The sequence below is a fragment of the Triticum urartu genome, chromosome 6A (genome assembly GCF_056163025.1).
Source record: "Triticum urartu cultivar PI428250 chromosome 6A, HENAU_Tu73, whole genome shotgun sequence".
Lineage (NCBI taxonomy): Eukaryota > Viridiplantae > Streptophyta > Magnoliopsida > Poales > Poaceae > Triticum > Triticum urartu.
Genome location: NC_141878.1, coordinates 88215627 through 88284316, shown reverse-complemented (window position 1 = coordinate 88284316; position 68690 = coordinate 88215627). Strand labels below are relative to the sequence as shown.

Sequence of the window (68690 nt, the reverse complement as noted above, 5' to 3'; positions counted from 1 at the left end):
AGTGGGAGAACTTAGGCGAGTGCTGGACTGCAGCTAAGCCCCCGAGTGGGAGGATTGCTCTCCACTCGGTAGGATTTTTTCAAACTTAGGCGAGTGCTTGACTGCAGCTAAGTCTCCAAGTGAGAGAACTTAGGCGAGTACTGGACTGCAGCTAAGCCCCCGAGTGGGAGGATTGCTCTCCACTCGGTAGGATTTTTTCAAACTTAGGCGAGTGCCTGACTGCAGCTAAGTCTCCAAGTGAGAGAACTTAGGCGAGTACTGGACTGCAGCTAAGCCCCCGAGTGGGAGGATTGCTCTCCACTCGCTAGGATTTTTTCAAACTTAGGCGAAACGGATTCACAGCTAAGCCCCCGAGTGGGAGGCTGGCTCGCCACTAGGTAGGAAATTGTTTTTACAAACTTAGGCGAAGCGGATTCGCAGCTAAGCCACCCACTGGGGGATTTCTTACGCAAACAAAAACAATAATAATCACTGGGAAAATTATAACGCTCTTGTCTTTGATAAATAAACTACAGGAGTTTTTCTTATTACATCTCATCCGAGTGAGAATTCAAGTATAAAAGGGGCGGAGTAGCTCCGCATTCCAGGCTCGTGGCTCATCAATCTGGTGATCGACATTGTAGAGGTGGTATGCTCCATTGTGGAGTACTCTGGTGACTATGAAGGGCCCTTCCCAAGTAGGAGCGAGCTTGTGTGGTTTCTGCTGATCCACTCAGAGGACTAAGTCTCCTTCTTGGAAGGCTCGGCTCTTCACGTTTCTGGCATGGAATCGACGCAAGTCTTGCTGATAGATGGTCAATCGAATCAAGGCCATTTCTCTTTCTTCTTCTAGGAGGTCGACTGCGTCCTGTCGGGCTTGTTCTGCCTCATCTTCTGAGTAGAGCTCGACTCTGGGAGCGTTGTGAAGCAGGTCACTCGGTAAGACTACCTCGGCTCCGTAGACCAGAAAGAATGGGGTTCTTCCGGTCGATCGATTTGGGATTGTCCTCAATCCCCAAAGGACTGATGGAAGCTCGTCGACCCATGCACCTGCTGCGTGCTTGAGATCGCGCATCAATCGGGGTTTCAGTCCTTTGAGAATTAGGCCGTTTGCCCTTTCTGCTTGCCCATTCGACTGGGGGTGAGCGACTGAAGCATAGTCGACCCGAGTGCCTTGAGAGGCGCAGAAGGCCCTAAATTTGTTGGAATCGAAGTTTGACCCGTTGTCGGTGATGATGCTGTGTGGAACTCCATATCTGAATATCAACTCTCTAATGAAACTGATAGCGGTGCAAGCATCAAGATTCTTGATAGGCTTGGCTTCAATCCATTTGGTGAACTTGTCGACTGCTACAAGCACGTGAGTGAAGCCTCTCCTGCCTGTTCTCAGTGGACCAACCATGTCCAGCCCCCAAATAGCGAAGGGCCAGACGAGTGGAATGGTTTTCAGGGCTGACGCGGGCTTGTGCGGCATATTGGAGTAATACTGACATCCTTCACATTTGTTGACTATCTCTTTAGCCATCTCATTGGCCCTTGGCCAGTAGAACCCCGCTCGGTATGCTTTAGCCACAATGGTCCGAGAGGACGCATGATGACCACAGGTCCCCGAGTGGATATCGTTAAGGATCATCCGACCTTCTTCTGGTGTGATACACTTCTGGCCGACCCCAGTCGCACTTTCCCTATATAATTGTCCCTTTATGACTATAAAGGCCTTGGATCGACGGACGATCTGTCGAGCCTCTTCCTCGTCTTCTGGGAGTTCTTTCCTTAGGATGTACGCGATGTACGGTTCTGTCCAGACGGGAGTGATAACCAGCACTTCCATTATCAAGTCGACCACAGCTGGAATTTCCACTTCAGTCGGATCCGTGGCGCTTTTTGGCTGCGGGGCCTCTTCCGTGAAGGGATCCTCCTGGACTGATGGTGTGTGGATATGTTCCAGAAACACATTGCTGGGAATGGCTTCTCTTTTGGAACCTATTTTTGCCAGATCATCAGCTGCTTGATTTTTCAGTCGGGGTATGTGGTGAAGCTCTAACCCCTCGAATTTCTTCTCCAGCTTTCTCACTGCATTGCAATAACCAGTCATGGCTGGACTTCTGACGTCCCATTCCTTCATCACTTGATTGACCACCAAATCTGAGTCGCCATAGACCATGAGGCGAAGGACGCCGAGTGAAATGGCCATGCGCAACCCATATAAAAGTGCTTCGTATTCTGCCTCGTTGTTATAGGAATCAAAGTGGATTTGAAGAACATATCTGAGTTTATCTCCTCTGGGGGAGATCAACACCACTCCGGCACCGGAACCATTTAGCATCTTGGAACCGTCAAAGAACATGGTCCAATGCTCCGAGTGAACCTGAGTCAGCAGTTGTTGTTCAATCCACTCGGTGACGAAATCCGCGATTGCCTGGGACTTGATAGCTTTCTTTGCCTCAAACTTGATATCTAGGGGAAGGAGTTCGATCGCCCATTTTGCCACTCGACCGGTTGCATCCCTGTTATGCAGGATCTCTGACAATGGAGCGTCACTGACGACTGTAATGGAATGATCAGAGAAGTAGTGAGCAACTTTCTTGGTGGTCATATAAATCCCATATACAAGCTTCTGATAGTGAGGATATCTTTGCTTCGATGGGGTCAAGACTTCAGAAATATAATATACTAGGCGCTGAACTTTGAAGGTTTTCCCTTCTTCTTCCCGCTCGACCGTAACTACCGTACTGACGACTTGTCCTGTGGCTGCAATGTAAAGCAACAAAGGCTCTTTGCTGATTGGGGCAGCAAGCACCGGCTGGGTGGAGAGCAGAGCTTTGAGCTCTGCAAACGCTGCATCAGCTTCAGGAGTCCACTCGAACTTGTCGGACTTCTTCATCAATCGGTAAATAGGTAATGCCTTTTCACCGAGATGAGATATGAATCGACTTAGGGCGGCCAAACAACCAGTAAGCTTCTGGACGTCGTGCACTTGCACAGGGCTTTTCATTCGGAGTATAGTGCCAACTTTTTCTGGATTGGCGTCGATTCCCCGTTCGGAAACGAGAAAGCCGAGTAACTTTCCGCCAGGGACTCCGAATGTACACTTTGATGGATTAAGCTTGATATCATACCTCCTGAGGTTGGCAAAGGTTTCAGCAAGGTCAGTCAGCAGGTCGGAACCCTTCCATGACTTGACCACAATATCGTCCATGTATGCTTCCATGTTCCGACTGATTTGAGTGAGTAAACACTTCTGAATCATCCTCATGAATGTGGCTCCGGCATTCTTGAGGCCGAACGGCATGGTAACATAACAGAAGCACCCGAATGGAGTGATGAAAGCTGTCTTGATCTCGTCAGGTCCATACAGACGGATCTGATGGTACCCGGAATAGGCGTCTAAGAAAGACAGTCGCTCACATCCCATAGTCGAGTCGACTATCTGGTCGATGCGGGGGAGAGGAAAATGATCTTTCGGGCAAGCTCGATTGATATGTTTAAAGTCAATGCACATGCGAAGTGACTTGTCCTTCTTGGGGACCATGACAACGTTGGCGAGCCACTCGGAGTGGTAGATTTCTCGGATGAACTCCGCTGCTAAGAGCCGAGCCACCTCTTCGCCAATAGCTTTTCTCTTTTGGACGGTGGACCGTCGAAGATGTTCCTTGACAGGTTTTACTTTTGAGTCGACTCTCAGGCGATGCTCAGCCAGCTCCCTGGGAACACCTGGCATGTCAGAAGGCTTCCATGCGAAGATGTCCCAGTTCTCACGGAGGAACTAGATGAGCGCTTCTTCCTATTTGGAGTCGAGTGTTGTCGAGATATGAGTCGGGCGGCGCTGGGGTCGGTCGGGTGGATGTGAGCTGTCTTCGTGTCGCCAGTTGACTGGAAAGCTGACTCTGTAGCGGGCTTCTTGGCTCGCAACAGATCACTCGGATCTGCAGTCTTCTGGTATTCCTGCAACTCCACCACAGCCATCTGTGCGTCGGCGATCTTCGAACCCTTCTGAAAACATTCTTCCGCTTTCTTCCGATTGCCCGTAATGGTGATCACACCTTTGGGGCCAGGCATCTTCAATTTGAGATACACGTAACATGGTCGGGCCATGAAGCGTGCATAAGCCGGCCTGCCCAAAATAGCATGATAGGCACTCTGGAAGTCTACAACTTCAAATGTCAACTTTTCTTTGCGGTAATTCTTGGAATCACCGAAAACCACATCAAGAGCAATCTGGCCGAGTGATTCAGCCTTCTTCCCAAGAATGACTCCATGGAAACTCATGTTGCTGGCACTGAGTCTGGACATCGGAATGCCCATTCCCTCTTCAATGTCTCAGCGTATAATATGTTCAAACCACTGCCACCATCCATCAGGACTTTGGTCAGTTGAGTGCCTTCAACAACTGGGTCGACCACCAAAGCTTGCCCCCCAGGGGTGGCGATGTGCGTTGGGTGGTCGGACTGGTCGAATGTTATGGCAGTCTGAGACCATTTTAGGTAACTAGGTGTCGCCGGAGCGACCATATTCACCCTCGGTTAATAACTTTCAGTCGACTTTTTGCTCTCAACATCAGCAAAAATCATCAGGGTGGAATTGACTTGAGGGTATCCGTCATCACTGTCCTCTTTGTCCTCGACCTTGTCTGACTCCTTTTCCTTACCCTTGGGCTGCTTGCCCTGAAACTGCTGGATCAAGAGTCGACACTGCCGAGTGGTATGTTTCGAGTAAATAAAATTACCCTCTTGATCTTTCTTCGTGTGGACGAGACATGGTAAGTCCAACACATCATTTCCCTCCTGGTCTTTAACCTTTTTGGGATTCCAAGGCCCTTTAGGTTTCCCTTTAGACTTTCCTTGGGCCAAAGCTAAGGCTTCCTCGGGAGCCACTGGCTCGGCTTTCCGCTTCTGTTTCCGATTGGAATTGCCTCCAGTTTCTTGGGCGACTGACTTGAGCTTGCCACTTCTGAGTCGATCCTCATCTTCACCATTAGCGTACTTGGTGGCAATCTCCATCATCCGATTCAGGGACATATCTCCGGTTCGACCGAATTTCAAATTCAGCTCTCTGTACTTGACGCCTTCCTTGAAGGCACAAACTGCTTGGTGGTCAGGCACATTCTCCACCGAGTGATGTAACGTGATCCATCTCTGGATGTAATCTCTCAAAGTTTCATTCGGCTTTTGCACACAAGACCGCAGTTCCGTCAGTCTTGCTGGTCGCTTGCATGTGCCCTCAAATGTGGTGATGAACACTTGGGAGAGATCTTCCCAAGTGTAAATGCTGCTAGGTGCTAACTGGTTTAGCCACGCTCTGGCCGAGCCCTCCAACATGAGAGGCAGGTGCTTCATGGCCATTTCATCATTGCCGCCGCCAATCTGGACGGCCACTCGGTAGTCCTCAAGCCAAGTATCGGGCTTGGACTCGCCAGTGAACTTACTGACTCCAGTCGCCAACCTGAAATTGGGAGGAATCACAGCAGCCCTAATGGCTCTACTAAAGCACTCTGGCCCCAAAATATGTACTCTGCTGCTGGCAGGCGCATCTCTGTCGTGGCCTTCTCGGTGAGCTCTGTTCCTGTCGACCAGACCCTGGACGAGGATGGATCTCGCGTCAAAGCCTGGCCCTCTGGGGTCGACTGGAATCCTTCGCCCACCACTATGAGGGCGCCTGTCATCCTGCTGGCGAGGCACATACGACCCGCTCCTCGGGGGAGGCGTGGGCACTCGACGTCGACCGTCACGATCGACTCGGTGATCATACTGCTCATGGTTCCCATACTGGTCACGCCGGTCTCCACGTCCCTCACGCCTCGGGGGCGATCTCGGGCTGTGAGCCGACTAGACTGTGTCCGCGGCAACGGATCTGCTGTGAATTCTGTTCCGCGACTGAGAAACAGCGGAATTCTGATCTCCTGCTGCCCGGAGTAACGCTCTGATCTGCAGCAAGCCTCTGCCAGCCTCCGACTCGGAAGGCTGAATCGACTCTGCTATACGGGCCGCAGCTGCTAAATTCTAAATCGGAGTCCGATATACTTGCGGGGGCGGGAAGAGCTGACGTCGACTGGATTCGGGAACCCGTTGTCGCGCACGCTCGTCGAGTGCTCGCTGGAGGTTCTCCAGTCGAGTGCGCTCGGCCAAGTTTGCCAGGCGCGCATCCTCCAAGGCGCGAGCCTCGGGGGTTTCCCCAACGATTGGAGTGTGCAGAGCATCCATGTTCCGGCGGTGAAGTTCTTCTCTCTGCAGTGATGTGAGAGGCTCGGGAAGATATTCCTCATGGGGACGCGACGGGTCGCCTCCTCCTGTGCCTCCGTCGGTGCGGGTAAAACCGGGGGGACTGGGCGGCCCATCGACCATCAGAACCTTCACCGCCGGATCGCTGCTGTCGCACTCGGATGCAGTCTATTCGGAGTCAGTCGAACAGGTCGTAGAGGGATTCGTCGGGCTCGATCGCCGTGACTTGAGGGGTGGCCGACTGACGGGCCACCGCGTGTCTCACCCACCGCTGAAGTCTTGACCGACCGGAGCTCTTGCGCCGGCGGGAAACGGGGAGGGAGGACAGCACAGGAGCCGACCGGTAGGGGGTCGACGGTTGCCGCAGGAGAACGCCGCGGACGCAGGCGCTAAAGTGCGTTGCCCCACGGACAGGGAGCGCGTCCACATCGAGCGGAGCCTCTTGAAGCCAGGCGGAGTCGTCGGTGATGAACGTGAGCGCGCCAAGACGGATCTCGCGGCCCTCCACCAAAACTCCGTCGAAAACCATGATGATTCGGGTCGGAAAAGATCGCAACTCCTCCAACAAAACGCTAAAACACCAGCCCCACGGTGGGCGCCAACTGTCGTGGTTCTAAGTCTGACAGTAATGTAGGGGGGTAAGTATGGAGAGGCGAGGTCTTAGCTATGGAGAGGTTGTAAGGACGCAAGGTTTACGAGTTCAGGCCCTTCTCGGAGGAAGTAAAAGCCCTACGTCTCGGAGCCCGGAGGCGGTCGACTGGATTATGGGTGTATGAGTTACAGAGGTGCGAACCCTTGTCTCGGAGGAGGGGGTGGCTTATATAGAGTGCGCCAGGACCCCGGCCAACCCACGTTACGAAGGGTTCAATGTACATTAAGGCAGGGCGTTACTGATAATGCTAGTAATAAAGTGCTATGATGACCATAAAGGCTACTTAATGACCGACCGTTAGCGTGCGGAGTGACTTTAGGTCTCCTGGCCGTCGAGTGGTTGGATCTTGGTCGAGTAATTGCTTCTTAGTCGAATGTCTGTCGAGTGGAACACCTCCAAGTCGATTGAAAGGTGATTTATTCTAAAGGTGTCCTTGGGTAGGGCAGTTAGGACAGGTCCGTGACCCTACCCTAGGTACATTCCTTCATCAACGGCGGTGCGAGGCCTCTGATCGGGAGTGGTCGGGATCTTGGAGACGTGGAGATGTGCAGCGCTACGGATGAAAATCATGTTTGGTTGTGGCTGGACCGGCGTTGGTGGCACCTGCGGGTGTCATTCACCTTCCTGGAGGCTTCGCCGAGTGCAACGCCATCTTCCTTGCGACCTCGTATCGGCAGCTGTCTCCGGGGGCGAAAGCCTTGATTCGTAGGATCGGCATGATGGCAACGTCTTTGAGGTTGTTACTTTGTTGGGAGCATTGTGCAGGGAGACTTGAGGTCCCATGATGCGCTCCTCCGGTGTTCACCGCTGCCCGGATCTTTCTCCTTCGGCGCCATGTACGGTCGTCGCGGGCTATTCCAAGGAAGTTGGAGTTGCTGTTCTTCGGAGGTCTTCAATGTTGGCCGAGACGCGGCGAGGGGCTCGATGTTGGGTAGGCTTTTTATGTCGTAGTTGTGTTGTTGTGTTTGGTTGTCCTTGTACGAATCGGGTGTGGAGTTAGTCGCCTTCCTTGTTCGCAGCGAGTGGTAGATGTTGTTGTATGCCTTATTTCTCTCCTTCTATAAAGTTAAGGTACGCAATTTGCGTATCCTCGAAAAAAAGAACTGATCGATGAGTTAACAATAGAACCTCCGTCACAAGCCTCTGCTACGTGCGTACTGACTGCAGAAGCTGATTAATTAGGTTCGTGGGAGAAGAAGGCGGCGGTGGCTTTGAGAAGAACGGATGGGGAAGGACGGAGTACAGTTTCCTGTAGAGAGAATTCCTTATTTGACACTCTCTTAAAATTGTGTTCCTTATTTGACACTGGAGAAAAATTTCTTCCCTATATGATCTCTAGTCTTCATTTTTTCCCTATACGACACTCTAGTGCATTTTGTACACATGAAAAGACCATTTTACCCATATGTATAATGTGACCACAAATATGTACAAGATAATAGTTGTTCCAAAAAAAATCAGTCGAGTTATCCATATGTGACATCAGATATGCTGGTATTGTCATGCCAGTCGATTTGCTACTGTTCTGGACTTCTGGTTAGATTGTATACCTACAGTAGCATATATGTGGAAATGATCCATGCTACATTTTTTGTTAAATATGGGAGCACGCCAGCATGCATCACCATGCAACTGTGCAACACGAGGAGCACCGTACCTACGTAGGTGCGTAAGTGCAAGGTCACGTAAACATTTGACCTCAAGAAAGCATGTGGTTTGGTTTGACCCCCCACACTTTTGAAGAGTCTATTGAATTAGGCCGGCCAGTAAAAAATCAAGTCAAGTGTACTACGTTTAGGAATTTTTCCCTGGATAAGCGGCGGGCACTACAACATGGTAGAGATTCGGAGGCATTGAAAAATGCCTTTAAAAGCTCAAAAGGCGCCCTCAAAGACATAAGAAGGCATTTTGGAAAAATGCTAGAGATGGTCCTGAAGGGAAAGGTTTTTGCAGGCGCTTCAGTAGAATGCCTCAATATATCTTTGAGGGCGTTTTGAAGTACACCTGTGAAACTGCACCCGGTTGGTAGTAACAAAAGGAGGCAGGGTCACTCACACGCACGTACTCTTCCCCCCGTTTGTCAGTGTATTCAAATCCCATTCCTGTACGCACGCTAACACACATGTACAAACAGGTCATCACGATACAGTACCCATATACCCATACCCATATACGCCATACTGAATCACACTACACAGCGTCATTTCCTATTATGTTAGAGAATCTTTAAGAGACGATATGTGGCTCCCCTTTAAACAGGCGAAATCTTAGCTCAGTAGGCGGTATGGGACTAAATAAATTGCTAAGTTCTTTGTGAGCGAAGAGTGGCTCCCGTACAAAAAAAATAGTGGTAGCACGCTAACACACATGTACAAACAGGTCATCATGATACAGTACCCATATACCCATACCCATATACGTCATACTAAATCACACTACACAGCGTCATTTCCTATTATGTTAGAGAATCTTTAAGAGACGATATGTGGCTCCCCTTTAAACAGGCGAAATCTTAGCTTAGTAGGCGGTATGGGACTAAATAAATTGCTAAGTTCTTTGTGAGCGAAGAGTGGCTCCCGTACATTGGCCAGGTGGTAGCACCACTCGAACCAGCAACCTCGGGTTTCTACTTTCTCGGTAGGATGAGCCGACCAACTGAGCAATCAACATTTGCTTGCTTAATTTAGGAAGCGCCTTTATTTTATAGTGCATACATTGGCCAGGTGGGTCGCTGGAGTGCAAAGCCGTGTTAAATTGAAAAATATAACCGAGCTTTCGAATAGGGAAAGAAATTTGCATATTTCTGTTCACATTATGTACAGGGTTAAAAAGGTCTTTTCACGTGTACAAAATGAACTAGAGTGTCATATAGGGAAAAAAATTAAGACTATAGGTCATATATGGAAGAATTTTTTTTCAGTGTCAAATAAAGAACATGATTTTAAGGAAGTGTCAAATAAGGAATTCCCTCTTTCCTGTAAGTCTGGCTTAAGCAGTGAACGTTCGCTCGCGTGGAAACATGGTAAACGTGAATGTTTTTCATGATGGTTTGTGTTGGCCGATGATGATAAATTTAGTCAGAACAAAAGTCATCTATACCAATATAAAAAGACCAAAGGGGTAGATCCAACATATCTTGACCATCAATCACGTTAATCCAACGGTCTTTATTATCCTAATGGTGAGCGACTAAACACATTTAGGGTCAGTTCTTTTAGCGGCTTAAAAAATAAACCACATCCTTCCCAACTTTTTTTATAAGCCGCCTTTTTCATTCATCGAGGCTTATGGACTAGTTATAGGATAAATAATATAGAAGCCTCAACAAATTTTGGCAGCAGCTTATTTTTTAAGCTGAGGAGAGGCGGCTTATTTTTTTAAGCCGCCCAAAAGAACTGACCCTTAGCGCTAAACAGGCTTTCCATTCGCTGATGTTGTTCCTATCGCACAAAACGAAACTCACAGGGGAACCGACGCCTCCTCTCTCCGCCTCAATCATATCGAGCCGCCGCCCCCAACGCATCCAGCTGCCCCACCGACCCGTCGTGCCTTGAGGACGCCGTCCCCATCGCCTCGATCTGCCACCCCTCAGATCTTCGTATCGCCCCCACCAATCGCCTCGTCTGGCCTCGGCCATCGCCGGCGACGCCAGTGGTGAAGCCGCCTCTTACACCGCCTGGCTGACCGTCCATCAGGGATGCCGCCTCCTACATCGCCTGGTCCGCAGACCGTCGGGGACGCCGCCTAGCCAACCGTCAGGGAGGGGGAGGTGTCGCCTAAACCGCGTTGCGGGCCGTCGGGGACGCCGCCTAAACCGCCTTGCCGACTGTCAAGGACGCTGCCTAAACCGCCCTTTGTTCACATCTCCCCCTCACCTCGCACAGTCAGGGGACGAGCCGCCTTCAAACACACAGCCGCCAAGCCGGAGGTCTGTCATCTCTGCTTTCTTTGGTTCATCTTGTTTTTCCAGTGACGTGTTGCTTCACATTTGAAAATTTTCTTCATGTGTGACATATTGATTCACATTGATAAAACTGAAGCCAGCCAAAGCAAGCTTGTTACTAGAGTTCTAAATAAATCCTCCATGGGTTATTTGAATGCAGACATTCAGCAGTTAAGCTTCATTACCAATGTGATTTGCATTGCTTGTGTTTTTGACTCGCCAATGATCATATTATACTGATTTCCCTGATTTTGTACACACATCAAGCAGATGAAAAATAGTCATTCGGGGCGCTTCTCCATCATGATTAGGGAATTGTTCCTAGTTTTTCGTGCAATGTAGCTATCCTCCATTCATCCATCGGTGGAGATGTGAAGTGGTGAACCACATGGGAAGCTCGTCGGTTGGAACTATCTACATCTCAGATGCCAGGCAAAAGATGGACAGAGCGGCGCATGCGGCGGCAGAGCAAGCAGTCAGGGATTCACAACGAGTATTCGAGTTAGACATGCCAGCCCTGTCCAATCATTCATTTTTTTTTGGTTTCTCTAATTTTTCTATTGGAAGGGGATCATTGTGACAAGAGATTATCCAACCATTATGTTTGCCGTTTTTCAGCTGGCACGGAGGGGATCCAGCATTCCTTTGTTGTCTTGTGCAATCAGCCTTCAGGAAGGAACCACAATTGATCTTGTGCAGTTCAAGACTCGCCTCAAGCGTTGCTGTAACAGTTCCTATAGGCACATGGCGGCTGGCCCAACTATGATGCAATCCAATTCAGCATATAGCTTCCTGGACACCCACAGCCACCCAATTGGAATGTTGTATATACACAGCGATACAGGCTATGTACGACCATATGGGAATGCTTTTTTATCTTCTTTCTTTGCTCGCAGATTTGGTCATTTGGATAGCACATTATCAAGTGGTCTTACTTAAAATTCAGTATAATATGAGATACAAGACGAGGTCATTCAGAAAAGTGTTTTCACATGACAGTAACAGTATGGACCTAATACCATAAAAAAGGGTAAGGAGGTAAGGAGAGGTTGTTTGTTGGAATCCACAGTGGACGTACGTACAATTAGTCATGTTAACCTGCCATGTTATTTGCTATTAGCCAAAGCTTAGACAATTTTGTTGAGGTTATTTCTTTTTTTAAGCTTTATTAGTTCTCAAGGCACCCTTTTCTTTTGTCTAGCTCTATATCCACTCAACTTTGATGTATTTTTTTTCTTAGCTCTGCATTTCATTGGTGCCTTGACATTCACACTCATAACAAGTGTTGAAATTCTAACATGCAGGGTTCTTGAGCGGTTGACTGGGGGTCCTTTCCTACATGTTCTCTTATGCACAATTGTACAATTGGCTAGGTAAATGAGTGTACGGTAAATTTCAGATTCTTTTGTAGTTTCATCTGCTGGGATTTTAAGGTAGTATAAGCTTTGGTATTTTGTATAGAAAAGGGTGTTTTTGGATTAACGTGATTGGATGGTCAAGATATGTTGGATCTACCCCTTTGGGGTTTTTTATATTGATATAGATGTACACACTTTAGGGCTCATTCGGTTTGAAGGAAATCAAAACGTAGGAATTAAAAGTAGTATAGGAATTTGATAGGATGGCACTTGCCATCCTAAGGATTTGACTTGCCTCGTTCCTACGCGTAAAATGAGCTTTGAATGGGTGTGTAGTTTCCTCCAAAAACACAGGAAATGAGTAGTATTCCTATGAAATTCCTGTACGCATTTCCTACAAACTGAATGCATATATAGAAAAATTTCCTCCGGAATCCTTGTTCCTGTGTTTTTTCTACAAAAATCCTTCAAACCGATTGAGGCCTTAGTCTTCGTGTTGTTGATGCAAGTAAACAGTTCGCGTAGGAATATGAACCAGATACGCGGCCTTGCACCTGGTGAAGGCTAGCTTCTACAGATTGCTTTCCTGATATTGAATACTTGAGAGGTTTGTCTTTTTGTTACACATATGAAATGGATTTTCTTTTGTGGTATGACATAATCAGTTTGTCGATGTTGGATTTGCGTGAAAAAATAAGGTATATGTATCACCTGCTATTAAAAAAGCATTCATGGATCAAATATAGTGACATTAATTCACAACTTAACTATTCCAATTTGGAAAATGACGGGATGATTGAAGGTGGCACGTATGTACTCCCTCCGTTCGGAGTTACTTGTCACAAAAATGGATGTATCTACAACTAAAATGCATCTAGATACATTCATTTCTTGGACGAGTAATTTCGAACGGAGGGAGTAACAGTTATGGCACTTGCAATATGCCATTGCCAAGCGACACAACCATGAAACATTCTGTCAAGAAAAGGGTGAACAACCATGATACATTTTTTTCAACAAATTTTTATGGACAAAGAGGAAATTTTTCATGAAATGTTTCCTTAGTCATAAAACGGAGGAAATAAACTTGAAGACAATGGGTGGAGAACGACATGAGTAAACCATTAAAGTTTTGTTCTGGATGCAAGATAGGCGGCTCAAAAAAATTCCTAAGGATACACGTGCATTGCACGTGCAAACTTACTAGTACTGTAAAAATGCAAAAAAGTCATACCGTAAAAAGGGGGTTTGTGCAATTTTGCTGGGACCATGAAATATTTTACGCGATCTGTTCTGTCAGAACAACAGTCATACTATAAAAATGTAGAAAAAAAAGTTTTGCAGTATCCTGTAAGCCAATTTTTGCGGGACGGGGTATGTCGAATCTGCTAGAGATGCTCTCACAAACCTCTGCTATGTGCGTACTGATGACAGAAGTTGATTAATTAGGTTTGTGGGAGAAGGCGGCGACGGCTTTGAGAAGAACGGATGGGGAAGGACGGAGTACAGTTTCCTGTAAGTCTGGCTTAACCAGCGAACGTTCGCTCGCATGGAAACATGGTAAACACGAATGTTTTTCATGATGGTTTCTGTTGGCCGATGATGATAAATTTAGTTAGAACAAAGGTCATACTGTAAAAATGCAAAAAAAAGTCATACTGTAAAAAGGGGGTTTGTGCAATTTTGCTGGGACCATGAAATATTTTACACGATCTGTTCTGTCAGAACAATAGTCATAGTATAAAAATGCAAAAAAAAGTTTTACAGTATCCTGTAAGCCAATTTTTGCGGGACGGGTTATGTCGAATCTGCTAGAGATGCTCTCATAAACCTCTGCTACGTGCGTACTGATGACAGAAGCTGATTAATTAGGTTTGTGGGAGAAGGCGGCGGCGGCTTTGAGAAGAACGGATGGGGAAGGAGTATAGTTTCTTGTAGAACAGGCTTAACTGGCGAATGTTTGCTCAGGGACATGGTAAATGCGAATGTCTTCCATGACGGTTTGTGTTGGCCGAGGAAGAAAAAATTAGTTAGCAAACATAGCAAATCCACTTCAGTTTAGTTTTCTAGACATGATTTTCCGTTCTTGTTAAAATAAATTGTCATCCTCGCGACGACATAAATTTCTGTAAGAACTTCGTTTCTTGTAACTGTCGTCACCGATCGTTTTTTAAAGAACTCAGATTTGTTATAAAGATTCATCAAAAACACAAAACATCATAAATATAATAAAAATCACATTGAGTTCTTGAACCACTGGACAATGACCAGTTTCTATATCACAACGAGCCACCGACACGTCACTGTTGTGGCTCCCTTGCCGGCGCTGACCTAACCTTGTCAATGACAGTCGAGAACCAATGCCATGGAGCCACGATCGCCATCGTTGAACCCTTGAATCGATCCGAAGAACCTGACACCAAATCACGTCGTAGCCTATGCACAATGAGAAACCCTAACCTCGCTTCCTCGAGGGGCCGCCAAGAATCAATACCGGAGCTGCGTCTAATCCGCCCCGAAGGACGAGCTCGAGGAGGATTGAAGATTAGAAGACCGACTCAAATATGGAGTGTCGCCATCTGCCCAAGCACTGCCCCTGCGAGCACTAAAACCCTAAACTATCTACTAGTTGGAGCCTAGAGCCGAGGCACTAGGATTCCATTCCCTGCCACCGGTCACTAGAGCGGCAGTCAAAGAGGAGATGAATCCACGACCTCACCGGTGAAGGTCGAGGGGAGGAAGACCTTTTCCTAGTTGCCTTTGATGTTTTTGCAAGTGCACCGAGTTTAGTTGTAGCCTTTTCGAAATGTTCCCCAAGTGTTCCAATGACTCACTCTATTCTTTTATGGAAAAAGACTTTCGCTCCGTTTTATATATAAAGCACCGATCATACTTATTCTTTTTTTTTCACTCCCCCACACAATGTAAGGCCTCTTTTGCTGTGTAAGATTTTTGTAGGAATTCTATAGGATAGGATTTACAAAAGAAAAGAAAAAAAATCCTTTGAAGCCTTTTGATTTGTAGGAATGGATTCTTATTCCTATGTAGGATAGGAATCAATCCTTCACGTTTTGGAGGAAAAAAAACATTAGCCTAGACTCAATGTAAAAATCCTATCCTATGTATCAAATGACATTTCTTTCTTTATAGGAATAGACATGCATGTCATCTCATTTTCTATGATTTTTTTATTCCTATAAAATTCCTATCGGTGCCCGTGAAATCCGCTAGCAACTGAAACCTTTACAAACAAAGATGGCTGAGGCTCTCTCCACAACGCACATCAACGAGAAGAAAAGTGACGTGGCTGTTGCTCGTGCTTTAAGATGAGTGCTTCTGATTGAAACTTTGCTGGCGAACGTTCGCCAAATAGCATCCCCCTTCGAATGTGCCTCCCATTTGGGTCGACTTGGCCCTCCTCGGCAAAACTTGGGGCCGCTGGGACACAGGCTCGAGGGAGACCTGGCCTTTCCTCGCCGCGCGAGAAGCTTCAGGCGGCGGCGGCGGCGGCTCAGGTATGGTTCCCCACTCGCTGGCCCTCCTCCTCCTCCTCCTCCTCCTCTCTCCCACGGCGGAGGATCTTCAGGCCCCCGCGGCCGCCGCCCCTTTCCTTCCCCTGCAGCCATCTTTCCTCTCCCGCGCGAGCCGGCGCAGCCCCTCCATCCCGCCATACTAACCACAGATTCATGTTTTGCAGGTCTTGCTGATAAGGGGACACGGCAGCGTACTCCCGAGAGTACGTTTGCGTCCTCCGGTAGCGGGAAGAGGCAGGCGCCACCGGGATCCCCTTCCCCTGCCTCCCTTACCGCCGCCTCTTTTCTTGGAGGGGAGGAAAAGAAAGGAAAGCCGAGCAGGACAAGTAGCCAGCGCTCGGCTTCTTCTCCAATCCCATTCATCGCCTTTCCAGTGATCCTCACGGCCCGCAGCTAGCTCCACCGTCGTACTACCGGGAGGGGGAGATCAGACTGTGAGATGGCTTCGCCGGAGCCATCCGCTGGCGGCGATGCGGCCAGCCAGAGTGCTGCGGTGCAGCCGCTCCAGCTGCCAACGCCGGAGGAGATCAAGGGGCAGGAGATGATGAACAACTGCGCCGTCCGGAGCGTCCTCAGTGGAGTCATGGGTAACGTTACTCACCACCTCCAACTCAAATCTCTTAATACTATGTACAGTATATGGTTAGTGCTATTCGGTTACTGAGCAAATTGTACTACCGGGGCGCATTATACAACTCTGTAATTGAATTATGCTAAAATGCCAAGTTAATATGTCTCCATGATCTTGCTCAAATGCCATGCAATCAGAGTTTCTGGATGGTGTCACATGGATGTGGTTGTTCATTCTTTAGATGGTTAGCTCTTCACCTGAAGAATTACAAATAAAACAATGCCAGCTCTGCAAGAGATGAACTTAAATTTATTTTGAGCTTAAGAACTTAAATATGTTCATATGCTGATTCGTTTGTACTCACTTGTACAACTGTCTACTGTTAATTAGTTACTCTAGCTGCTCAAAATCTTTGGTGGCAATAGAAAACACTTCTTTGATCCCGTCTTGATGATCCTTCATGCGAAGTGGCATGTGATAGTGCATAATGGAGGTGCCTTTGTTTCAACTTTTTTTTGTTATTGAGGGAAATACCTTTGTTTCAAGTGAATTTGCCTGGGAGAGTTGGGGTCTAAGTTTTTGTAGTGATTCGTGAAGTAAAGTTGGGGTCATGAAATCAACCCAATTAAATTCCGGTACTTAACACGTTGGTAGGAGCTGGGTTCCTACCGGGTCTAGCTCGTAGGTTGTAGGGGTGGAAGGGGGCTTGGCGTGGAGGAAGGCGAGGTCGCCGGCGCTGGGGCGCCGTCACGAGAGAGAGAGAGAGAGAGAGAGAGAGAGAGAGAGAGAGAGAGGGCTCAAGGGTTAGGTCTCCCGGCTCCCTTCAGGAAGCCGAGCAAATATGATTGCTTCTGCTTAACTTCAAACGAGTCCTTACATGAGTTTATATAATCTCCAAATATGATAACTGGGCTAAGCCTCTAATAATGATAAGATAACTGGGCCAGGCCCCTAATTGCCTGGGCTGTAGTATATGCCGGCCATAACATCTCTCCCCGCCTGCACAAACAGCTCGTCCTCGAGCTGGAAGGGTGGGGAAGCGCTTGCGGAATTCCTCGAGGTGATCAACGGGCGCCAACGCAGACGTGGCCGGGCACGTAGGGCTCGCCGCAGTTGAAGCACAACCCTTGGCGGCGACGTTCGAGTTGCTCGGCCGGGGTGAGCCGGCGGAACGGGCGCGCCGCTGTCACGGCGAGGGGCGCCACGGAAGCCTGAGCAGGCCGACCCTGCGCGGGAACTTCCGGCCAGGGTGGCGGCCCAGCGGCCCGGGGTGGTGACGCCTGCTGGATGGCCACCGCGTGGCGCTCGAACACGCAAGCGTAGTACATGGCCGTTTGGAGGTCCTGTGGCCCGCGCATCTCCACGTCCACGCGGATGTGGTCCGGTAGGCCGCCGACGAAGAGCTCAGCCCGCTGACGAGCCGAAACACCGTGGGCGTGGCATGCCAGTGCCTGGAAGCGGTCGACGAAGTCTTGCACTGTGGTGAGGAACGGAAGGCCCCAAGCTCCGCCAGATGGCTCCTGCGTGTAGGCGGACGGAAGCGCAAGAGGCACAGATCGCGGAAATGCTCCCATGGTGGCATGCCGTCCTCGTCCTGCTTGAGGGCGTAATACCACGTCTGGGCGGCGCCTCGGAGATGATAGGAGGCGATCCAGGTGCGGTCGGACGCAAGCATGCGCTGCCCCCTGAAAAATTGGTCGCATTGGTTGAGCCAATTCAGGGGGTCGACGGTGCCGTCGTAGGTCGCGAACTCCAGCTTGGAGAATCTCGGCGGTGGCTGAGCGTGGACGACGGGCGGGTATGTGTCATCCGTGCGACGGCGTCGAGTGTGCGGGCTGTAGAGTACTGCCATGGAAAAGGGGCCTGTCCACACCATTGTAGGGACCCGCGGCACCCGAGGACCCGCCGAATTGCATGATCGGGGGCGGCGCCGGCGGTGACAGCACGTGTGGCTGTCCTGAAGCCATCGTGTAGACAGGCTCGATGGATCCGACGAGCCAGGCCGGTAGCCGAGATGGCGACGGGGGAAAAGGACCTGGTGGATGGGCACCCCGGGCGCCGTCGACGGAAGGCCCGGCCCCGAGATCGCCGGTGGTGGCGGCGGCTGCTTCCGCTGCGGCAGTGGCATGATGGATGCGCCGAGGTCGCTGGTGGGGGCGGCTGCCACGGGAGCTGCTGCGGCCCCGGGATGGTGGTGATGGGGGCGGGCGGCTGCAGGCCTGCAACCCATAGTGCCCCGCGAGGAAGGTGCAGATGCCCTGGACCACCTGAGTCAGGTCCCGGAGCGCCGCCGTCATCTCCTCCGGGGTGAGCACGGCGGGGGCGGGCGCGGGTGGCGTCCAGGCGGCGGAGGAGGCCGGCCCGGTCAGGGACGGCGTGCTGGCCGCGGTCATCGGCGACGAAGAGGCGATCGGCAGCGGAAGGGAGGGGGTGGGCGGTGGCGCGGACATGATCGAGCCTGAGACACCTGATACCAGATTGGTAGGAGCTGGGTTCCTACCGGGTCTAGCTCGTAGGTTGTAGGGGTGGAAGGGGGCTTGGCATGGAGGAAGGTGAGGTCGCCGGCGGCTAGGGTTAGGTCTCCCAGCTCCCTTCAGGAAGCCGAGCAAATATGTTTACTTCTGCTTAACTTCAAATGAGTCCTTACATGAGTTTATATAATCTCCAAATACGATAACTGGGCCAGGCCCCTAACTGCCTGGGCTGTAGTATATGACGGCCATAACACACGTAGTATTATTACCTTTCAAAGAATTAAAGATTGAGAGTTTCTCTACATGTCAGATGGTCAAGTATTCAGAAAGTGGTTGGATAAAGTTTCAAGTAGTCTGAAAAGGGTTTTGGTAGAGCATTAGAAAGGTTGCTGCTTAACAATGCACAATCGTTATCTGTTGTAGCTACAACATTGTGCCATAGGCATACAGCGTGATGTGCAGAAAATAGCAAGGTTGGCGTTTAGTGAAGGTTGGTCTGCCAGTTTTTCTAATTTTTGAGCAATAATCTGAATATTTTTGTACAGCTTTAGAAAGGTTGCTGTTTGGCAGTGCGCCTCTCTGAATCCTTTTCATGTCAATGCTGCAAGAAGTATAATGCAATAGACATACATCGCAGCCATGCTGGTAATGGCTTGGTGTTTGATCATGTCAACACTGATGTTGTGGCCTTTCCTAGTGTTATTCGCAACCAATCTGACCTTTGGAAGGTTTGCATTTCCTCTGCCTTGGATGTTGGCCATCTTATCTCCTGGTTTCCTAGTGTTGTTCCTTTTAGCATTGGGTATGTGCCTTCCTCTGTTTGCATGCTTGATTGTACAGTTTTTGCTGCGTGAATAAAATCGATCAGAGCAGGTGTGGTTCATCCAGTTGTCTCCTAAAAAAAGTTTGCTCTGATCCATTCATTCCATGATCTGCTGTTTCTTCTGCTTCAAATGAAGAAACTAAACATCGGATCTAATGCTATAGCATTGTGTGTGTATGTGCGTCCACGTGTGAGTACTAGTAACATTTCACTTGTGCAGTATATGTAGCTTTCCAACAACTTGTTGATATTTCATTGAATCTAGAACATGGCAAAGGCCTGCGATGTTAAAGTATTTATTGTCTGATTTTGCCCTGCTTAATGATTTGTTTGTTAACGTTTAGAGGATAGAATCAGTGATGTTGATACCGTGCACTCTATTTTATGTATTACCAAACTATCAGTATTTCCTATAGTTTGACAGTTGGTATCCTTAAGACAACAGCCAATAGTCAGTGGCTGGATACTCCGTCCTATACTAACTTAGAAGTCATGTTGAGTTGTTGGCTACTGGCTTGTGCTTCTATGCTTGTCAATCATTTTGCGTCATGCTAAACTACTTAGAGCATCAGCTATGGGCTTATCCCACATGGGGCTCACTTACAAGTGCATAATGTTTCATAAAATGGACTTATGGAGTATGCACATCTGTTATTAACTGCATTGCTTTCATTCAATAGGTGGTGGTCTTGGTGTACTTATGGGACTGTTTTTTGGAGCTTTGGAAAATCCGATAATGTCAGAGGAGATGACAGCAAGGCAACAAATAGTCTACCAGGCAAAACAGATGGGTAGGAAAAGTATGAGCCATGCTAAGACCTTTGCAGTGATGGGCTTGATTTTCTCTGCAGCTGAATGCGTCGTAGAGAAGGTAGGTGCAGCGTGACATTTTTTTTCATTCCATTTATGAGCATTTCTGTAAAAACATACTTATTTGGACGCTTCGAATGGTCATATCCTGTCAGGCTCGGGCAAAGCATGACATTACCAATTCGGCAGTAGCTGGCTGTGTCACAGGAGGGGCTTTAGCCGCAAAAGGTACGTCTTGTAAATAACTGTGGATGAGAACCAACATAATTTTTACAATGGATCGACTTATGCTCCTAAGAGAATTTCCCTATCTGCAATCGTTAGAGATGTTTTAGGCTGGCTTGAGGTGGATGGGCCGACATTTCTTTTTGACTGTAAGAATGGGAGTAAACTCACTCTAAAAGTAGTTTGGTTCTACTAGGGCAAGTTGAAGGGCAGTCGTACTCATCATGTAGTCGGTGCGTCAGGCTAGCAGTTTGTGTCCCACATTCTCTGTTATGAGATTTCAGATAGTTTAACCAATGCTATACTTCTTACTGTATTCGGGAGCTTATAGATACTCATCATGTAGTCGGTGTGCCAGGCCAGCATTCTGTTATGGTGTTTTGACCACTTGCCTTGTCTACCCCTTGATTCTTTACTGCTTAGCCAAAGTTGTGATTGCTTATTTTGAATCATTTTTTTGCTAGCTAATAAAGCATTAAATAATAATAATGAGGACGAGAGAAGCGTGGATAACAATTAGCAAAGCACTCTAGCACCACTAGCAAGTTGTTATACTGTTATTGGTTATACAGCCCAATTTGATATTTCATCCTCCCTAATGGAACTGGTATTTTTCTTGCAGGTGGCCCTCAAGCTACATGTATCGGGTGCGTGGGTTTTGGTGCCTTCTCTGTGGCGATTGAGAAGTTCATGGAACGGCATACTTGAATCGGCGATGGAAACGCTGCATCCTATAAATCAAGTGGTGCGTCTTTGTAGCAAATCATTAGCAGGATTCAGCATTGGCCGAAGAAGTTTTGGTTATCTTGCAATATTCAGTCGTTGGCATGTACCCAGAGGTGGGGTAGCCTAAATTTTTGAAGTCTTGCGGCTATTCATAGCACTGAGTAGCTAAATTAGTCTGTAGCCAGTTTGATGCCATGTACCCAGAGATGGGGTATATACGCATTTTCGCTGATGCGATCTCGCGCCATGTTATCTGTGCTGATGTTTGAATGATTTCAGAGAAGTCTATTTTACTTTTCATACTTGTGCGTGGCAATGACTTGAAACCTGCTCTGGTCTTGTACCTGTTAGGCTGACAAAGTAATAATAGCATTACTAAGTTCTCTATAGTAATCAATGTGATTTCTTTTTGTGATAAGTAGTCAATGCAATTATACAATGTATTTTTGTTATTCCGTGTGGGGTATCAATTTTATTTTCTGGCAACGACTCTAAATTTAATCATGCCAATGGTAAATATCAGAACACACTCCAGGGTAAAGTATATTATTCAACAGTTCGTTAGACCTAGAACTAAGACCCAACGAGACAAATTTAATCTATCCGTACATTCCAACGAGTATGATCATCATGCTGGCCTGGTAATCTTTGTACTCCCTCCGTCTAGGAATACTTGTCAGAGAAATATATTCATTTCTCCAACAAGTAATTTCGGACGGGAGTATTTGTTAGCATTCCAAGTTAGGAAGTCTGTTAGGGTTTCCAACGGTATCATCTTTCCAAAACGAAAGCATTTCTACAGTATAGTACATCCAACCAACATGAGTAAATTACATGTGTTTTTGGATGCTGTATGTTCCATCCACATTATATTTCATAATACTCCCTATATTGCAATCAAATATGCATATCATGGTTTTCTCAAGAGTGGTATTATAAATCATATATACTACATAATACCCTGCTCATTGATGCGGTTATCTTGTTTTTCTCATGTGTATTACTCACCCCTTCCTAAAATAAGTGACTCAATTTTATATTAACTTTATACTAGAGTTAGGATATAAGTTGAGTCATTTATTTTAAAACGAAGGGAGTATTATGAAAGAGATGGGAAAGAGCCCCGTCGCAACTGGGTTTACATGTTGTTATTGTATGTATGCCCCCACTCCACCCAAGTGAACGAAGTAGTGGGCGACACCTCCATAGTCGTGAACTTGGCCGCGTATTCAGACTTGGCCATAAACCAGCCTCCTTTCTCCCATTACCAAGCAATGGTATCCCTTTGCTGCGGGTCCAGAACAATCCCGGCCATGAGCGGCCAAAGGTGTAGGAATTGCGTTAGGAACATCTCCAGCCGTTGGTCTTTCAGGAGGCGCTAAAAATCGCCCCTAGGGATGCACCGGTGCAAAACGCGCGCTGGGACGTGATGCCACCCAGTCGCGACGTTCACGGATTTTTTTTGAAAATTAAAGTACGGCACAAACAAGGCGTTTCGGCGACTTCAAACCAAATTCAACCAAACACGGCACAAACACGCCCACTCATACATATTTAAAATATTTTATAAAAAGAAAAAAAATACACTACTAGGCCCGCCCGCCGTCTCGCTCGCCTCGCCGCTCCTCGCCGCCCGCTGCCCTTGTAGTTCTACATGCCGAGGAGGCTGTAGAACCGCGTGTAGTCGCTGTCGTCGTCGTCGTCGTCGTTGTCGTTGTCGTCGTAGTCGTCGTCGTCCCGCCTCCGCCGCGGCCGCCGTCCCTGCTGCAACCCTCCCCCGGTTGGCGCGGCGGGTTGGACGGTCCGGCAGCGTCCTCGTCGTCGTCGCTGTTGGGGATCACGACGCCGTGCTCGTCCTCGCGCCCACGCTTGCGGGCGGCGATCTCCTCCAGGGCCCGGGTCTGCCGGGCCATCTTAGTCCGGAGGTAGTCGTCGCGCGCCCACCATAGGGCGTCCGCGTCGGAGAAGCCGCGCCGGGCTATCTCCTCGTACTCCGGGGGGAGGCTGAGCTCTGGTTTGGGCGCGACGAGGACGAGACAGTCCGAGGCGGGGGCGGAGTCGGCGATGCGGACACCGGAGCTGCAGGTGCGCCGGCTGACAGGCGTGTCGTCCTGGGGCTTCGGCTTGACGGGGCGGAGGCAGGGAGAGCCACCTGACCGACCGGACGAGGAAGAGGACGCCCCGGGGTCCATGCGCCTCGGCGTCCACGAGCTCCCATGGCGACGAGAGAAGGACGGGGGCTCCGGGTACTCCAGCCTCGGCGTGTTGCCGCCCTCGATGTACTCGAGGATGGCCTCCAGCATGCGGTCGGGCACGCCCCACCATCGGCGCCGCCCCTCGGAGTTGAGTCTGCCGGAGGGCACGACGCCGTTGGTGGCCTCGAGCTGCTCGGCGTGGCGGTGGCGGAAGTAAGACTCCTAGAGCGGGCTGTCCGGGACGTACCGTGGCCCTTCCCTCGCCGCCCGCGATAGGGAGGCGCGGATACGCGCGATCTCCGCACGCCGCGCCGCCCCGGTGGGTGGTGGTGGCACCGGGACCCCGCCGGCGCTGATTCTCCATGCCCCGGGCACCCGCATGTCCGGCGGGACCGGGTACTCGACCTCGAAGAGGAGCCGGGCTTCATCCTCGTGAAGGTGACGGCGGCCGAAGCCATTCGCCGCCGCACCGTCACCTGGGAAGCGTTCAGCCATTTCTTTGAACCGGGGACGGCGAGGGGAGAGGGAGGAAGGGGAGAGAGGACGCATCGGCGGTGGAGACTCTGTGCGTGCCACCGGCGCGCTGGGGGTCGGCTTATATAGGCGGAGGTGCCGCACGCACGTGTGGCCGCCGCGTTACGCATGGCATGCACGGGGTCATTGCCTTCATTGCGCCGCCCGTGAGGCATCAGTGGCGGAGGCTGACCGGCGCGGCAGCTTTGGCATTGATTCATCGCGGAAAACGAGGCGATGAGGACGACGAAGCGACGAGAAGCGAGACAAGTCGCTGACAAAGAGGGCCCGCGGCTCTTTCACGTCAAAAACGATTCGCCCGGCGCCCCCGAGCGCCCCCAACTCACCGAGGTCGGGTTGGATCCGTTAGCACCAATTTCGACCCGAGCCGGCGAAAATTGAGCCCATGGGGGCGCGACTGAATCGATTTTTTGACATCGACGACTGAAAAGTCGCCTAGGGGGCCTTGTCGGGGACACGGCTGGAGATGCTCTACGGCTGCCGCGTCCATTGACGGCCCAACATCACGAGCCCAAGCTCCATCGGATAGAGCATCGTAGACACTCCGCCTATCCCTTGTTCGTTTGGTCACCCTGTTGTAAACTTGCAGGGCTAGCCATGGGGTGCAACATGATTATAGTGAACTCCGATTGCATGGAGGTGATTGAGATTATAAAACATGGTGGCCATTCTTTTGGGCCCGCGGCAGCGATCTAGTACTACGATTGCTTCTTCCTTTGTCATGAGCTCAGTGATGTTTCGTTCGAGTTTTGTTCTAGGGAAGGCAATATGACGACACATGTTTTAGCTAGTAAGTCGGAGCTTAGCCCTATTGTGTGGTAAAAGGATCCTCCTAATTTTCTTGTGGCTGTCTTGTCAAACGATGTTTTTTTTGCCTAATAATGAATAAACCCGCCATGAAGGTTTTCGCTAAAAAAACTGGCAGGGCTAGCTCTTCAATCCTATAGCCATTAAACCACAGGGCTAGCCGAGAATGCATAGGAGCTCTCAGGTGCTACGCCCTTCTATATTCAAAAATAATTTAATAATTCACAAAAAGTCAAAAAAATCCTGGAATTTTTTATGGAATCAAACATGATCAGGTATTGCACTCGTATAAAAAGATTTAAATAGGAAATGACTTTTATTGTATCTGGGGTTAAAGATTTCTCAAAAAATACTAGATACAAGTACTATTTATGCTATATTGTCGTCATAAATTTGTTTTTTTGTCCTGAAATCAACGAGAATTATTCCTTGGCCAAACATTTTATATGAGTACAATACCTAGTCATATTTCGTTCAAAAATATATCCAACATTTTTTTGGCTTTTTTTGAATTATTAAATTATTTTTGAATATAGGGGGGGTGGGGGGGGGGGGGGGGGTGGAGCACCCGAGTGCTCCTAATCCGCTTCCAGGGCTAGCCTACTATTTTATGATGGATCTAATAGTATCGATTTCGTATTAAGAATGTCGATAAACTTTTTTATAAACTTGGTCAAATTTTCAATAGTTCTGCCTCAGACAAACCTAATGTACGAAGTAAAAAAAGAAAGTAGGGCCGGTGTTTAAGAAAAACCAATTTATTTTACAAGTACGTATATACAGATACATACATCCATTTGAGGGACAAATTTGGAATAAATTTTTTCAGACGGAGGGAGTATATCGTAGAGTGACGAGGGAACCAATAACTCTGTACGCTGATTTGACCGATGCGGACGGCAACAAACTAGAGCACGTGTCGTGTGCCTGTTCGCCTACCGCGCTGTTGGGTGCGGTGAGGTGAGAGCGGGGCCCTCACATGTAGAAATTTTGCCATGTCACAATATAACATTCACACTTTTTGTTGTGAATGTTGATAAACGTTTCTACGAACTTGATTAAAATTTTGATTGTTTGATTTCAGACAAACCTCATACGCAAAGTAAAACTTTGATTGTTTGACCCCAGAAAAACTTCTGATAAACTTTTCTATGAACTTGGTTTATTTTTTAAGTTACATCGTGTCTGACCTGGGCTGACGAGTGACGAGGGAACCAATAATTCTGTATGCTGATTTGACCGATGCGGACGCCAACAAACAGCTGCACCTGTCGTGTGCTCGTTCGCCTACCGCGTTGCTGGGTGCGGTGAGAGCTGGCCCCTACCCCCCTCTACGCGCACCGCAGAGCCGGTTGATCACTTGATCTGTTGTCCTGTACCAAACCACCACTACCACTGCTCTCCGGCTCCTCCGCCCCCCGCCCGCCCGTGGTCAGGTCAGGTGAGAAACCTCGTCCCTCCCCCAGCCATCGCTCCTCCATTTCCCTCGGTCCATTCCCCTTTTTAGGTGGCGGGGAAACCTCGAGCGCCTCCGGATTGGGATGATCTGGGCAGGGTTCCTACGCCCCGGATCCTCAGGTTGAGCTAAACTGCACTGCTTCGGATTGATGTAGCAAGGCAACGATATGGGGTCCGTTGGGGGTATGATCCGATACAGTCAGTTTTCGTTGATTGCTCTACGAGAAAATAAAGAAGTTTTTTCTTAATTGCGTGCCCTAGAAAAGTTTACAGGTTTCGATTCAGATTAAAAGGTGGTGATTACTAGAAGGTACCCCTTTAACAAAAAAGAGATAATATAGTCTTTTGTCTACAAATCAATCTACTCATACGTTTGCAGGCTAATATGACGATAACCTTTTAAAGTATCTTTATAAGATTCATGCAAAGATTCATGCAAACTTTTAAAGGGGTTGTACCAACGCGCAAAACACTTGCGTGAGATGAGCTTAGACAAAAATATCTCATGTGTGCTTGAAATTGACTTGCGCCAATACTTTTAGCGATTGTTGATGAGCTAAGATGTGAAGCCAAATATAAGTACTAGGTATCTTTTCTAAAGAGTGAAACCCCGCTTTGGATAATTTTAGTCGAGCCATGGATCCAAGTAGTAACCAGGAGTGGCAGTTTGGGCAGAGGGTATGGAAACACTAGTCTTGCTGGTAACTGCACTTGAGTTTGCCAAGTGTCAAAATCGTATCTCAACTACAGAATGCAAAGAGAGGATGCTCGTCGGGAAATGTCGGTTTGCATGGTTTCTGTCATTTTGTCATCAGATATGGCTTGGAGTCCCATCGATTCTCTAATTAACGATGCCGCCTTGTTGATTGTTGAACAGAAATTCTCGGCGCCTTGCCCCTTTGCCAGAGGATGCCACTCATTAAGGTTTGCTCTTTCCTCTAGACAATATGTTTTTTCAAGCAGTGTATGTTTCCTAATGCATAATGAGTAATTTGTGAGGCATTACTGAGAAACAGAAGTGCATTTCTGACCACTGCACTGTAATGCTGATTTATTATGAAGCAGAGCCTCCTCCAAATGTTAGAATAGATATCCATCATACAAGGACTATCAGGACATATTTATGCACATAATCATCATATCAAAACTAAGTTATGCTCTGGCTAGTTATCAAAGTTTGTAACTGTGCCCCCGCAAAAAAAAAGTTTGGAACTCTAATTTTCTAATATCCATCATATAAGGACTATCAGGATATGTAGTAAGATGACGGTTGTATGTATGGTCAGATATAGGCAAGTATTTAGGCATAATATCCTTACTCCTATGAAGATCTTCAATTTGTGGTGGTGGTCTATTCATCTTCGGGCCACGCCAACTGTTGACCTGGCCCAAACCATTTAAATGAGAGCGGGTATGGGTGAATTTAGCTCAGCCAAATGATAGTGTAGTGTCCTTCTTAAACATTGTTGCATGGGTATTGTTCTATTAGCTTTAGACAATTGGATATTATGCCTATGATGCCAAACATGGGTATTGTTCTATTAATGAGCCGTGATCTCTTGACCATATGCTTTCTTTGTTGTGTTCATTCATTCTTCTGCATGTTATCTTAACCTATGTTTTTTAGGTCCACAAACGTGGGGCTATAGGCCGCTCCATTGACATCGCTAGGTTCTCTGAATACGGAGAATTATATCAAGCTTTGGCCCACATGTTTGGCATCGAAGGGCAACTCGAAGAACGACAGACTAAAGGTTGGACGTGTCTCTACCAGGATGATGAGGGTGACTTCCTACTTCTCGGTGATGGCCCATGGGAGTAAGTCCACCGTTAACTTTCTGCCTATGGCAATATGAACTTCTCAAGATTCCTGATCTCAAATATTCCCCGAGAAACTGGAAGCTGTTAAAATGTCAGCAGTTGATACAACTGAAACACAAATGTGTGCATATTTCCTTAAAAGGGAAGTTTAGGAGACTGCCCTTTTTTCTTTTACTGTTCATATGACATATGATGAAAGATTCTATTATTTTTCGGTAAAGATTCTATTGGTTGGGTACCCTGACATTTTTGACATGGATGCTGCAGGGAGTTTGTGATCAGCATCAAGTCCATTCAGATCATGTCACCTCAAGAGGTTGACCAGAAGTTTCTGCAGAAGCTGGGTGGTGGTTTAGCATCAAGGCTGTAGCTTACAAAATCAATGCAGTGAAGAATATAGTGTATATGTGTGAGCTTATTGTTGTGAGGGCTAAAATTCTCCTAATACTAGCTTGATCACGCGCGCTGCGACATTTGCCGTGAGGATTATAGTTCTCCTAAAACTTGTTGGGATTATGTGTCCTGCAACTATATTCAAATACTTATTATCATTAATATTCGGAATACCTCATATGGAATTATACATGTGTTTTGTGCATGGAATTGCTCTTGCTAGAATGTACTTAAGTGTTGCATGCTTAAGGAAACCGGTCAATTATCGGTGGATATGCTTTATATATTGGAAAGACTATCCGGATACGCTGATAATTGAAAGAAGCTAGATCGTGTAATTAGATTACGGCCCTAATGTTAATCTACATAATTAGAGGAATTTATACTCTATTATGACGCGTTGCTCACAGGCGCGTGCTTCAGGGACTCGATGGATAGGATCCACTAATAGACAAATTATATCGTGGTTGGTAGTTTGATTTGGACTCTATCCGGAAACTAGTTTAAAGACTAGGAATCTTATAACTGTATAAGAGGCGGACTCTTTGGAAACACAGTATAAGAAGGTCCCTACCCCCTAGCATCGGATATGCAATTGTGAGCGGCATTACGAAAAAGCGCGGAAGAATAGGGGGTAGACAACAACATATTTCTAACATTGGTATCAGAGCGGATTAGGGTTAACGACAATAGTCGTATGACTCGATTCGACCGGAAAACAATTCCGTTGCGTACTCTGCTTGTGGTCAACTAGTCGCTCACAAGTCCAACTTGGATTAGATTGATCTCGTGTGCGCTCCGCCGCAAAGGAATCGCTCCAGATCGATTTTCTCGTCTCGCCTCGCCGTTCCCGTCTCGCGCGGCCGCACTGTCGCCCTGCCGCGCCGCACTGTCGCCTCGCCGCGCCGCGCCGCACTCTCGCCTCGCCGACAGCCACCGCCCAAAGTCACCGACTCCGCCGGCGGCCCGATCTCCATCCACACTCCGCCGGAAGCTCTCGTCCAGCCGCCCGTCACCGCTCCAAGCCATCCACCTCGACGAGTCCTCAGGTACACGAGCTATCCACGAATGACTGCTCGGAATTTGTCAGGCCTCTCATCTGCTACTGCTGCTCCGGTTCAACACCACCAAAGGAATTTTTTCTGTTTTGAACTTTGTGGATAGATGGCTTCTAATAGCGTGTTTGCTGAGTTGCTCAGGAACTACAAATTAGATGGCGCAAATTACACTGTTTGGAAAAGAAAGATGATGTTTCTCCGTACAGCTGAGAATATTGAGTATGTAATTTCGACAGCCGAGCCTAACAAACCTGCTAATGACGCTTCAGATGAGGAAAAGGATAATTATGCAGAAGAACTCAAGGAGTGGAATAAGGACAATAAAAAGGCTAGGATTTTTATTCTTGGCTCCATGTCTGATTCGTTGGCAGGTGAATATGAAACAGAGGTTGCTGCACACAGAATTATGAGAAGGCTGGAAGAGGATTTTGGTGAAGTTTCTTTAATCAAAGTGCTTAGTTTGCTGAACAGATTCTTGACGTCTAAGATGACAGATACTACTTCTGTCAATGAGCACTTAAACAAGTTGTGCGTGCTGAATGAGGAATTGAAAAATGATGGCTATCCCTTTTCTGAGGAGGTGCAAGTAATGGTGGCTCTGAACTCACTTCCGCACACTTGGGAACAATTTAAAATATCATTCTGCCACTCTGAAAGATTACTGAACATGCGCAATTTGAGGCATCATTTTCTCATGGAAGAAGATAGGAAAACTTCACAAGGTAAAGAGAGACACTCACATCATCAGGAGTTACACCTTGGTGAAGATAGGAGGCGTTGGCAGAAGAAGAATCAAGGAGGTGATTTGAGGGACAAAATCAACAGGAAGAGAAACTGGGAAGATCATAATGGAAGTGGTCCAAACTCTAGTTTTGATAAGAGGAAATTTAGATGTCATGGTTGTGGAGAGTATGGGCATTTTAGAACTGAGTGCAAGAATAAGAAGCCTTATAAACAAGATGAAAAGTCTAAGAAGCAGCATCAGGACAAGCATCAGGGCAACAAGAAGGATAACTCTTCTCCTGATGGTACGTACAATCTATTTGTTTGTTCTGAATCATTGTTTACTACTTCAGCTTCAGATCATTGGGTAGTACACTCTGGTTCCACTTCGCATATTGCAAGGAATAGTGCTGGTTTCACCTCTTTAAAACCCATACCAAAAGGAACTAGATTTATTTATCTAGGAACAACTGCAAAAGATGATATCTTGGGCATAGGTGATTATACACTCAAACTCCCCGATGGAGGAAAATTAATTTTGAAATACACAGTCTATTCCCCTAGCATGAGAAAGAATTTAATCTCTGTTTCTAGACTGGAATCTATAGGTTTTAAGGTCTTATTTGGAGATGGCAAAGTTAAAATACTGATGAATGGAAATTTAGTTCAATCAGGAAATAGATTTGATGGTCTCTACTATATTGAGGATTTTATGGACATCGATAGGATGGATTGTATGGTGACTGAACAAAACTCGGTAGTGAGGAATATAGATGGAAGCAATAATTGTTCAGAATCATATCTCTGGCATCTTCGTTTGGGTCATATCTCAAAGAACATAATTAAAAGGCTAATTACTTCTGGATTTTTAAACTTCAAGTGGGAAGACTACGGCATTTGTGAGGCATGTGTTGTAGGAAAAAAGACCAGGGCGCCTTTTCCTAAAGCTTCAAGGTCTACTGAACCACTTGCTATTGTTCATTCAGATATTTGTGGTGAGATGTCTATACCTACATTTGGGCAGAAGGTCTATTTCACTACTTTTATAGATGATTTCTCTAGATACGGCTATGTTTACTTAATTAAGCATAAGTCAGAAGGTTTTGACATGTTCAAGTTATTTAAAGCCGAGGTAGAAAATCAGTTGAACAAAAAGATCAAGGTGCTTAGAACTGATCGTGGTGGTGAATACACATCAGGAAATTAGATGGTTTTTTCAAGGAAAATGGAATTATTCACCATTATACCTTACCATATACTCCTCAACAAAATGGCGTAGCTGAAAGGAGGAATAGAACTTTAATGGACATGGTTAGGTCTATGATGGCATATTCAGATCTTCCTTTATCATTTTGGGGAGAGGCTCTTCATACTGCTGTTTACTTGCTTAATCATTCACCTTCTAAATCTGTTAGTTCTACTCCTTATGAATTATGGAAAGGGAGGAAACCTACATTGTTGAACTTAGCAGTGTGGGGATGCAATGCACAAATTAGAGTACCTAGTCAACTAAGAACAAAACTGGAACCTAAGAGTTTTCCAGGAATATTTATTGGATATGCTTCTGGTTCAAATGGACATAGATTTTATGATCCAGAGAAGAAGAAGTTAATTGAAAGTAGAGATGCAATTTTTCTAGATCAAGATACACCTCGCCGTGCAAAACGTGCGAGAGTGGAATTATTGACAAGCCCGTTAGATACTAATGTTGAAACTGATTCTAACAATCAGGAAAACCAAATGGATGGCAACGTAAATGTTGAGACTCCCATAACTAGTTTACCTAGGAGAAGTGGGAGGAATGTAGCAGCCCCATCATACCTTGATGATTATTATGTATTTATGGGGGAAGTATACTCTAAAACTTCTAGTTTGGAGGAAGAACCAAAATCTTTTAAACATGCCATGTCTTGTTCAGAATCAAAGTTATGGATGGAAGCCATGCATGAGGAACTATACTCCATGAAAAAAAATAAAGTTTAGGAATTGAATTGGTTGATCTTCCTAATGTCCGAAAGGCAATTGGATCAAAGTGGATTTTTAAAAGGAAACTGAATGCTTCTGGTAATGTTGAAAAATACAAAGCTAGGTTGGTTGCTAAAGGGTACACACAAAAGGAAGGCGTTGACTTTGTGGAAATTTTTTCCCCTGTAGCAAAATTTACTTCTATTCGTATTATTGCTGCGTTGACTGCTTATTTTGATCTGGAACTTCATCAAATGGATGTTAAAACTGCCTTCTTGAATGGTCATTTGAAGGAAGAGATTTATATGTCTCAACCTGATGGTTTTGTTGAAAAGGAAAATCAGGGAAAAGTGTGTAAGCTAAATAGATCTATTTATGGTCTTAGGCAAACTTCACGACAATGGAATATTTTGTTTGATGATGCTATCACATCATATGGGTTTTCTATGATGGAAGGAGATCATTGCATTTATTTTAAAATAGTGGGAGGAAATTTTACACTGTTGTCACTTTATGTTGATGATATACTTATTGCTTCTAGTAGTAAGGAAATGTTGGTAGAAGTTAAAACTTGGTTATCTTCTACATTTGAAATGAAAGATATGGGAAACGCTTCCTATGTTCTAGGAGTGGAAATACTTAGAGATCGGAATAAAGGTACTTTGAGTTTGTCTCAAAGGAATTATTTAAAATCTGTTCTTAAACGTTTCTCTATGGAAAACTGCAAGCCTGCTTTAGTGCCCATGGCTGTAGGAATTAAACTTAGTGAGGGGATGTGTCCTAAAACTCCCGAGGAAAAGAAGAGAATGGAGAAGACTCCATATGCTTCTGCCTTGGGATCTTTGATGTATGCCATTTTATTCACACGCCCTGATGTGTGCTATACTGTTGGAGTGTTGAGTAGATATCAAATGAATCCATGAATTGGGCATTGGAATCAAATTAAGCATGCTCTTCGTTATGTTCAAGGAACACTAGATTATTCACTCTGTTTTAACCAAACGGATCTACACTTGCAGGGCTATACTGATGCTGATTGGCAGGGTGATCTGGATGACCGGAAGTCTACGTGTGGGTATCTATTTACATTAGCTGGTGGCGCTATATCTTGGAGTAGTAAGAAGCAAGATTCAGTGGCATTATCTTCCATGGAGGTGGAGTATATTGCTGCGTCAGAAGCTGTGAAGGAGGCGCTGTGGCTGAAGGAAGTGGCTGAAGGAATTTCTTTCGACTTTGAAGATTGTTGAAAGTGCTAGCAAACCAGTGGTGGTGTATTGTGATAATCAGGCTGCAATAAAGGTTTCCAGATATCCCAAGTTCCACAGCAAGATCAAACATATTGAGGGAAGGTATCACTATATACGTGGTGTAATTAATATACTTAAGTCTGTTTCTTTAGAGTTTCTACCTAGTACTGATATGGTTGCCGATCCCTTGGCTAAGTTACTTAGTCAGGTGGTATTTGGTAAACATGTTCAAGCTATGGGTTTACGAATTTTTTGAATGATCGTTTTGGACAAGTGGGAGATGTTGGGATTATGTGTCCTGCAACTATATTCAAATACTTATTATCATTAATATTCGGAATACCTCATATGGAATTATACATGTGTTTTGTGCATGGAATTGCTCTTGTTGGAATGTACTTAAGTGTTGCATGCTTAAGGAAGCCGGTCAATTATCGGTGGAATACAATATGCTTTATATATTGGAAAGACTACCCGGATACCCTGATAATTGGAAGAAGCTAGATCGTGCAATTAGATTACAGCACTAATATTGATCTACATAATTAGAGGAATTTATACTCTATTATGACGCGTTGCTCACAGTCGCGTGCTTCAGGGACTCGACGGATATGATCCACTAACAAAAAAATTATATCATGGTTGGTAGTTTGATCTGGACTCTATCCGGAAACTAGTTTAAAGACTAGGAATCTTATAACTGTATAAGAGGCGGACTCTTTGGAAACACAGTATAAGAAGGTCCCTACCCCCTAGCCTCGGATATGCGATTGTGAGCGGCACCACGGAAAAGCGCGGAGGAATAGAGGGTAGACCACATAATATTTCTAACAAAACTAGCTTGAGCATGGGTGATGCGACACGCCATTTAAATGCTATGCACATTGCCTCTGGGTTCTACTCTTTTCATATATGTATTTTCTCACAACAATAATGTGTTAAACTCTCTGAGAAAGAGAAGATCATGTAAAGTAGGGTCTAGTATATAGTGCTTATACACGTATTTGTATACGTATGTAATTGTAATTATGATTATCTATATATTGAGACATGAGGCTGGATGTCAACCATCCATGCAAAACCCTAAACCCTATGTTTCAACTTGGTATTGTAATTGTGATTATCTATATATTGAGACGTGAGGTGTGACGCCCCCGATTTGACCGTACACTAAACATACACGCAAACGTGTACGATCAAGATCAGGGACTCACGGGAAGATATCACAATACAACTCTACAAATAAAATAAGTCATACAAGCATCATATTACAAGCCAGGGGCCTCGAAGGCTCGAATACAAGAGCTCGATCATAGACGAGTCAGCGGAAGCAACAATATCTGAGTACAGACATAAGTTAAACAAGTTTGCCTTAAGAAGGCTAGCACAAACTGGGATACAGATCGAAAGAGGCGCAGGCCTCCTGCCTGGGATCCTCCTAAACTACTCCTGGTCGTCGTCAGCGGGAAGCACGTAGTAGTAGGCACCTCCGGTGTAGTAGGAGTCATCGTCGAAGGTGGCGTCTGGCTCCTGGGCTCCAACATCTGGTTGCGACAACCAGGAAGAAAGGAAAGGGGGAAAAAGGGGGAGAAAGCAACCGTGAGTACTCATCCAAAGTACTCGCAAGCAAGGAGCTACACTACATATGCATGGGTATCAAATGGAATAAGGTTATTATATGTGGACTGAACTGCAGAAAGCCAGAATAAGAGGGGGATAGCTAGTCCTTTCGAAGACTACGCTTCTGGTAACCTCCATCTTGCAGCATGTAGAAGAGAGTAGACGGAAGTCCTCCAAATATCATCACATAGCATAATCCTAACCGATGATCCTCCCCTCGTCGCCCTGTGAGAGAGCGACCACCGGTTGTATCTGGCACTTGGAAGGGTGTGTTTTATTAAGTATCCGGTTCTAGTTGTCATAAGGTCAAGGTACAACTCCAAGTCGTCCTGTTACCGAAGATCACGGCTATTCGAATAGATTAACTTCCCTGCAGGGGTGCACCACATAACCCAACACGCTCGATCCCATTTGGCCGGACACACTTTCCTGGGTCATGCCCGGCCTCGGAAGATCAACACGTCGCAGCCCTACCTAGGCACAACAGAGAGGCCAGCACGCCGGTCTAAACCTAAGCGCACAGGGGTCTGGGCCCATCGCCCATAGCACACCTCCACGTTGCGTACGCGGCCGGAGAGCAGACCTAGCAACCTCCATTACAAAGGAAGTCACGTTACGCGGTCCAACCCGGCGCGCGCCGCTCAGTTGCTGGCGTCACGAAGTGCTTCGGCTGATACCACGATGTCGAGTGCCCATAACTGCCCCCGCGTAGATGGTTAGTGCGTATAAGCCAGTGGCCAGACTCAGATCAAATACCAAGATCTCGTTAAACGTGTTAAGTATCCGCGAACGCCGACCAGGGCCAGGCCCACCTCTCTCCTAGGTGGTCTCAACCTGCCCTGACGCTCCGCCTCAAAGTAACCGCCGGGGGCCGTCGGGAACCCAGGCCCACCTCTACCTGGATGGAGCCACCTGCCCCTTCAGCCCCCATCTCCGAACAGTATCACAAGTAATGTAACAGTGTAAAGTATATAGCATATGCCCGTGATCACCTCCCGAAGTGATCACGGCCCAGTAGTATAGCATGGCAGACGGACAAGAATGTAGGGCCACTGATGGTAAACTAGCATCCTATACTAAGCAGTAGGATAGCAGGTAAGGGTAACAACTATAGCAACAATGACAGGCTATGCATCAGAATAGGATTAACGGAAAACAGTAACATGCTACACTACTCTAATGCAAGCAGTATAGAGGAGAGTAGGCGATATCTGGTGATCAAGGGGGGGGGGGCTTGCCTGGTTGCTCTGGCAAGAGAGAGGGGTCGTCAACTCCGTAGTCGTACTGGGTAGTAGCGGCGTCGGTCTCGGTGTCTATCGAGAGAAGAGGGGGGAGAAACAATAAACATTTAAGCAAGTATATGCATAGTGATGCATGACATGTCAAGTAACGGCGTTAGATGTGCCCTAACGCGGTAGTAGGTGATACCGGTGAAGGGGGATAACATCCGGGAAAGTATCCCCGGTGTTTCGCGTTTTCGGACAGATGAACCGGAGGGGGAAAGTTGCGTGTTCGCTATGCTAGGGATGCGTGGCGGGCGAACGGGCTGCGTATCCGTATTCGTCTCGTCGTTCTGAGCAACTTTCATGTTGAAAATAATTTAATCCGAGTTACGGATTAAAAGATATGATTTTCTAAAGATTTTACTAATTTCTGGAATTTAATTAATTATTTAATTTAATTCAAAATTTGGATTTATGACATCAGCATGATGTCATGCTGACGTCACCAGTCAACAGGGGTTGACTGGGTCAACTGATGCGTGGGTCCAGTGGGACCCACCTGTCATACTTTGTTATTTTAAGTAGGGTTTAGTTATCTGCTTAGGCTAATCTAATCAGGATTAATTAGTTTAGTTAATTAATTAGGTTAATTAAGCAAGATTAATTAAGTTAATTAATCCTTTAATTAATTAATTTAATAATTTTATTTATTATTTATTTTTAATTCCTTTTCTCTTTTTTTTGTTCTCAGGGTGGGCCCCGTTCGGTCAGTGGCCTAGGGCCATAGCGGGCGTGCGGTTGCCCGCGATGCGGTTACGGGCGCCCCGTGCGGGGTCGAGCCCGTCCGGGGGGGGGGGGGGGGGCGAGGCAACCAGGGCACGGCAGGGTGTCGCCGGCGAGCGGTGGGGTGCCGGGGTTGGCCGCCGGCGCGGCGGTGGCCTGCGGGGCCAGAGCCGGAGGCGGGGCACGGGACGAGCAGAGGCGGCGCGGTTCAGGTGACGGCGCGGGCAAGCCGATGAAGAAGTAGGGGAGGCGCGCGCCGGGGCGAGCAGCGGCGCGGGAGCAGCGCAGGCACGGCCCGGCACGGTTGGCGAGGGAGACCGCAACCTGGGCGAGGCGATCGTGGCCAACACTGGCGGCAGCGGCAGCGAGGCACGCGTGGCTGGGCACGCAGCGGTGAGCGGGGTGATGCGGAGTGGTGCAGGCGTGCGCGGGCGCGTGCATGCGTGAGCGGCGGACGAGGCCATGGCCGATGCGGCGACGGCGAAAACGGCAAGGGTGGGCGCGCCCGGAGGATGGGGGCCGGCTGGTGGGCGCAACGCGCGGGCGTGAGGGGAGAGGGCGCGACCATGGCAGAGATAGGAGGGAGGGGGCTCACAGAGGAGGAGTAGGGCACGGGCAGTGGGCGCGGGGAGGAGGACGGGGACGGCGGCGTCGTTGGAGATGACAACGGCGATGGCGTCCGGCGAGGAGGCGTGGTCGAGGCAGCTTGAGGAGGAGACGAGGAGGCCACGGATCCGGCGACGAAGCTTGGCAGCGGGCAGCGGAATCCACGGGCGGCAACGGCGACTTCGGCGAGGCGAGGCCGGGGTTGAGCCCCGATCCAGATCGGGGGCGAGAGGGACGAGAGAGTGGGGTGGGGATCGTGCGGGAGGGGAGTTAGGGTTTCGGTCGGGGTGGGGTTAGTAGGAGGGGAGGTGGGCCGGCCTGGTGGGGTGGCCGGCTGGGCCGGTTGGGTTGGCCCAGTTGGGCCACGGCCCAGGGGGGTTTCTCTTTTTTTTTCCTGTTTTGTTTTTATCTATTTGCACTTCTGTTTTTAAACCTTTTAAATTAATTAGACATTTTATAAAAATGTGTTTGCTGCACCATAATTACCTTTGTAATTTTTGGCAACCACCGAACATTTTTGTTTCAATTTTTGAAAACTTTTATTGCCGACATTAATTTTAATTTTAAATTTGAATTTGACGCAGTTTGAACTAACGGGCGTTTAGCAACAGTAATCGGGATGACATGGCATGATTAGCGTGGGATTACTGTAGCAAGATTATCCGGGCGTTACAAATCTCCTCCACTACAAGAAATCTTGTCCCGAGATTTAGGAGGTAGAAGGAAACAGTGCGGGGTATTCATCACGAAGACGATCCTCGCATTCCCAGGTGGCTTCGTCTTCAGAGTGATTCGACCACTGGACCTTGAGGAACTTGATCGCCTTCTGACGTGTGCGGCGTTCAGCTTGGTCAAGAATGCGGACCGGATGCTCTTTATAGGAGAGGTCTTGTTGCAATTCAAGCACTTCATGATCCACTGCTCGGATTGGGTCCTTGAAGCAGCGTCGGAGTTGTGACACCTGGAACACATCGTGAACCTGAGAAAGGTTCGGCGGAAGCTCCAGTTGATATGCCACTTTTCCACGCCTTTCGAGAATATTGAAAGGACCAATATAGCGGGGAGCTAGCTTTCCTTTGATCCTGAAGCGGTGTGCACCCTTCATTGGTGTAACTCGAAGATAAGCCTTTTCGCCAGGTTGATAGACCATGTCTTGGTGATGACGGTCATACTGACTTTTCTGACGTGACTGAGCAGTCTTGAGATTCTCGCGAATAATGCGAACTTGTTCTTCGGCCTGTTGGATAATATCCGGACCAAAGAGTGGACGTTCCCCAGTTTCTGACCAGTTCAGAGGGGTTCGGCACTTTCGTCCATATAGCACTTCGAAGGGGGACATCTTCAGACTAGCTTGATAGCTATTATTATAAGAGAACTCGGCATATGGAAGATATTCCTCCCATTTCTTGCCGAATGAGATTACACAAGCTCGAAGCATGTCTTCGAGAACTTGGTTGACACGTTCAACTTGCCCTTGTGACTGCGGATGAAACGCAGTACTGAAAGATAAGTGAGTCCCCATAGCTTCTTGGAAACTTGCCCAGAATCTTGAAGTGAATAAGCTGCCACGGTCTGAACTGATAACCAGTGGAATTCCGTGAAGTGAAACAATTCTGGACATGTAGAGAGTAGCAAGCTGACTAGCAGTGATTGTCTGTTTGACCGCCAGAAAATGGGCAACTTTGGAAAGCCGGTCAATGACGACAAGAATAGTATCATTACCTTTCTGCGATTTGGGAAATCCAGTGACGAAGTCCATTTCAACATGGTCCCATTTCCATTCAGGAATAGAGATAGGTTGCAGAGTTCCAGCAGGCCTTTGATGCTCTGCTTTGATTCGGCGACAAATGTCACACTCAGCAACATAACGAGCAATGTCCTGTTTCATATTAGACCACCAGAATCTTTGACGAATATCCTGGTACATCTTCGTACTACCAGGATGGATGGACAGAGGCATATCATGGGCTTCTTGCATAACCCTTTTAGTCTTATCCAGGTTTTTCTTCGAACATGGTACCACTAGGCGGCCTTTGAAATACAAGGCACCAACGTCGGCGATAGAGAAGAATGAGTGCTTTCCTTCTGCTGGATGGCGTTTAATCTTATGGACTTCAGAGTCATAACCTTGAATAGTCTTTATACCAGCTACGAGATCTGGTACAACAGCCAGGGTATTTGGAGAACCCTTAGTAACAACAAGAAGATTCATCTTGCGGAACTCCGGGGGAGGGGGAGCAAGTGCTCCAGGAGGAACAATATGGAGGTTCAGCTTTCTAAATTCTTCGACAAGCGAGGGCTGAACTTTGTGAACCTGGAGGTGGTTGCAGTAAGACTTGCGGCTCAGGGCATCAGCCATTACATTAGCCTTGCCGGGGGTATATGATATATCCATGTCAAAGTCTGCAACAGTCTCCATCCATCTTTGCTGACGTAGGTTCAAATCTGGCTGAGTAAACAGATACTTCAGACTTTGATGGTCGGTGAAGATCTCGCAACGATTACCGAGAAGGTAATGTCGCCACTGCTTCAGTGCATGAATGAAAGCAGCAAGCTCGAGGTCGTGAACTGGGTAGTTTTCTTCGTGAGGGCGCAATTGACGAGAGGCATAAGCAATCACTCTGCGCTCTTGCATTAGGACACAGCCTAATCCTTAGCGGGAAGCGTCGCAGTAAATGACGAAGTCCTTCTTAGTATCAGGTGGAGCAAGCACGGGGGCAGAAGTCAACTTGTCTTTGAGCGCCTGGAAACTTTCCTGACACATGTCTGTCCATTCGAACTTGACACCCTTATGCAAGAGATTAGTCAGAGGCCTGGCAATCTTGGAGAAGTTCTCGACGAATCGACGGCAATAGCTGGCGAGACCGAGAAAACTTTGGACTTGCTTGACATTCTTTGGAGGAGTCCAATCGAGAATAGCCTGAACTCGTTCAGGGTTGACGGCAATACCATCCTTGGAGATGACATGCCCAAGATAGGTTACTTCGGGGAGCCAGAATTCACACTTGGAATACTTAGCATACAGTTGATACTCTCGAAGTTTTTCTAGCACCAGTCGAAGATGTCCAGCATGTTCTTCCTCGTTCTTGGAAAATACAAGGATATCGTCCAGATAAACCACGACGAACTTGTCGAGGTAATCCATGAATATATAGTTCATCAGACGAGAGAAGGTGGCGGGAGCATTCGTTAAGCCGAATGACATGACGGTGTACTCGTATGATCCATACCGAGTCACGAAGGCGGTTTTTGGGATGTCCTCCTCACGAACACGGATCTGGTGGTAACCCAACCTCAAGTCGAGTTTGGAGAACACTGATGAGCCAGCCAGTTGATCATAAAGATCATTGATCCGAGGAAGAGGGTATTTATTCTGAATGGTAGCTTGGTTTATAGGACGGTAGTCTTGGACCAATCGGTTTGTCCCATCCTTCTTCCTAACAAAAAGAGAAGGTGCTCCCCAAGGAGAGCAACTTGGGCGAATGAAACCTTTGACAAGAGATTTGTCGATTTCCTCCTTAATCTCAATGAGTTCATGCGGCGGCATCTTATAGGGTCGTTTAGCTATAGGGGTGGTGCCGGGTTTCAAGTCGATGATGAACTCGACAGCTCTAGCAGGGGGAATCCCTGGAAGTTCTTCTGGGAAGACGTCTTGGAATTCACGAACGACGAGAATGTTTTCAATGCCCTCGAGTGGCGCAACGTTCAACGCATTCAAGACATAAAGTCGTGCCTCGGCGTTCTGAACTAGATGAGCTTGGTAAGCTATTATTTCGTCAGAAGGGTGTAGCAGATGGACGACCTTAGTGGCGCAAACTATAGAAGCAGTATGCGCTTTCAACCAATCCATTCCCGGAATGAGGTCGATGTTAGACGACTTCAGGATAATGGGAGAGGCATAGAATTCCAGCCCTTCAATTTCCACGGGGACATCGATGCCAACCAGTGAGGTTTGACATTGTCCCACGGGGGTTTTTACCAATACCGAAGTGTTCATGTCCTCACATTTAACGTCATGCTTGTATGCAAAATCTTCTGACATGAATGAATGCGATGCTCCTGAATCGAATAAAACGGATGCTGGTACTGAATTTACGAGGAGTGTACCCATCACAGTAGCAGGCTGGTCTTGAGCTTCGTTGAGATCAACGTGGTTGGTATGAACACGACCATAAGACTTGGCACTGTTGTTGCGGGGCTGGTTGCTTCCACGGCCAGTTGCGGGAAGGGACAGTTGATTCTGATTCTGATTGCAGTTCCTGGCAAGGTGACCTGGTTGACCACACTTGTAGCACAGACCATTATTAGGAGTGGGAACAGGAGCTTGTAGTGGTGGAGCTGGAAGTCTTGGCTGCCTAGTTGGAGGAGCAGGCAGACGAGGTGCAGCATAGGTCTGCCTTGGGGCAGGTGCGTTCGGCTGGTACATGCTGTTGGGAATCCATATCTTGCGCTTCTGCGAAGACGGGCCCGAAGATGAGCCCGTGTCACGGTTGCGCCTGTGAGAGCTCTGGTATTCCTGCAGACCAGTTTCGATATTGATGGCCTTGTTCACCAGAGTGGCGAAATCAGCAAAGTCATGCACTAGAAGTGCGAGCTTGATGTCAGCTTGAAGGCCATCACGGAACTTCTCCTGTCTGCGTGCATCAGTAGCAATGTCCTCTTCAGCATAGCGGGACAAGTCAAGAAACTCCCGCTGGTAAGCTTCCACAGTTTTGTTGCCTTGGGTGAGGTTGCGGAACTCACGTTTCTTCCGGTCCATGACTCCCTGAGGAATGAAGCGAGCTCGAAAGGCAGCTTGGAAGTCTGGCCAGGTGATGATTGTTCCAGCTGGCAGAGTACGCCTGTGGCTGTCCCACCATTGAGCCGCGGGTCCCTTCAGGAAGAAGGAAGCAAAGGTGACATAGCTGGCAGGGGCTACATCAGCAGACTCCATCTCATAGGTGATGTCACGGAGCCAGTCATCAGCATCCAGAGGCTGAGTTGAGCTGCGGTACACAGTTGGGTTCAGGCGCATGAAATCCTGTAGAGTTACTGGGGTTGGCTGCTGGTTCATATTGGGGCGAGGAAACTGAGCCATCATGTTCTCCATGAACTGGCGATTCATCTCAAGCTGTTGGGTCATACCAGTCATGTACTCAGGCGGTGGTGGGGCGTTGCCACCACGACCACGACCACCTGGTCTAACCATCCTACTAATATATAACAGGGGTAGTTCAGCATTGAGAAATTTGCAAAGACGAGAATCATTCATGATGAAACATGCACAACGAAAGCAGCACGATAGATACTACATAGTAGTCGGCATATCTTACAAAAGAGATAATGCATAGAGTTCGTTACACGGTGTTCAGTACATAGGCTAAGACATCATAGGCGGCACACAGGCTCGCGGCGAATGCATCTAACCCTAATAAGCAAGTCTACGTCAATCCCATGCGGTACTGCAGAGGTAGGTGTAGCCCGACAGCTGGTAGTGACGCGAAGGGAAGACCTCCACGCGAGTAGCCTGGGCTCCGCGGATACTCTGGTGCGGAACCCGATGCGCAGGTGGTAGGAGAGGACCCAATGCAGGAGAGTAGCCTCCCACATCTGGCCAGCCGACGCCCTGGGGCATCACGGTCCGGGCAGGGTAGATCGCAGAACGCGGCAGATCACCAGAGCGGACAGAGGGGTGCAACAGCGTCAGAGCATGATACAGGTGCTGACGGGTGGTGTACAACTCGTGGCGAAGAGCTCGGTTAGCTCTATCCAGCCCATCAGCATGCTGAACAAGGTTCTGATGGTAGAAGGGCTCTCGGGTGACAGTGGAGTAGGCAGCAGTGTAGTATCCCTCCGCACCAACATCGGATGCGATAGCAATGTGCCTGAAGGGGGAGGTATCCAACTCCTGATACTCTCCACGAAGACGTGCCAGAGCAGCATAAGCAGCATCGTGGACCGCCATATCGATAGTCACTCCAACACCATGAGCAGTGTGCAGCACGGTAGTGGAGTCATACTCCCGAGAGTAGAGGTGGACGATGGCACGGTACTGCTCCTGGTTGAAGTCCTGATACTCCTCATAGACGGTGTACTCAGGGTGCCAGCGATAACCCAGATAGGTCATCATCTCAACTAACACAACAGGTGATCCTGAGGCACCAATGGCCGTCGTGTGGCGCACGACCTGCCTCGTGGGTTCCATCTGAAAACAAAGATGTTTTCACAGGAGTCAAATGACAATGTGGATAATGTTCAGATACTACTCTAAAGAATAACTAGGGCTTATCCAACTTCGGGGTGAACGTGGTCACGGGATCCTAGTGTTAGAGTTAGTAAAATCGTTTAACCCGAGTAGGAGAGAGTTCAGTGTCCCAGAGTAAGGATCGAGGAGTAAAAGAGCCTAATACCACCCAGATGGCGATGTGGGCCCGTAAGGCACACAGCCATGTTAGTAAAAGATTTTGTAATGTCTAGACTCAACTTCGGCCAAGGAGTGTGGAGGGGGAATTCCTACAGGCAGTCGGCTCTGATACCAACTTGTGACGCCCCCGATTTGACCGTACACTAAACATACACGCAAACGTGTACGATCAAGATCAGGGACTCACGGGAAGATATCACAACACAACTCTACAAATAAAATAAGTCATACAAGCATCATATTACAAGCCAGGGGCCTCGAAGGCTCGAATACAAGAGCTCGATCATAGACGAGTCAGCGGAAACAACAATATCTGAGTACAGACATAAGTTAAACAAGTTTTCCTTAAGAAGGCTAGCACAAACTGGGATACAGATCGAAAGAGGCGCAGGCCTCCTGCCTGGGATCCTCCTAAACTACTCCTGGTCGTCGTCAGCGGGAAGCACGTAGTAGTAGGCACCTCCGGTGTAGTAGGAGTCATCGTCGAAGGTGGCGTCTGGCTCCTGGGCTCCAACATCTGGTTGCGACAACCAGGAAGAAAGGAAAGGGGGAAAAAGGGGGAGAAAGCAACCGTGAGTACTCATCCAAAGTACTCGCAAGCAAGGAGCTACACTACATATGCATGGGTATCAAATGGAATAAGGGTATTATATGTGGACTGAACTGCAGAAAGCCAGAATAAGAGGGGGATAGCTAGTCCTTTCAAAGACTACGCTTCTGGTAACCTCCATCTTGCAGCATGTAGAAGAGAGTAGACGGAAGTCCTCCAAATATCATCACATAGCATAATCCTAACCGATGATCCTCCCCTCGTCGCCCTGTGAGAGAGCGACCACCGGTTGTATCTGGCACTTGGAAGGGTGTGTTTTATTAAGTATCCGGTTCTAGTTGTCATAAGGTCAAGGTACAACTCCAAGTCGTCCTGTTACCGAAGATCACGGCTATTCGAATAGATTAACTTCCCTGCAGGGGTGCACCACATAACCCAACACGCTCGATCCCATTTGGCCGGACACACTTTCCTGGGTCATGCCCAGCCTCGGAAGATCAACACGTCGCAGCCCTACCTAGGCACAACAGAGAGGCCAGCACGCCGGTCTAAACCTAAGCGCACAGGGGTCTGGGCCCATCGCCCATAGCACACCTGCACGTTGCGTACGCGGCCGGAGAGCAGACCTAGCAACCTCCATTACAAAGGAAGTCACGTTATGCGGTCCAACCCGGCGCGCGCCGCTCAGTTGCTGGCGTCACGAAGTGCTTCGGCTGATACCACGACGTCGCGTGCCCATAATTGTCCCCGCGTAGATGGTTAGTGCGTATAAGCCAGTGGCCAGACTCAGATCAAATACTAAGATCTCGTTAAACGTGTTAAGTATCCGCGAACGCCGACCAGGGCCAGGCCCACCTCTCTCCTAGGTGGTCTCAACCTGCCCTGACGCTCCGCCTCAAAGTAACCGCCGGGGGCCGTCGGGAACCCAGGCCCACCTCTACCTGGATGGAGCCACCTGCCCCTTCAGCCCCCATCTCTGAACAGTATCACAGGTAATGTAACAGTGTAAAGTATATAGCATATGCCCGTGATCACCTCCCGAAGTGATCACGGCCCAGTAGTATAGCATGGCAGACGGACAAGAATGTAGGGCCACTGATGGTAAACTAGCATCCTATACTAAGCAGTAGGATAGCAGGTAAGGGTAACAACTGTAGCAACAATGACAGGCTATGCATCAGAATAGGATTAACGGAAAACAGTAACATGCTACACTACTCTAATGCAAGCAGTATAGAGGAGGGTAGGCGATATCTGGTGATCAAGGGGGGGGGGTTGCCTGGTTGCTCTGGCAAGAGAGAGGGGTCGTCAACTCCGTAGTCGTACTGGGTAGCAGCGGCGTCGGTCTCGGTGTCTATCAGAGAAGAGGGGGGAGAAACAATAAATATTTAAGCAAGTATATGCATAGTGATGCATGACATGTCAAGTAACGGCGTTAGAGGTGCCCTAACGCGGTAGTAGGTGATACCGGTGAAGGGGGATAACATCCGGGAAAGTATCCCCGGTGTTTCGCGTTTTCGGACAGATGAACCGGAGGGGGAAAGTTGCGTGTTCGCTATGCTAGGGATGCGTGGCGGGCGAACGGGCTGCGTATCCGTATTCGTCTCGTCGTTTTGAGCAACTTTCATGTTGAAAATAATTTAATCCGAGTTACGGATTAAAAGATATGATTTTCTAAAGATTTTACTAATTTCTGGAATTTAATTAATTATTTAATTTAATTCAAAATTTGGATTTATGACATCAGCATGATGTCATGCTGACGTCACCAGTCAACAGGGGTTGACTGGGTCAACTGATGCGTGGGTCCAGTGGGACCCACCTGTCATACTTTGTTATTTTAAGTAGGGTTTAGTTATCTGCTTAGGCTAATCTAATCAGGATTAATTAGTTTAGTTAATTAATTAGGTTAATTAAGCAAGATTAATTAAGTTAATTAATCCTTTAATTAATTAATTAATTTATTAATTTTATTTATTATTTATTTTTAATTCCTTTTCTCTTTTTTTTGTTCTCAGGGTGGGCCCCGTTCGGTCAGTGGCCTAGGGCCATAGCGGGCGTGCGGTTGCCCGCGATGCGGTTACGGGCGCCCCGTGCGGGGTCGAGCCCGTCCGGGGGGGGGGGGGGGCGAGGCAACCAGGGCACGGCGGGGTGTCGCCGGCGAGCGGTGGGGTGCCGGGGTTGGCCACCGGCGCGGCGGTGGCCTGCGGGGCCAGAGGCGGAGGCGGGGCACGGGACGAGCAGAGGCGGCGCGGTTCAGGTGACGGCGCGGGCAAGCCGATGAAGAAGTAGGGGAGGCGCGCGCCGGGGCGAGCAGCGGCGCGGGAGCAGCGCAGGCACGGCCCGGCACGGTTGGCGAGGGAGACCACAGCCGGGGCGAGGCGAGCGTGGCCAACACTGGCGGCAGCGGCAGCGAGGCGCGTGTGGCTGGGCACGCAGCGGTGAGCGGGGCGATGCGGAGTGGTGCAGGCGTGCGCGGGCGCGTGCGTGCGTGAGCGGCGGACGAGGCCATGGCCGATGCGGTGACGGCGAAAACGGCAAGGGTGGGCGCGCGCGGAGGACGGGGGCCGGCTGGTGGGCGCAACGCGCGGGCGTGAGGGGAGAGGGCGCGACCACGGCAGAGATAGGAGGGAGGGGGGCTCAGAGAGGAGGAGTAGGGCACGGGCAGTGGGCGCGGGGAGGAGGACGGGGACGGCGGCGTCGTTGGAGATGACAACGGCGATGGCGTCCGGCGAGGAGGCGTGGTCGAGGCAGCGTGAGGAGGAGACGAGGAGGCCACGGATCCGGCGACGAAGCTTGGCAGCGGGCAGCGGAATCCACGGGCGACAACGGCAACTTCGGCGAGGCGCGGTCAGGGTTGAGCCCCGATCCAGATCGGGGGCGAGAGGGACGAGAGAGTGGGGTGGGGATCGTGCGGGAGGGGAGTTAGGGTTTCGGTCGGGGTGGGGTTAGTCGGAGGGGAGGTGGGCCGGCCTGGTGGGGTGGCCGGCTGGGCCGGTTGGGTTGGCCCAGTTGGGCCACGGCCCAGGGGGGTTTCTCTTTTTTTTTCCTGTTTTGTTTTTATCTATTTGCACTTCTATTTTTAAACCTTTTAAATTAATTAGACATTTTATAAAAATGTGTTTGCTGCACCATAATTACCTTTGTAATTTTTGGCAACCACCGAACATTTTTGTTTCAATTTTTGAAAACTTTTATTGCCGACATTAATTTTAATTTTAAATTTGAATTTGACGCGGTTTGAACTAACGGGCGTTTAGCAACAGTAATCGGGATGACATGGCATGATTAGCGTGGGATTACTGTAGCAAGATTATCCGGGCGTTACATGAGGCCCGACGCGTCTCCCCGGCCCATGTTGCCTACTGCTGAAGATCGTTCAGCCGCGACACCACTGGTCGGGTCTCCGTCCTCGCCACCACCATCTACCGATGATGCGGCTCCCGGGCACACTATGGTCACCCGTCACCGTGATCATACAGATAAGGCCAAGACATACACGGATGGCACGGTGCGGTACGACACTCGTCGACGTGCATTCTTCGCCGCACCCACTTCTCATCGTGATGCTCATGGTGAACCGGCTTGGCGTGCCGCCATGTCTGAGGAATTTGTTGCCCTTCGTCATACGCACACATGGGTGTTGGTGCCTCGGCCTCGTGGTGTTAATGTTGTGGGCTGCAAGTGGATCTTCAAGACCAAGCATCGACTGGATGGTTCTGTTGACAAGCACAAAGCTCACCTTGTTGCTCGTGGTTTTACTCAACAGCAAGGGATCGACTATGGAGATACTTTCAGCCCCGTGGTGAAGCCTGCCACGGTTCGTCCGGTCCTCTCTCTTGCTGTCTCCCGCGGGTGGAGTCTTCGACAGATTGATGTGAGTAATGCTTTTCTCCATGGTTTTTTGGCCGAAGATGTCTACATGTAGCAGCCCCCTAGTTTTGAGGATGCTCGTTCTCCCTCTCATGTCTGCAAACTCCAGAGGTCTATCTACGGACTCAAACAGTCGCAGCATGCCTGGTATGCTCGGCTGTGTCAGCGTCTCTCACAACTTGGCTTTGTTCCTGTCTGAGACAATGGCTTCGTCCTGATATCTCCTTCGCAGTGAACAAAGTGTGTCAGTTCCTGTCTCAGCCAACGAAGGATCATTGGGAAGCAGTCAAGCGTATTCTGAGATATGTCAAAGGTACGCTAGACATGGGACTACGGATTCGTAAGTCCAGATTTACTGGAGTGAGTATATTCACCGATGCAGACTAGGCAGGCTATGTTGATGATAGGCGCTCTACTGGTGGTTTTGCTATATTTGTTGGACCCAATCTTGTATCCTGGAGCTCGAAGAAGCAACCCACAGTCTCAAGGTCAAGCACCGAGGCAGAGTATAAGACATTAGCCAATGGCGCGGCTGAAGCCATTTGGATAGACTCAGTTCTCACAGAACTTGGAGTCCCACGGCAGCGCACTCCTATATTGTGGTGTGATAACTTAGGGGCAACTTACTTGACGGCGAATCCAGTGTTTCATGCTTGGACAAAACACATTGAGATTGATTTCCATTTTGTGAGAGAACGAGTAGCTGCTTGTGAATTGGAAGTCGGGTTTATTTCTACAGATGATCAGTTAGCGGATGTATTTACTAAACCCGCTACTAGACAGATGCTAGACCGTTTTAGAACCAATCTGAATCTTGTATGTAGTTCAGATTGAGGGGGCATGTAAAGTAGGGTCTACTATATTGTCCTTGTACATGTATTTGTATACGTATGTAATTGTAATTGTGATCATCTATATATTAAGACGTGAGGCTGGATGTCAATGACTCATGCAAAACCCTAAACCCTGTGTTTCAACTGATCATATTATCGTCTAAGATTTATAGCTTGACATTCACATCGCGTTACACACGACAACTCATTCACAATTGTCGGTATTTGGAAAATAATCCGAGCTTGTTGATTTGGTTAGCTTCCAAATCATGATCATAGCAGGTATATGTTCGTGTATGTTTCAAATTACAACACGAAATGGTGTACTCTAGTTAGTGTTATTTGATGTGATGGATCCTTGGCAAACCCATGCAGGGCTGAGGTCCAAGATTTCAAGCCGTGCTTGTCCAGGAGAGGTGACCCATGCTAATGCCTCGGGACGGGCGATCATTATTTGGTGGAGCGATAAGGCAAAGATGGTGAGCACATTGCTGTTAGCAAGGGCGATGATCATCTTCCTGTGGAGCGCGTCAAGATCATCTTCGAGGGAGTTAGACGAATCATGAAGTCATGTGTATTCATGTAATGTAAGCACACCTTGTCAGCACCATGTCCGTGAGCCGTGGTTCGATCCATATCCTAGCGGGAGCGATATTTTGGCGCAAGGCCAGTGTGATAGGGTGTGAGGCCGATGGCGATGGTGTGAGATCATTTTTGTACAAAATTGGTGAATGTTGACTTCGATCACACCACAGTCAGTGAAAATTCCCATATGAGATGGGTAACATGATGCCTCTAAGGGGGATGAGTCATGAAGTTTGTGTAAGTACCCCCTTTGTTCAAAAACAAATGTCTTTGATTTAGTACAGTATTTGTGTACAAGTGCTTGATTGTTTCTGAGAGACACTATTGAAGTTGAAGCACATCACAGTTGAGGGGCTATTAGGTCCCGAGTGTGTCACCATGGGTGAGGAACGTGCACTAAGTCAAGAAATCGGGTGGTTATTGTCACGGTCATGACATCCCTAGCAGCACACTGGGCAAGGCGGTATATAGTTCATGGTCCATGGGATTTGAGCGGAGGAGTTTCAAATCCTAGGGTTTTAGGAGGAAGGGCAGCTTAATCTTTGATGCCCCGTGATTAAGAAGACGACACCTTAAGTAGATAGTTGTTGGCTACAGGGCCTTGGCCCACTAGGCTCCCCCTTCCCTCTGTCAGTGTCATTGGGTTCACACGCCATGACATACCCACCCCACCCCCTCCCCTTGTGGAATGGTCTGACCCCAAGTCGTCGATGGAAACTAATGCTGCATGTCAGTGAGTTCTTCCCAGGTCGCTTTTTTCTTCAAACATGATCAAATATATCATAAAGATTTATTGAAAGTACAAAATACCTCAAATATAATAAAAATTACATCAAGGTCCATGGATCATCGAATACCATTATCGTCGCCAGAACGAGTCGCCAACACGCCGCTGTCGCGCTCCCATACCGAAACCGGCCTGACCTTGTCGATGATATCCGATAAGTCCTCGTGCATGTGGCCCTAAGGACCAGCGCCCCGGAGCCTTAGTCGTCATCGTTGAATCCTTGAATCGATCTGAAGAACCCGACACCAAATATCGCCACTATTAAATAAATTGACTGAAAACTAATGACTGCTAATAAGAACTAAACCAAGACTGGAAAAAATAATAGACTAAGGGAAAAATGAAGAAATAAGATAAACAGATTAAGTGGGTACTAGATAAGTAATAAAATGATAAAATAAAATAAACAGAGGAACAAAATTAAAACCGAGAAGACTGATGCTATAGACCATAGCTACACGACTGAAAACTTGTAGCAAATTAAGATACACAAAAGCACTAATGAAAATAATAAATGACAAAGACCCATGAGGCCTTGTTCAGTTGCGTGTGAATCCGAATGGATTGAAGGGGTTTGAGGGGGATTTAAACCTCTTATATAAGTCAAAATACGAACCAATCCTTGCCAATCCCCTCCAATCCTCTTGGGGAGAGGATTAACTAAACAAGGCTTGAGAGTAAATTGCAGGAAACCACCACTTTGAAAGTTAGGTTAGCAGGAAGCACTATGTTACATTTTTTTTGCAGAAAACACCAAGTCTAGTGTAATCGTTTTGCAAAAACCACTGATCGGCGGTTCTGGCTCTATTAATTGTGATTATGACAAATGGGCCCCTATTATTTTATAGCATGGCTTGCAAGCATTCCGTTTTTAAACAATCTAGCTTGAGTTTGCAAGCACAGTATTTTATGACAGTTTTTAAATAATCTAGCTTGTAAACACTGCAGTGTATTTTAGGACATAGGCAAGTACTGGTTTAATTTAACACTGTATTTTCGGGAAGGTAAAAATTGAAGAAAATATGCCCTAGAGGCAATAATAAAGTTGTTATTTATATTTCCTTATATCATGATAAATGTTTATTATTCATTCTAGAACTGTATTAACTGGAAACTTAGTACATGTGTGGATACATAGAAGTGTCCCTAGTATGCCTCTACTAGACTAGCTCGTTAATCAAAGATGGTCAAGTTTCCTGACCATAGACATGTGCTGTCATTTGATGAATGGGATCGCATCATTAGAGAATGATGTGATGGACAAGACTCATCCGTTAGCTTAGCATATATGATTGTTTAGTTTTATTGCTATTGCTTTCTTCATGACTTATACATGTTCCTCTGACTATGAGATTATGCAACTCCCGAATACCGGAAGAACACCTTGCGTGCTATCAAACGTCACAACGTGACTTGGTGATTATAAAGATGCTCTACAGGTGTCTCCGATGGTGTTTGTTGAGTTGGCATAGATCGAGATTAGGATTTGTCACTCCGTGTTTCAGAGAGGTATCTCTGGGCCCGCTCGGTAATGCTCATCACTATAAGCCTTGCAAGCAATGTGACTAATGAGTTAGTTGCGGGATAGTGCATTACAGAACGAGTAAAGAGACTTACTGGTAACGAGATTGAACTAGGTATGATGATACTGACGATCGAATCTCGGGCAAGTAACATACCGATGACAAAGGGAACAACATATGTTGTTATGCGGTTTGACCGATAAAGATCTTCGTAGAATATGTAGGAGCCAATATGAGCATCCAGGTTCCGATATTGGTTATTGACCGGAGATGTGTCTCGGTCATGTCTACATAGTTCTCGAACCCGTAGGGTCCGCACGCCTAACGTTCGATGACGATTTGTATTATGAGTTATGTGATTTGATGACCGAAGATTGTTTGGAGTCCCGGATGAGATCACGGACATGACGAGGAGTCTCGAAAATGGTCAAGACATAAAGATTGATATATTGGACGATATTATTCGGACACTGGATGAGTTTCGAGAGGTACCGGATAATTATCAGAGTGCCGGAGGGTTATCGGAACCCCCCGGGGGAACTAATGGGCCTTGATGGGCCTTAGTGGTAAGAGAGGAAGGGCTACAAGGGGCTGGCCGCCCCCTTGGGTCCGAATTGGACTAGGGGAAGGGGGCGGCGCCCCCCTTTCCTTCCCTTCCCCCTCTTCCGTCCTTCTCCCCCCTTTCCTCTAGGTGGAATCCTACTAGGACTTGGAGTCCTAGTAGGACTCCCTCCTCCTGGCATGCCCTACAGGGCCGGCCGGCCTCCTCCTCCCCTCCTTTATATACGAGGGCAGGGGCACCCTAGAACATACAAGTTTCTCTTAACCGTGTGCGGTGTCCCCCTCCACAATTACACACCTCGGTCATATCGTCGTAGGGCTTAGGCGAAGCCCTGCGCCGGTAACTTCATCATCACCCTCGCCATGCCGTCGTGCTGACGGAAGTCTCCCTCGTCCTCAACTAGATCAACAGATCAAGGGACATCATCGAGCTGAACGTGTGCTGAACACGGACATGCCGTACGTCCGATACTTGGATCAGTTGGATCGCAAAGACGTTCGACTACATCAACCGTGTTACTAAATGCTTCCGCTTATGGTCTACGAGGGTACGTGGACACACTCTCCCCTCTCGTTGCTATGCTTCTCCTAGATAGATCTCGCGTGATCGTAGGCATTTTTTTGAAATACTACGTTCCCCAACAAAAATTGTGGACTAGTTGAATGGATTGATCCAACTTGGCCGAATATCCGGTGTCCGAATATAGTCGTCCAATATACCAGTCTTTACGTCGCGACCATTTTGAGACTCTTCGTCATGTCCGTGATCACATCCGGGACTCTGAACTACCTTCGGTACATCAAAACACATAATATCATAATACCGATCGTCACCGAACTTTAAGCGTGCGGACCCTACGGGTTCGAGAACTATGTAGACATGACCGAGACTCGTCTCCGGTCAATAACCAATAGCGGAACCTGGATGCTCATATTGGTTCCTACATATTCTACGAAGATCTTTATCGGTCAAACCGCATAACAACATACGTTGTTCCCTTTGTAATCGGTATGTTACTTGCCCGAGATTCGATCGTCGGTATCTCAATACCTAGCTCAATCTCATTACCGGCAAGTCTCTTTACTCGTTCCGTAATGCATCATCCCACAACTAACTCATTAGTTGCATTGCTTGCAAGGCTTATAGTGATGTGCATTACCGAGAGGGCCCAGAGGTACCTCTCCGACAACCAGAGTGACAAATCCTAATCTCGATCTATGCCAACTCAACAAGTACCATCGGAGACACCTGTAGAGCACCTTTATAATCACCCAGTTACGTTGTGACGTTTGGTAGCACACAAAGTGTTCCTTTGGTAATCGGGAGTTGCATAATCTCATAGTCATAGGAACATGTATAAGTCATGAAGAAAGCAATAACAGTAAACTAAAACGATCAAGTGCTAAGCTAACGGAATGGGTCAAGTCAATCACATCATTCTCCTAATGATGGGACCCAGTTTATCAAATGACAACTCATGTCTATGGTTAGGAAACATAACTATCTTTGATCAACGAGCTAGTCAAGTAGAGGCATACTAGTGACACTCTGTTTGTCTATGTATTCACACATGTATTATGTTTCCGGTTAATACAATTATAGCATGAATAATAGACATTTATCATGAAATAAGGAAATAAATAATAACTTTATTATTGCCTCTAGGGCATATTTCCTTCAGTCTCCCACTTGCACTAGAGTCCATAATCTAGATTACACAGTAATGAATCTAGCACCCATGGAGCCTTGGTGCTGATTATGTTTTGCTCGTGAGAGAGGCTTAGTCAACGGGTCTGCAACATTCAGATCCATATGTATCTTGCAAATCTCTATGTCTCCCACCTGGACTTGATCGCAGATGGAATTGAAGCGCCTCTTGATGTGTTTGGTGCTATTGTGAAATCTGGATTTCTTTGCCAAGGCAATTGCACGAGTATTATCACAAAAGATTTTCATTGGACCTGATGCACTAGATATGACACCTAGATCGGATATGAACACTTTCATCCAAACTCCTTCACATGCTGCTTCCGAAGCAGCTATGTACTCCGCTTCACACATAGATCCCGCCACGACGCTTTGCTTAGAACTGCACCAACTGACAGCTCCACCGTTCAATAAAAATACGCCTCCGATTTGTGACTTAGAGTCATCCGGATCAGTGTCAAATCTTGCATCGACGTAACCATTTACGACGAGCTCTTTGTCACCTCCATAAATGAGAAACATATCCTTAGTCCTTTTCAGGTATTTCAGGATGTTCTTGACTGCTGTCCAGTGATCCAGTCCTGGATTACTTTGGTACCTCCCTGCTAAACTAATAGCAAGACACACATCAGGTATGGTACACAACATTGCATACATGATAGAGCCTATGGCTGAAGCATAGGGAACATATTTCATTTTCTCTCTATCTTCTGCAGTGGTCGGGCATTGAGTCTGACTCAACTTCATACCTTGTAACACAGGCAAGAACCCTTTATTTGCTTGATCCATTTTGAACTTCTTCAAAACTTTATCAATGTATGTGCTTTGTGAAAGTCCAATTAAGCGCCTTGATCTATCTCTATAGATTTTGATGCCCAATATATAAGCAGCTTCACCGAGGTCTTTCATTGAAAAATTCTTATTCAAGTATCCTTTTATGCTATCCAGAAATTCTATATCATTTCCAATCAGCAATATGTTATCCACATCTAGTATTAGAAATGCTACATAGCTCCCACTCACTTTCTTGTAAATACAGGCTTCTCCAAAAGTCTGTATAAAACCATATGCTTTGATCACACTATCAAAACGTTTATTACAACTCCGAGATGCTTGCACCAGTCCATAGATGGATCGCTGGAGCTTGCATACTTTGTTAGCGCCCTTTGGATCGATAAAACCTTCAGGTTGCATCATATACAACTCTTCTTCCAGAAATCCATTCAGGAATGTAGTCTTTACATCCATTTGCCAAATTTCATAATCATAAAATGCGGCAATTGCTAACATGATTCGGACGTGTAGTACATCTAGTGCCCCTTAGTGATTTTGGTGTACCGAAGACTTATAGGTTAAGGGACTGATGCGTTTGTGAGTGTACACAGGTCTATAAGTCTATGAGGAGTTTGATATTTACAGAGAAAGTCGACCCCTAAAAATGAAGTTCTTCGACTGAAGACTTTGGATTTCTGAAGACTTTGAAAGTGAAGAAATTGGTGTGATCCTGAAGACTTGGTATTCATTCGAGGAACATGAAGCGTGAAGACTTTTGCTTTCGTAGTTTCATTTTCTCTTTCTTGAGTCATAGGAAACACCGTACTGTTAAAGGGGGTCGAGGAAATACTAAGAAATTTTTTCCAAGTGATGCTCAACTCAAATCCTACATCTACCAATCCCTTCAAGTGAAGCCATTGGAAATCTCATGCAGTTCAGTCAATTTCTTCAGTGACAGAGACGAAGTTATTCTGGTCTTTGAGGAATTTTTTTGACTAAGGAGTTAGGAATTCGCCAGTGCAGATTGCCTACAAGTGAGGAACATGATAGCCCTGAGGAATTTGATAGTCAAATTTGTGCTACGCGCCAGCTGTCCCAAAATATCTTCCCACCTAACGATCATATCATTGAAGGGCATTTATGTCTTATCATGTCGGGCTGCTCCCTAGTCTATAAATAGCCACCCCCTACAACCACTAGCTGGTTGGATGATCCGAGAGAAACTGACACTTGTCATTTGAGAGCATCCCATCCTCCGAGGACTTTGAGCGAAAATCATCAAGTGAGGAAAACCCAAACCCAAAGTGATTGAGCATCACTGAAGAGATTGATCCTGCATGGATCCGCCGCTTGTTACCTTTGAAGACTGTGCATCTTCCAGACGGTTAGGCGTCATGGTCTAGAGCATCCAAGAGCAAATTGTGGATCGCTGAGTGGCCGAGTCTGTGAAGGTTTGGAAGTCACCTGAAGACTTACCACGAGTGATTGGGCGAGGTCTGTATGACCTTAGCTGAAGGGGAATACGGTGAGGACTAAGTGTCCTGAGCGGCGTGTTCAGGACTGGGTGTCCGAGACTGTGTGTCCTCAGGTTTAAATACCTAGCCGCCCTAACTAGACATACAACTGTCACAGCAGTTGGAACTGGTCTACCAAATCATTGTCTTCACCGAGCTAACTGGTTCCATTTCCTCAACCCTTCCATTTCCTCATCTTTGTGTTGTGTGCTTGTTCATATCTGTTTGAAGACTTTGACCGAGACTTTATCTATTTCCTCAGCTCAATTTCTTCAGTCTATTTGTCTTCATTCTGTTTATCCTGTGTTTACGCTTTTTGTACTCTGTGCTTGTTTTCATTTCATATGAAGACCATGCTCATGTTCTGTTATGTTTACTTCTGAGTACTTATTCCGCTGTAAGTAGTTCTTCACTCAGGAATTTCCTCACCGGCAAATTCCTCAGTGAAGAATTCATAAAAATCGCCTATTCACCCCCCTCTAGTCGATATAACGCACTTTCAATTGGTATCAGAGCAAGGTACTCCCTTGTTCTGTGTGATTTTGGTTGAACCGCTTGGAGTTTTAGTTATGTCGACCGCAGGTATGATCAAGGTTTCTGCTGGGTGTCCTAACTTCGATGGGGCGAACTACCCCTATTGGAAGAACAAGATGCACATGCATCTTGAGGCAATTGACAATGATCTCTGGTACGCTGTGGAAAATGGCGTCCCCTTTGTCACTCCTACCATCAACGCTGCTGATGTGAAGAGATTCAAGCAACTCGACTCTCAAGCGAAGAACATCATATGTGGCCATCTGAGCAAAGGGCAGTATGACAGAGTGAGTGCTTTGGAGACAGCAAAGCTTATCTGGGACACGTTGTCCAAGGTCAAGAGTCTCAACACAGCGTGACTCTCGAGTTGACGTTCTCCACAATCTCTTAAACCGCTTCAAAAGACTCGACAATGAAAATATTCAGCAAACGTTCGATCGCCTCATTGACATCTCAAATGAGCTTCAAGCACTTGGTGCCACTGATATCACCGATCATGAGGTGGTGAAGAAATTGCTGAGATCGCTTGATTCCTCATTTGATACCTTGGCATTGATGATACAAGAACGTGGAGACTATAAGTCACTTGATCCCGCTGATATCCTCGAGAGACTAAACACTCATGAGTTCCAGCTTGCTGAGAAGAGAGATCTCTATGGACCAAGTTATGACAGATCACGGGCTCTGAAGGCCAAGGTAGTGTCTGAATCTGAAGGTGAAGATTCTGGTAGCAGCCTTGGTGACCCTGAAGAACTGAGCCAGGAGCTAGCAATACTCGTGAGGAAATTCGAGAAGTTCTCAAGACGTGGTCGCTTTGGAAAATCCTTAAGAGGTGGTGACTTGAGATCAGATTCCTCATCCCATGATTACAAGAAGAGACTCTGTCACAAATGCAAGAAACCCGGACACTACATTCAAGATTGTCCTCAGTGGGAAAAGGAATCAAAGAAGAAGAAGTACAAGGATTAATGTAAGTGCATCTAGCGCCCCTTAGTGATTTTGGTGTATTGAAGACTTATAGGTTAAGGGACTAATGCGTTTGTGAGTGTACACAGGTCTATAAGTCTATGAGGAGTTTGATATTTGCAGAGAAAGTCAACCCCTAAAAATGAAGTTCTTGGACTGAAGACTTTGGATTTCTGAAGACTTTGAAAGTGAAGAAATTGGTGTGACCTTGAAGACTTGGTATTCATTTGAGGAACATGAAGCGTGAAGACTTTTGTTTTCGTAGTTTCATTTTCTCTTTCTTGAGTCATAGGAAACACCGTACTGTTAAAGGGGGTCGAGGAAATACTAAGGAAAAATTTCCATGTGATGCTCAACTCAAAATCCTACACCTACCAATCCCTTCGAGTGAAGCCATTGGAAATCTCATACAGTTCAGTCATATTCTTCAGTGATAGAGACGAAGTTCTTCTGGTCTCTGAGGAATTTGTTTTGACTGAGGAGTTAGGAATTCACCAGTGCGGATTGCCTAGACGGTGAGGAACATGATAGCCCTGAGGAATTTGATACTCAAATTTCCAACCGTTGTTGTGCTATGCGCCAGCTGTCCCAAAATATCTACCCACCTAATGGTCATATCATTGAAGGGCATTTATGTCTTATCATGTCAGGCTGCTCCCTAGGCTATAAATAGCCGCCCCCCTACAACCACTAGCTGGTTGGCTGCTCCGAGAGAAACTGACACTTGTCATTTGAGAGCATCCCATCCTCTGAGGACTTTGAGTGAAAATCATCAAGTGAGGAAAACCCAAACCCAAACACGTACAAACCCCAAGTGATGGAGCATCCCTGAAGAGATTGATCCTGCGTGGATTCGACGCTTGTTACCTTTGAAGACTGTGGATCTTCCAGACGGTTAGGCGTCATGGTCTAGAGCATCCAAGAGGAATTGTGGATCGCCGAGTTACCGAGTCTGTGAAGGTTTGGAAGTCACCTGAAGACTTACCACGAGTGATTGGGTGAGGTCTGTGTGATCTCAAGGGGAATACGGTGAGGACTGAGTGTTCTGAACTGTGTGTTCAGGACTGGGTGTCCAGGACTTTGTGTCCGGGACTGTGTGTCCTTAGGTTTAAATACCTAGCTGCCCTAACCAGGCGTACAACTATCACATCAATTGGAACTGGTCTACCAAATCATTGTCTTCACCAAGCTACCTGGTTCCATTTCCTTAACCCTTCCATTTCCTCATTTATGTGTTGAGTGCTTGTTCATATCTGTTTGAATACTTTGACTGAAGACTTTCTCAATTTCCTCAGTTCAATTTCTTCAGTCTGTTTGTCTTCATCCTGTGTCATCCCATGTTTACGCTTTCCGTACTATGTGCTTGTCTTCATTTCATCATGATGACCATGCTTGTGTTCTGTTATGTTTACTTCTGAGTACTTATTCTGCTGCAAGTAGTTCTCCGCTAAGGAATTTCCTCACCCTGAAATTCCTCAGTGAAGAATTCATAAAAATCGCCTATTCACCCCCTCTAGTCGATATAACACACTTTCAATTACAGTTCTGATGATTCAAAGAAGAAGAAGAAATCTTCAAAGTTCTCTTCATCAAAACCTTCAAGGTCCTCATCTCACAAGAAGAGCAGCTCCAAGAAGGCTCGGGCATTCATTGGCAAGGAAATGGACTCTGAGGCTGAATATGAGGAAAATGAGGAAGAGGAGGAATCTCAAGAGTCAGACTCTGGTGTGGCGAGCCTAGCTCTTGCTACCGCGTTCGTCAGCAAGTCCATCTTCAACTCTGAGGAAAAGGACCTCCCCAACACTACTGATGACGGCGATGAGCACTACACTCCCACCTATTGCTTCATGGCAAAAGGCTCAAAGGTACTAAAATATCCCTCCTCTGAATCTAGTGAGGATGAATCTGATGAAAACCTCAAACCCAGCTATTCTAAACTTGCTAAGATTGCTGTGAAACTGTAAAAGGATCTGGAAAAGGTTCAAACATGCTAGATAAAAGCGATCATATGTTGGGTGAGGAAATGGATCGCACTAAAATTTTGACTGATCATGAGAAGCTTTCTTACGAATTTCTTCAAAGAAAGCAAGACCTTGAGCAGTTAAGAGTGAGTTATGAAGATCTTCAGAAGGAGCGTGATTCATTACTTGCTCAACAGATCAGCGCTACTCAGGTTGAATTTGTTCCTCCATGTTTGAAGTGCATTGAACGTGAAACTGCATGCTAATTCTTCACCTGAATGCTCAAATGCTTCCATTGTTGCAAGTTCTTCAACTGTCTCTGCTATCACTAATTCCTCATCTGAGGACATTGCTAGTATCACTGATGATGCAGGGCTAAAGGAATTATATATGACATGCATGTACAAAAGCCTCAAAGGGCATCAGGCTCTTTGTGACGTGCTTAAAAAGCAGATCCTCAACAGGAACCCTAGGAAAGAGGGTATTGCCTTTGAGAGGAAACTCAATGCTGATGGGACCTACTGGAAACCTAAGCAGTATCCCAAAACCTCATGGGTTGCTGCAAAGGGACCTTCAGTGGATCCATCTGCTTTATCTGGCTTTACTTGTGAATCTTCATATTCTTCTGATGAGTCAATTGACTCCAACTATAAAATATTCTAAAATTAGAATGGTGAAGTATTTGCTAGATATGTTGGCACTAACTGCAGGAACGGTTCTCCTATGAAGAAAATCTGGGTTCCCAAAAGGTGCCTTGAAAATCTTCAGGTGAATGTCATCATGACACCACCTATGAAGAATAGGAACCCCAGATCAAATTCTTCATATGGACCAAATTCCTCATACGGACCAAACTCCTCAAGTGGATCAAATTCCTCAAAAGGATCAAAGTCCTCATATGAACATCATCGTGCTAACCCATCTGTTTCGCAGGGAAGATCTAAGGATTATGGATACGTGCATTATTCTTCAAACCATTATGTTCATAAGTCCTCGAAGAATTTCTCTGCTTACTCTTATGCTTACCCTAATCCCTCTTATGTGAAACGAAGTGGATTGGCATCTATGCCACCTTTCTCTTATGGAGCTCGTAGAATGATGAAATCTTTGCCACCCCTTCAGATGTGGGTGGTGAAGAAAAAGAACTAATCTCTTATGCAGGGTCAGGTCTCCAGACGAACTTAATCGTCTGAAGAATTTGCTGGTGACCTGAATATGCTTGAAAGGACACAAGCTAATCATGAAGAAATGAATTTTCATTTCTCACGCCCTCATACTGCTTTATCTGTTCTATTGCTTGATGAAATTGATCTGATGAAATTGATATCATATTCTTCACTGATGAAGTATATGAGTTCGCAAGTTGCACTAATTCATCTGCAGGATGATCAACCCAAAGCCACTGAGTGGGTCCTCGATAGTGGATGTACAAATCACATGACTGGTGACAGGAGCTTATGGATGGACTCTGCTTTATCTCCATCACATCTGAAGCATATCACCTATGCTGACAAAGGCAAAAGCAAGGTATTGGTTAGGTAAGCTTGCAATCTCAAAGGATCGACACATGGACAAAGTCATGCTTGTCGAGTCCTTAGGGTTCAACCTCATGTCTGTCTCAATGCTTTGTGATCTTGATATGGTTGTTGTCTTTGGCAAGTATCGTTGTGTTGTGATCATGGAAGATCACAATTCCAAAGTCTTCGAAGGCTTTAGGAGAGGAGATTTGTATATTTTTGATTTCTCTACAGGACCACAAGTCCACAACCTACTGCGTGTCTACTTGCAAAAGCTTCAGAAGGCTGGCTATGGCATTGACGACTTGGTCATGATGGCATGAGGAATCTGCACACGCTCGCGAAGAAGAAGCATGTCATTGGCATTGAAAATGTCAAATTCCTCAAGGATCACTTATGCGGAGCCTGTGAAGCTGGAAAGATGACCAAGGCCAAGCATCCAGCGAAGACTATCATGACTACTACTCGACCATTTGAATTGCTTCACATGGATCTCTTTGGCTCTACTCACTATGCCACATTTACTAATGCTGCATCTTTATATGGCTTTGTCATTGTTGATGATTATTCTCGATATACATGGGTGCATATCATCACTTACAAAACTGAAGTGCAGGAAGTCTTCAAACGATTTTCCTCGAGGGATTCAACCAACTTTGGTGTGAAGATCAAGAACATCAGAAGCGATAATGGAACTGAGTTCAAGAACACTAGTCTTGATGACTATCTTGATGAACTTGGTATTACTCATCAGTTATCTGCTCCTTAGCAAAATGGCGTCATGGAGTGCAAGAACATGACTCTTGTAGAGATGGCTCGCACTATGCTTGATGAGTACAAGACGCCTACTCGCTTTTGGCCTGAGGCAATTGATACTGCTTGCCACATCATCAACATGGTATATCTTCACAAATTCTTCAAGAAGACTGCATATGAACTCACAGACAAGAAACCCAATGTGAGTTATTTCAAAGTCTTCGGTGCTAAATGTTGGATTATAGATCCTCATCATAGTTCTAAATTTGCACCGAAAGCACATGAAGGTTTTATGCTCGGTTATGGTAAGGACTCGCACACCTACAGAGTCTTCAACACCTATGACCACAAGGTTGTTGAAACTGTAGATGTGCGGTTCGATGAAACTAATGGCTCTCAAAGAGAGAACATACCTCCTGTGACATATGAAATACCTCCTGAGGAATCTATTAAGTTCAAGGCTACTGAGGATGTCATTCCTACCGAAGAATCTGCTAAAGAAGTCGTTCCAAAACGTGAAGAACGTCATGTTGATGCACCTGAGGAAAATGGTGCTGAAGAAAATGTTGATCAAATTCATCAACGACAACCCGCTCATCCTCGCGTTGCAAATGAAGTGCAGATTGAGAAAATCATCAGCGACATCAACATTCCAGGTCCTCTCACACGCTCAAGAGCTTCACATTTATCTAACTTTTGTGGGCACTTTGCTTCCATCTCTATCACAGAGCCCACTAAGGTAGATGAAGCATTTCTGGAGCCTGAGTGGATTCAAGCTGTGCAAGAGGAAGTACATCAATTCGAGCTCAACAACGTCTGGGAACTGGTCAAACGTCCAAATCCTCGCAAGCACAATATCATTGGCACAAAGTGGATCTACCACAACAAGCAAGATTAAAATGGCCTTGTGGTAAGGAATAAGGCACGGCTTGTAGCTCAAGGCTACACACAGGTTGAAGGAATTGACTTCGATGAAACTTTTGCACCTATTGCTAGACTTGAAGCTATTCGCATATTACTTGCTTATGCTAACCATCATGATATCATCTTATATCAAATGGATGTGAAAAGTGCATTCCTTAATGGTAAGCTTGAGGAAGAAGTATATGTTGCTCAACCCCTAGGTTTTGAAGATCCAAAGCATCCTAACAAAGTCTTTAGACTCAATAAGGCCCTCTATGGCCTCAAGTAGGCCCCTCAGGCGTGGTATTCTACTTTGAAGGAATTCCTCATGAAGAAAGGCTTCAAACCCGGTTCACTTGAACCAACTCTTTTCACTAAATCTTATGATGGTGAATTGTTTGTGTGCCAAATTTATGTTGATGATATCATTTTTGGCTGTACTAACCAACGTTACAGTGATGATTTGATTGTCAGAACCCTACGACAATTGTACGCGGTGTCTGAAATCATCATTCTTATACGGCGGGTCACGCCACCACCAAAAGTTGAAAATCTTCAATTTGAGTTTTTTCTGGTTTGAAATTCCTCAGTTGTTCAATTTATTCAACTTTGCAATGTCTTCACCATTTCCGTCGTTTCTCTTTATTGGATATATATATATATATGAGTTTATCCTCTACAACATTCACTTATTGCTATTTCTTCAAGTTGCTTGTTCTGCTAAGTGAATGTGATTGGACCCTTCCCCCTCCATGCTAAACTCAACCTAGTCTATTCACAAATTCTTCATGTGCGTTCTATTTGAAACTCGTTCACAATCTTCACTGTGTCCTTGTCAGCTGAAGAAATTGCGAATGGAACTTTAAACTTATCTTATCTGAATTTTCTGCTTTTGCCGCTCAAACCGCTCCACTTCCACGATAATACTTATCCTATTCACCCATGATCGCACACGATCGTCACCTCTCAGTACATGGGTGACACATGTCAAGTGAATGAGAAGGGTCAGGGGCACGTTCGTCTAATTTCTTTGGGCGAACAGTTTTTCACCTCGACTATAAATACCCCTCCCCTTCCTCACTTCGTTTTTTACTCCGCTTGACCTCTCTCCCGCTCGAGCTTCCCAAAACCTAGCGCCGCCGCTACTTCATCGTCGCCGGGGTGAGGAAGAGCTTCACTGCCTCAACCTTGTCACCGCTGTACTCGCGCCGGCTGCGGATTTCTTCACTCTGTTGCCGCCGTAGCTGTCTTCCTCTGCCAAGTTAGGGCATGGAAGATATGAACCGACGAGCTTCACATATACACTTCCCAGTTCATCATGTTCTTCATCCTGGGTAATTAAAAGTTACTTTTACTGCCCTCTTTGATTCAATTGTTTTCTACAAAATCTTCAAAAGGTGTTTATTCTTCAAATCATCACACACTGGACACCTCACATAACATCTGTTCTTGATCTGTTTCCCTAAGCAACATTTTTCTTCAAGATTCCTCAGTTGTGTGGATTTTAATCTGTACATCTCTGGAACCTAAGTCAAAGAACGCTTAGTGGAATTCTTCAAGACTCATCTGGTCAAATTCCTCAAACCTGTTCTTATTGCAAAACCTTCTGAGAACGCATATGACCTCTACAAATTCCTCGCAACTATACTCTGTTCACAGGTACTCATGTCCGCTGCTGAAACACTCACTAGGTTCTCATCAACTTAACTCATTTGCAGCGTTCCTTGAAGAAAAGTTGCACACCTCTTCAGAGAATTCCATTGCTCAAATTCCTTAGTTGAAGAAAGTGGCTGACGGTAAGAAGCCATGGAAGGGAGGAAAGAGGCCTGAGGTCAATACTGCTTTAGAGATTCCTGATGACATATACAAGGATTATTGCACTCCTGATGAGGCCAAATTTGGCAAGGAGGACAAAAATCAGCGCAAGGTGCGCATACAAAGAATAGAGAGGAGATGGGCACAGGAATGGAGGGAGTACAGATATGTTACTCCCAAGTATATGAAGAAATTCGCTCTTAATCCTCCATGCCTAAGACCTCCATTGGCACCTGGCCAAGAAGCTGATCCCACCAGCCTCAAGCATGGTGAGGACTATCCTGATGAATGGGCTAAGCGCCAGGCCAAGCTAGCCAAAATAGCTAAGGAAGCAGTGAGGAAATTTAATGAAGACTCTGCTGCTGCTGCTACCACTGCTAAGGCCTCTGCAAGCAAGCCAAAGAAGGTCATGGCAAAGAAGCCTGCTCATAAGCCAAGTGCTTCACCCCCAATGCCCTCATGGCCAGATTCTTCAAAGCCCTCACGGCCAATTCCTCCAGCTGCTCCAGCTCCTCCAAAGTCCTCAGCTCCTCCGTCAAAATCCTCAGCACATGTGCATCTCGCCACGTGCCAAAGGACAACAGGCATCTCTATTGCCTCAGGAGCTTCTGCTAGTTCTTCAGCTCCACCCAATTCATCAACTGGCCCCTCTCTGCTGAAGAAAAAGGCCACTGCTGGACAAGGCTCTCGACCAAGTCCTCACAAGAAGCAGGTCGCCTTTCAAGTACCGTCGGAAGATGACGAAGCTGATGATGAGGAACTTGCCGAAATCATCAAAGACAGGCATCTCAGGGCCGCTAGAGCCAAAGGCAGCAATGTGCCATTGATACTGGATCCGAAGTTGATCCTAGACTTCATCGACCTATGGCACAAGGATCTCAACACACCTTTGCCGGAGATGAACCTCACTCCTAGTCAAAGTCATGTTTTGACTGCCTTCATTGATGAGGAAAAATGGAAATTTTAACAGGGAAGGAGGGTGAAGAAAGCGCAGTACAAAAAAGAGCGCTTTCTGAAGCAAAATGTTCTGAAGCTTTCACCTCAAGAACTTGTTGCTCTTAAATCTGAGATCAAGCAACTAAGTGGTGAATTTGATTGCTACTATGCTGACTGGTTTGGTGCCAAAGTCAGATTTGTCAAGATAACTGAGAAGTTCACTTCCAACGTTGCATCCCCAACGCAACTAGAAAATCCTCAAGCTGAGGCATCTGCTCAGCGTACTGAAGAGCATGCCAACACCGTTGATGAAAATCAGGCTGCTGAAGATACTCAGAGTACCAGGGATGATGACTGCATTCCAGCCACTGAAGAAATTTCCAGGGCAACCACTAGTGTTGCACCTGAAGAAACTGAAGAAGTCAGGGCAACTTCATTAGTTGTGCCTGAAGTTATTGAACCAATTTCCTCTACTCCTCCTGCACCTACCCCAACTCCGATCCTTCCATCTGCATCAGATGTGAAGAAGACCAAGGCTACAGAGTGTGCCGCTGTGAAGAAAAGGAAGGCATCAACTACATCAGATTCTTCAGCTTCAAAGAAGATGAAGCCGCTGACTAGCTCTTTTGATAATCTAATTGATGTTATTCCTGTCTCATCCATGCCATCAAAGGACCTTGTTCCTTTTGATGAAGAATATGAGTTCCCAAGTGGATTTGATGATGACATTCCTTCTGCTGCTTCTTCAGAGCAGTTGGATGAAGAAATTGAAGTGGATGCAATCCCTTCAACCCCAATAGTCTCATCGCCGATGCCTCAGTTCATTGCTGAAGAGGCCGACATTGAGGAAAAGAGTGAAGAAGAAGATTTGGACATTGGGTGCACAACTCCAGCGTTGAACGATGACTTTTGGGAAAGTCAGCACCCCAATTCTCCTCTGTTCACACCCCTTCAACAAATTCCTCAGTCCCCTGTGACCACTGAAATTCAAATGGGATCTGAAGAACCTCATGCCACACCGTCTGTCCATGAAGAGATTCCAGCCACTAGTGGTGAATAAAATGTTAATGAAGAATCGAAGACCCAGGCTTTCACTGAAGAAGAAGCTGAAATTCCTCAGCCAGTGGATCCTGAGATTGCGATTCCTGAGGTAGTGATGCAATTGACCGATACCCGTCAGCACAAGCCAAAGGATCCCTTCTCAAAGAAGCAGAAATTCAAGGTTGATGATTTCTTCAGCGAACATGTGTTCTTCACAGACTATAACCCTTATGACTCTGCTCGTCTTAGAAGGAAGCGCTTCTGGACTGCCAGCCAAGCAAACTTTTATTCTTCACTGCTCTTCAACAAGGACAAAGTATTAGACCATGAGCATATTCCTCACGTGGACATGGAAACACTGCCTTGCTTCACCCTAGTCCTCAGTGTGCTTCATGATGCAGGACTACTCAACTTTTGCAAGGATATTTGCGATTGGACTTAAGAGCTCATTCTTCAATTCTATGCAACTCTGCATATCACAGGCGATGCTGACGATGTGAACTCTTGGGTATTGGACTGGATGACAGAAAACACACATTTCAAAGCACCGGCCTCTAAATTACTTCACGCCCTGCCTGTCAGTCCTCCCCTTGAAGGCGCTTGTTGCATCTATCATGAACCTGAACTCACTGCCCATTACATGCAAGTGCAAATGAAGCCTCTGAAGCCCGGTCAAGCTCCAAGGACCAAATTCCTTGTGAAGGAATTGTTGTTTGTACCTCGAACTATTTATCGCATTCTGACAAAGACATTGAGTCCAATCAAAGGCCACGATTCAAATGACGAAGAAGTTGTTGGCATCATGAAGAATCTGCTATTCAATATCATACATGGCATTCCTTATCATGATTTATTCATGAGGACTCTAGCAAATGTTGCCCTCTCTCCATTTGAGTTGAAGCCTTATGCTCCCTGGATCATGAGATTCCTCAAAACTAGGTCTTCACTCAACTACAAGGCTAATTTTCAGAATCATGTTAGTTACCTGCCCCCAATAGAAGTCCTCAAGCGGACATTTTCCTCATCTGATGAAAAGGGCAAGGCTACTGCTATTATTGATGAAGCCATTCGTCCATTGGATGGTTAGTTTCGCAAAGCTGCATCTTACTCCACCAATGATGATTCTTCTACTCATGATTCTGCCGCTAATGCATCAAAGCCAAATCCTCAAGCCACACCTCCCAGGGTGATGACTGACCGTGAGCTTCTTCTTCGTCTTCACCAGAAGGTGGATCGAAACCACAAATGGGTTAAGCGCCAGTTTGGTTCTATTCTTCACAACATGACTGCTACACACAACGTAGTGAAGAAAAACCATTACTACCTCCATGAAGTCTTCGATCGCACCTGGGCTATTTTGTCATATCTGTATGGTGAAGATGATCTGAAGCAAATGGGTATCGAG

The 68690-nt window shown here is 46.9% G+C and overlaps 2 protein-coding genes, 1 long non-coding RNA gene and 1 pseudogene across 10 annotated transcripts; 3 read left to right on the top strand and 1 right to left on the bottom strand.

Annotated features, from left to right (window-relative positions):
• Positions 1-10280: 10280 nt before the first annotated feature.
• Positions 10281-15266, top strand: LOC125513559 (uncharacterized). 6 transcript variants are annotated; one of them, XR_007286020.2, is made up of 4 exons: positions 10284-11293; positions 11411-12165; positions 13600-13710; positions 14023-15262. It is a non-coding gene; the product is annotated as an uncharacterized LOC125513559 (long non-coding RNA). The 6 variants fall into 6 exon arrangements; XR_015607401.1 differs by having other exon boundaries at positions 10286-11293; positions 11411-11830; positions 12097-12165; positions 13600-15265; XR_015607400.1 differs by having other exon boundaries at positions 10286-11293; positions 11411-11822; positions 12097-12165; positions 13600-15264.
• Positions 15267-15420: 154 nt separating this feature from the next.
• On the top strand, positions 15421-21722 carry LOC125513558 (mitochondrial import inner membrane translocase subunit TIM22-4). Its single transcript, XM_048678684.2, has 5 exons — positions 15421-15665; positions 15848-16270; positions 20232-20422; positions 20517-20589; positions 21209-21722. Exons 2-5 carry the CDS (start codon positions 16123-16125, stop codon positions 21292-21294), a joined length of 498 nt encoding a protein of 165 aa, XP_048534641.1. The 5' UTR covers positions 15421-15665; positions 15848-16122; the 3' UTR covers positions 21295-21722.
• Positions 16280-19527, bottom strand: LOC147964132 (uncharacterized; annotated as a pseudogene).
• Positions 21723-26136: 4414 nt separating the features above from the next.
• Positions 26137-28711, top strand: LOC125515123 (auxin response factor 5-like). 3 transcript variants are annotated; one of them, XM_048680551.2, is made up of 4 exons: positions 26137-26289; positions 27184-27230; positions 27934-28124; positions 28395-28711. In XM_048680551.2, the coding sequence occupies exons 2-4, from the start codon at positions 27216-27218 to the stop codon at positions 28495-28497; spliced, it is 309 nt and encodes a 102-aa protein (XP_048536508.1). In that variant the 5' UTR covers positions 26137-26289; positions 27184-27215; the 3' UTR covers positions 28498-28711. The 3 variants fall into 3 exon arrangements, with proteins under 3 accessions (XP_048536508.1, XP_048536507.1, XP_087384991.1); XM_048680550.2 differs by lacking the exon at positions 26137-26289 and adding an exon at positions 26295-26426; XM_087528865.1 differs by lacking the exon at positions 26137-26289 and adding an exon at positions 26408-26489.
• The last annotated feature ends 39979 nt before the right edge of the window (positions 28712-68690 follow it).

What these genes read in the sequence shown, in the direction of transcription:
- LOC125513558 (XM_048678684.2), top strand. Translation starts at nt 16,123, where the DNA reads ATGGCTTCGCCGGAGCCATCCGCTGGCGGCGATGCGGCCAGCCAGAGT. An exon ending in CGTCCTCAGTGGAGTCATGG is followed by an intron (nt 16,271 to 20,231) that starts GTAACGTTACTC and finishes TTCATTCAATAG; the next exon opens with GTGGTGGTCTTGGTGTACTT. An exon ending in CTGAATGCGTCGTAGAGAAG is followed by an intron (nt 20,423 to 20,516) that starts GTAGGTGCAGCG and finishes ATATCCTGTCAG; the next exon opens with GCTCGGGCAAAGCATGACAT.
- LOC125515123 (XM_048680550.2), top strand. Translation starts at nt 26,390, where the DNA reads ATGATCTGGGCAGGGTTCCTACGCCCCGGATCCTCAG. An exon ending in CCTACGCCCCGGATCCTCAG is followed by an intron (nt 26,427 to 27,183) that starts GTTGAGCTAAAC and finishes ATTGTTGAACAG; the next exon opens with AAATTCTCGGCGCCTTGCCC. An exon ending in AGAGGATGCCACTCATTAAG is followed by an intron (nt 27,231 to 27,933) that starts GTTTGCTCTTTC and finishes TATGTTTTTTAG; the next exon opens with GTCCACAAACGTGGGGCTAT.